General features: G+C 43.0%; 4 protein-coding genes across 8 annotated transcripts; all 4 read right to left on the reverse strand.

Annotated features, from left to right (window-relative positions):
- Positions 1–5,484: 5,484 nt before the first annotated feature.
- LOC133913068 (protein SOSEKI 3-like) lies at positions 5,485–11,164 on the reverse strand. Of its 2 annotated transcripts, none has more exons than XM_062356110.1 (7): positions 10,171–11,164; positions 9,773–9,968; positions 9,603–9,672; positions 9,408–9,523; positions 8,364–9,294; positions 5,887–6,218; positions 5,485–5,793 (listed from the first exon to the last, which is right to left on the reverse strand). In XM_062356110.1, exons 2-6 carry the CDS (start codon positions 9,927–9,929, stop codon positions 5,936–5,938), a joined length of 1,557 nt encoding a protein of 518 aa, XP_062212094.1. In that variant the 5' UTR covers positions 9,930–9,968; positions 10,171–11,164; the 3' UTR covers positions 5,485–5,793; positions 5,887–5,935. The 2 variants fall into 2 exon arrangements, with proteins under 2 accessions (XP_062212094.1, XP_062212093.1); XM_062356109.1 differs by having other exon boundaries at positions 9,773–9,976.
- A 15,874-nt stretch (positions 11,165–27,038) lies between these two features.
- LOC133910712 (hydroxyproline O-galactosyltransferase GALT6-like) lies at positions 27,039–30,677 on the reverse strand. The gene is made up of 4 exons (XM_062353014.1): positions 30,664–30,677; positions 28,038–28,197; positions 27,879–27,986; positions 27,039–27,593 (listed from the first exon to the last, which is right to left on the reverse strand). The coding sequence occupies exons 1-4, from the start codon at positions 30,675–30,677 to the stop codon at positions 27,378–27,380; spliced, it is 498 nt and encodes a 165-aa protein (XP_062208998.1). The 3' UTR covers positions 27,039–27,377.
- Positions 30,678–32,721: 2,044 nt separating this feature from the next.
- On the reverse strand, positions 32,722–43,154 carry LOC133913069 (uncharacterized). 3 transcript variants are annotated; one of them, XR_009908985.1, is made up of 3 exons: positions 42,554–43,154; positions 35,944–36,962; positions 32,966–35,860 (listed from the first exon to the last, which is right to left on the reverse strand). XR_009908985.1 is itself a non-coding variant. In XM_062356112.1 (2 exons), exons 1-2 carry the CDS (start codon positions 43,064–43,066, stop codon positions 33,031–33,033), a joined length of 519 nt encoding a protein of 172 aa, XP_062212096.1. In that variant the 5' UTR covers positions 43,067–43,148; the 3' UTR covers positions 32,722–33,030. The 3 variants fall into 3 exon arrangements, 2 of the variants coding, with proteins under 2 accessions (XP_062212096.1, XP_062212095.1); XM_062356112.1 differs by lacking the exon at positions 35,944–36,962 and having other exon boundaries at positions 32,722–33,036; positions 42,554–43,148; XM_062356111.1 differs by having other exon boundaries at positions 32,966–36,962.
- A 14,746-nt stretch (positions 43,155–57,900) lies between these two features.
- Positions 57,901–63,848, reverse strand: LOC133913070 (uncharacterized). Of its 2 annotated transcripts, none has more exons than XM_062356114.1 (9): positions 63,106–63,848; positions 62,707–62,793; positions 62,164–62,565; positions 60,905–61,040; positions 60,637–60,799; positions 59,855–59,983; positions 59,126–59,320; positions 58,835–58,957; positions 57,901–58,725 (listed from the first exon to the last, which is right to left on the reverse strand). In XM_062356114.1, exons 1-9 carry the CDS (start codon positions 63,833–63,835, stop codon positions 58,624–58,626), a joined length of 2,067 nt encoding a protein of 688 aa, XP_062212098.1. In that variant the 5' UTR covers positions 63,836–63,848; the 3' UTR covers positions 57,901–58,623. The 2 variants fall into 2 exon arrangements, with proteins under 2 accessions (XP_062212098.1, XP_062212097.1); XM_062356113.1 differs by having other exon boundaries at positions 62,707–62,799.
- Between the last annotated feature and the right edge of the window lie 7,946 nt (positions 63,849–71,794).

Consider the following 71,794-nt stretch of genomic DNA (forward strand, 5'->3'; position numbering starts at 1 on the left):
TATGTCATCAAATTTTTTTGAAATCCTCAATTTGCCAACAAAAAATCTTATCCCTCATGTGCCACTATACTTAAAAATTTTCTTCCCCTGTGTATCACTGTCGTCATAATAGAGTTGACGACAGTGGCACACAGAGAAAGGGAAATTTTGTTTTTTTATCTGGTGTGCCATTAGAATTAACACTGTTATAATAGCAGTAATATACAAGGTAAGAATAATTTCAAATAGTGGTATATGTTGGATGAATTTTTTTTATGGCAGATGAAGGCTTTTGATAACTTTTGATGCTATATAGTAAATTGTGCCGTATTTATATACTTGCTCTGGTCATGGTGTAATTATCTTTTATAAGAGAGATGGTGGACTTGTTATCCACTCTTAGCTTCGGCGTGCTTAGCTCTGAATGAACCACGCCTGCCAGCACCCGAGCTAACCACACAGCTTGACAAGCAGATGTTGCGGCCGTAATGTATTCAGCTTCACAGCTCAATAATGCAACCACTTTCTGATTTCTCAATTGCCATGTGACTGGACTGTTAGCGAGGAAGTGCTTTTTCGGCTGTCGACATCACGAACAAGATCACTGCCGTTGAATCCCATCAGCTCTGACCGTGCATCCTTCTTCCTTGCATAATGGAGGTCCCATTTGCTTGTGCTAGCAATCTATCCTAGAATGTGCTTGACCACTGCAAGTGATCTTTGTGCGACTCCTCCATAAATCGACTAACATAGCCAACTGTGTGTAATACCCTGTGTATGATGTTTGCCACATTCATTAAAACTTTCAACTTTTTGAATTTCAATAAATTAAAAACAAATGTAAATAAATATGGGCAAAGTAACCTAGAACTATTACAAAATTAATTTTCAAATTTAAAAACATGCACAAGGTTCACCGTGTTGCATTTTGAAATTTTCAAATTCAAATTTGAATATTTGGTTTCTCAAAAATTATCAAACAAATTCCTAAATTCTAAAAACTCTCTGGCCGAATCCATTTCCTTTTCCTTGACCCAGATAACCTAGCCCACCTATCTTCTCTCCCTTTTCTTTTTGAAAAAAGTCTATTTTACCTCCCTTAACTATTGTCCGAGTCCATTTTTTTTCTCTCAACCGCAAAACCAGTTACATATGCTCCATTAACAATTAAAATCATTTGTTTTACCTCTCTGAGTGGGTTTAGACAGTGATTTTGTCCGATGTGGATCACACGTGATAGTAGCCCACATGTCATATGACAGCTAGCTCTACTGTTCATGGGACCCACCTTTTATCCTCTTCATTGAAGTTCTGAGGCCCGCTTTTCGGCCACACAGAGCAAGAGCACAGCCATGGTGGCTCTGGCCGCACTCACCGGTGGTTGGCGTGGGTGGTGAGCTGCACGGGAAGCAGCAATACACAAAGGCGAACTTGGATGGGGGCTTTGCTGCAGATGAGCGTGGCTGGAGTCAGCTGGCGACGAAGAATGGCGATGGTGGCACTTAGTCTTTCGGAGAGCACTGCGCCGGCCGCCGGTTCTCCGCCACCATTTTCCCCTAATTGCCGATTCACTGGAGTCGGTTGGCATCAAAACCCTAGTCCCTTCCTTCTCCCTCTCTCCCGCTGCCATTTTTTCCCATTTGCTCCACAGCCGAGCAGAGCGGCAGTCAACGGGAAGGAGCTCGAGCTGTTGTCACCCTTGGCTACACCCCGTCGAAGAAACTGCGGCTGGAAGGTGCGTCGCGAGTTCCTGGTGGTGTCATAGCACCAGGTTCTCGCCTCCCCGCTAAAGAAGTCGATATCGGGCATTCTTCTCCACCTCTGATCTTGGGCCGAGCTCTAACGCATCGACAAATCCACCACAATGGTGAGCTTGGGCTCGATTACCTCGGTTAACAACTTTCTCACCTTCTCATGCTGCTCCCTGGCTGCTCACTATTGTGGATCCACCCTGGTACAGTCTAGCATAAGCAATCTCATCACCGCCAATCTCCATTGCCGCCATCTAGGAGAGCCAAGCTGTCGACCTAAACCAGTGCCTCTCTAGGCCAACTGGCACTACGATGACATCCCCCTCGGCTAATGGATGCTGATTCACGTGTCGGTTTGGCCCAAGCTCAACGCCAGCCAGCCCTCCACCAAGTGCCCTTGCTTCGTCGAGCCGCCTCGCCGTCGACAGTCACGCCCCTATCATGCCCATCGGGTGGGAGCCCCATAGACAAGTTCGCCAGGGTGCAATGAAGCTGCTGCTACCCTCAGCTAGCCAGGCCATGACCTAGTTCGCCGTCGACACGGTGCTCTTCGAAGGACTGAGCGCCACCAACTGACTTCAGCCACTCCCATTTGCAGCAGAGCCCCCATCCGAGTTCGCCTTCATGCGCTACAGCTTCACATGCAACTCATTGGCCACGCCGGCCTCCGATGAGCGTGGCTAAAGCCGCCGTGGTCGTGCTCTTACTCTGTGTAGTAAAAAAGCAGGTCCCATGACTTCAGTGAAGAGGATGATAGGTGGGTCCCGCGAACAATAGAGTTAGCTATCATATGATATGTGAGGCCACTGTCACGTGTGATCTACTTCGGACAAAACCAACGTCTAAATCCACCCAGGAAGGAAAAACAAACGGTTTTAATTGTTAAAAAGCATGTGTAACTGGTTTTATAGTTTCGGAGGGGGGAAATCGACTCGGTCAATAATTGAGAAAGACAAAATGAACTTTTTTTCCTCTTTTCCTCTCGGGCCTATTTCCCTCCTTCCTCTCTTTTTAGCCCAGTCCGCCACTCCCTCCCGCACCGCCTTCAGCCCATCTCCCTCAAAGCGCACTTTGGCCCAACACCTCTCCCCAACCCGCTCCATCTCCAGCCACTGCTGTGCGGGCCCCACCCGCACGTCGTCTTCAACCTCCGGACGACCGCCGATTCCGCGCTGCCTCCCCTCTCTCGATCTCTCTGTCGTATCGTCCCATCGCAGCAGGCCGACGTCAGAAGCTCCCCGTTCCATCCCCTCGGCCAGAGCGTCCTGTGGATGGCGTCACACCACTATTTGACCCAGGGTTCGCGCTGAGCCGACGACCTTCGAATTCGGCCCCGCCGAACTCCACTCTCTGCGTCGTTCCGTCCAGTCTCCTGCCAGCAGCTGTAGACGCTCCATACTCACATCACCCGTGCGCTACGACCCGCCAAGCACTGGAGCTAAATCGAGCTCGCGTCATGCGCACATGGCCGCCCCGCCGTGAGGTCTCGTCGGTGCCGGCGAGGTATTTCCCCGCGCACCGACCTCCCGCGGCTATAATAAATAGCCCACCGACCTTCGGTTTAGGATTTTGTAAACCCTGGTGCAATGGCGGGAAAGCGAACTAGTCAAAATTCGGTTCATTCTACCTAGAGGAGCAAAAGCTTCTTTTTAGCCATCGTTTCACGATAGGAGAACAACCAAGTGACGATAGTGACGTAGAAGGAATGGATAATTTGATTCATTGGCACAGAAAAAAAGATTAGATGGCACATAAAGGAAAAGTATAGGTTCTAATGCCATAAGAGGAATTGACTCTCGTTGTTAAGGCTTAGATAGTGATGAAGCTGTAAAATTCTGTAATATATTATTTTAATATTTAAGGAGAAAAAAAGGACTCATAACGTTGGCTCTTAATGCTATAAAATTACCTGGTTAATTTAAAAAAAGAAAGGATTTATACTACTCATTGTTATGACATTTAAGATCTAGATTAAACCAAAGAGTCCATATTAAATACGATTAATAATTAGGTAAATTTAGAATTAAAAGATATAGAAAATTAGCACACCGATTTCCATAAGGTTTGGGTAAGTAAAGAGTCTAAATAAAATAAATTTAATAATAATTAAAGTTGGGGTTAGAGTAGAGAAAAGAAGGATTCATATCAAATATAGTATTAGAAAAAATCAAATAATTATAAAAATCAAATCCTTAAATAAATGGTCCATGTAAAATAAAATTAATCAATAGCTAACATTTATAATAAAAATAATAAAGAAAGTTTAAAAAATTATTAATATAATAGATTAAGAAGCATCATATAGCTCAAAGTAGTTGCACAGAAGATAAGTAACAATACGGAGTTTGTTGGGATGCCTACACTTACAATTATGACAATTCATTAAAACGGATACGTATCGAACCTATACATGTGTACGTAGAGATGAAAACGGACCGAATACGCATGGAATCGAATTTGGATAGTACGATTTATCATATTTTAATCCGAATGCGAATACGGATCCGGATATTCTCGAATACAAATAGGAATCAGATAGTTCGAATACGAATCCGCATTCGGATATCTACTCGGTCTTCGAAATTCAGGTCGGAAATTTAAAATTTTGAAAAAAATTAACTGAAATTTGTTAAAATTTAATTGAAATTTGTTCTAATTTGATTGGGCCGGAATTTTAGAAATTTTATTCAAAATTTATGTTGGAAATTTAAATTTTTGATCAAATTTAACTGAAATTTAATGAAATTTGACTGAAATTTGTTCCAATTTGATTGGGTTGGAATTTCGTTCATATCTGAAATTTCTAAAACTTTAGCAAAATTTGGTTCCCTGATTGGCGGATACGGATACGAATCGGATATATCTCAAATTCGGATATCCACATTTGAATCCGAATCTCGAAAATGAATTCAGATATATCCATTTTAGTATCCATTTTAGAAACGAATATGGATACGGATATCCATATTCGTATTTTAATGGATACGGAATCGGATAATTCAAATTTCCTGACATCCATTTCCACTCCTATGTGTACAATTTGGATACATGTTTAGAATATAAATAATTCTCTTTTTTACTAACATAATTTTATCTCTTCTTTTAATTTTATACGTTTTGTAATTAAATGACACTAACTTCATAAAAAATTAAAAGACTAATTTTTAACTAGACTGAACCATCTTACTAGTGTTAGTTAGTTTTAGTAATATGACGTTCTCATTTTCTTTGTCCAAGATTTGGTTTGGATGATTTGCTGTTTATTTGTCAGTTACAGAAAAAAAATAATTATCTATTGTTGTTCTTTCTTTTGTCCTGCAACGGATGTAAACTCGAATTGTGTAAATACAGATTAATTTGCCAGTGAGACTTGTTGAGTATTTTACATTTGCATTGATTTCTTTAAAAAAAAAATTGCATTGGGAACCTGTATGCTCGAGGCTGAGGCCGAAACCCTGAATCCCGGCCACAGCGAGCTGTTGCTAGCTCTCGCATGCTGTCAAAAGTTAAGGCAATGTATTTTTGTCTTCGAACACCTGATCGTGTCGTATCTGCCTGAGCCAGGAAGAGCTCGGCCTTCCAGACAGCGATTAGGCTTGAGGGCGATTCAATGGCGAGGCTATATGGCCCTATGGGCTCCAAGTATGTCCCTCTTGTCCCAGCATAAAAGCAGAGGGAGTCAGGTAGCAAACTGTCTCGCTTAACTGGCCACACTCATCTCATTCATCAGCAGAAATGGTTATGAAACCATGCCTAGGGGTGAAAACATAAGCATACATTTTAATAGGCACTTACAAAATGATGACAGAAAATTTCCAAGGAAGGAAATAAAAAACGGAAAAAATATCTAGCTAATTCATGCTTCAAGAATGTAACTAACGACTTGGAGGGGAAAAAAAAAAGAAAAGGAAAGGCGATTTCTTTCCTCACTAATTTGGCAAGCAGAAATTCTCCAGCAGCAGCAGGCTCCTTGCATTGTCACTCCTCTCACCGTTCAGAGCCTTCGTCACTGTCATTGCAAGGGACAGTGTACTGAATCACAACGCGAGCTCCCGACGACAGCCTGCACGAACGGTTCAAAACACAGCCCTCAATACCAGGATCAGATCACCGTCTGGGTTCCATTGTTCTTAGAGAAAAAGCATCGAGTGCATACCCAGCACTGACAAAGAGTTCATTCAGGTAAGAGAAGCCACGAACAACACTTAACTTTCCTCAATCTTGACGAGCTTCTCCTCTTTCCTGAAGGAGTCTGCCCTTGCCGCCGCCGCTGAAACGTCGGTGAACCTCCCGCTCCCGTCTCCCGACGCCAGGTCGCAGTCCTGCCTGGCCGAGGAGCTCCTCCGGCAGTCTGAGATGGGGGATTTCAGCGTGTCGCTCTTTGGGTGCAGGAAGGATGACAGTATCGGCGTCCTAGGGAGGCACCTCGAACGAGATGTGTCGACTGTATCTTCATCAGGCCTTGTGCAATCTAGAGCTTCGCCACTCCTGCGTATTTAGGAAAAACCAAAGAAATTCATATGCCAACCACAATCCTAGGCCATAAAAAAAGTTCCTGCATATTCATATATCTAGTGTGCCGATTGCCAACTTTATGTTAAGTTCTGCGGTTTTGCCTGGTAAAATTTGGATTTTAACAAACTGAAGAAACCAAGATCCAGTAGCCATGCAGATCGCATGCAATCTGCTGTCTTTTCAGTAGCAGTTAGGATATAGCAGCAAACTGTTCATGAGTATGAAGCAACAAGGTCTCTTCTGTATTTTCAGTAGAGCTACAGATGAATCTAGCCTGGCAGCCAAACAAATTAGAATGACAGCTTGTTAGGATATAGCAGCAAACTGTTCATGAGCATGAAGCAACAGGCTCTCTTGTGTACTTTCAGTAGAGCTACAGATGAATCTTGCATGGCAGCCAAGCAATGTGGTCCTCTACTTCTGACAAGTGACCCGTGTTGTGGCAATGAGGTAATCACCAAAACTTCAGAAGCATACTGGTGATTAAATAAAAGTAATGGCAAGAGTATTCATGCTCTGATTTTTCTTTTTGGCGAGATCTTTACTAAACCAATTCACCCTAACTGCTCATGGCTGCCATCTACCGATTATCTTAACATTCCAATCAGATTTCACAGAAGTAAAAAAAAAGAAATGGACAAAACATAGACGTATTATTATTTTGTCATGTTCTACACTTCATTTAAAATTCTCTCATTCCCAATTTTGGATCGTACAGACCTCAATTCTCTCATTCCCCGTACTTTGTTATTTTGTATGTTAGATGGATGCCAGCTACAAGCTGGCATTATATGACAGACGTACGGTGTTGCTGGTATCAACCTTATGTTACACAACTACAACATGACTTCACCATTAACATCATGTAATAATGATGGAAAAGCAATGGTCCTCGCATTCATAAATATTCTCCGGTACATGATTTTTTTTCCAATTCTTAACTCTATTAACTCTATAATCCCAACCTAAACCAATCATCTTTATATATACTAATTGGAGGCTCCCTCCGGAGCTCCACGGTGCTCCGGACGAGACGTGCCAAGGAAAAAGAGAAATACTAGAAAATCTTTAAAAAAAGCAAACCATACAGCCATCGATTTGGTACTTAATCATCCTTAACCATTGGATATAACATATCCCAAAGTAACCCTTTTCTTGCTTCTAATTACCCACCTCCGCCAGTACATATTCATCCGCACATACCCATACCGTGAGCTCAATATCACGTTTCAAAATTAATATGTCACGTATCAAAGTTAGCATCGTGGAAACGTAACGAGCCCAAACACCTGATGGCAAAAAATATACTATTTTATACATCGAATTTAGTTTTTAAACTCCCACCATCATGAAAATTGACTTACCATCTTGGACACGTAACCGAGTCCAACAACTAACAAAAACTAATTATATGCACTACTATATTATCATATATACACAAGATCGCCAAGCTTATTTTGCCAATATTTCAGAATAAAATTCACATATCTATTTGCAGAACATATAAATGAAATTTAAGAATTTGATATATTCTCAGCATAAGCATGCTTTCAATATAAAGTATAAAATATAACACAATATCTAACAATATATCTGTCCTTTATATTGCTAGACCGTGCAGGCGTACGGGTTGATGGCTAGTTTTCTTTAACATGTGTGCAAACAATAATGGGTTTAAACCAACAATTAGTGCAAAAATTTGACTTTGATGCCCATACTTCATTGGCTTTACTCAAATGATTAATATGTAGGAACGATGTGAAAAAAGCAACATAATCAATATAATACAAACTGAAAAGCTAAAAGCACGAGGACAAGTGCATTCTGCAATACTGAATGGTATGGAGTCAGGGATTGTCAGGACTCAATAGTTGTGCTTTTCTTGTTAAAATTTTGCCTTAAAGTCTTGAACAAAATCTACTGGCAGTAAGGACGTCATAGAATTAGACTTCAATTTATACAGTTAAGCGAACACAAATCCCTATTTTATCAAGTAATGGCACAGGTCAAATAACACATTAAGACATATCTGAGTGTACCCAGAAATAAAATCCGAATATCCAAATATCAAGTCATTTAAGAACAACTTCAAGATCATAACGAAGCACTGAAGCTTACCTTTCTGCATTGTAGGAAGAAGACCGTTTGAGTGTTGAATACCTCTCAGATGGAACGTCTCTTTGCATCTTAGTCTCAATAAGGCTCCCACTGAAGTATTCCTTTTCTTCCAACCTCATCCCCATTAACCTAGGATTTTCAGACAGGTAATCAAGCTCGCCCATCATCATGGTGCGAGAAATTAACGGCGATGGGAACTTCAGGTTTGGGAACCTTGGCTTGTATGCCTGAACAATTCCGATATTTTCATGATCTTTCACTGAAAGTGAGCCACAAGTGATGAGTTGCATCAGTACATTTGTCGGCTTCAGCTTTGGGCAGGTGGGCACAACGATATCATCCTCTTCAAGAATCCTAAAGCTGTTCATCACGTTATCCGCTTGTATCAAGGACTCTAAACTCTCGGACTTGCCACGGGTTGAAGGTATGCTCAATGGAGTAGGACATTGGGACAGGAGTTCCCTGGAGATCCCTTGGAGTTCTGCTGACCGGCAAGGATGACTTTGCCGGTACTCGGTAATTTCACGAACTACAGCATCATGATCGGTGCTCAAACTCTTCTTGCGTGTCTCGGGTGCTCTCCGACCCGATCTTTTGCCAAGATCATCAGTTTGAGTGGCAGCATCCATGCAACCGGTGGGCTTGTAAACCCTGAACTCTGCCGGGCTTGCAGACCCACTCGTTGGCAATTGAGGCCTTTGGGGCTCCAATTCCGGCGACATGGTCCCCAAGGAGCTGTCCCTGCACGGCGAAGGGGTGTCATCTTCATCTCGCGGCAGCACATACGGTGATCGCCGGAGCTTGGATTCTCTAACTATCACACTAGGAGGGGAGGTTGGATAGGAAGGCTCTCTTGGCAATGGCAGCCGTGTACCCTCTTTCAGCTTGCTCTGTTGCTTCTGGTTGCCATTACTTCCATGGTAAAATTGACCTGAAGAGGCAGAAATACTAATCAGCAACAAACACTGTCATACACTCAGCACTGCATTTTCTAGTCCAAGTTCAGAAAAGCAAATACAAATTCAGATAAAACTGTTTGTTTACCTGAAGAGGATTGGTCCACGAGCTCGGAGCCCTTGAGCACGTACTCGCCGTCGGTGGCCGGGAGGACTAGGTCGTCCTCAGCAAGGTCATGCCATACGAATCCGTTCTTGTAGCTCCTGAAACCAAACATTTACTCGAACCGATCAACACGCAAACACCCAAAAGTTGCCAAGAAAATGAGCATTCTTGAATTACCTCTTACAAGACCACGAGTACATCGCAGCCATGCCCTTGCCGCGCACCATGTTAAGGTGATTAATCACATCTGAAAACCCAAGAAATAATCGCCATTAGACATATAGCATATGGAGAATTGGTGTTTCTTTCAGTTGTTACTGCATTTTGCGATATCCGAATCCACTAACCTCTGAGGTAGAGCCCATCCGGCGAGGCCACCGGCACCTCAACGAAGTGCGGGTGCTCGAGGTGGCGGCTCCGCGTGAGGTAGTACACCACCGGCACCCTCCGCGCCGCCGGCCTCTGCCGCTCCGGGCTCCGCGGCCGCCGCCCACGGCTCTCCATTCTTGCTGAACTTTCTTCGGTTCAGCTCGGCGTGCGCCCCTGGGAAACTGCAGTCTTATCAGCAGCGGGAGAAGAAGGCAAAAGAATCCGGAAAACCCGGGACTCCTCTGCCGTAACATCAGATGGCACAAAATACAGGATCAAGGCAAGAATGGCTGAAACGGCTGCCTCCAAAATCTACCAACGTCACATCGAGTGAAAAACAGCGAAAACTACGGCTGCCACAGTAAAGTGGGGGTACCTCGAGCTCCAAGTCAAAAGACTGAAAACTTTTGAGAAACTACTGGACGGGTGCCTCCAAAATCTGCATTTTTCCTCCGATGCAGCGGCGGGAAGAGAGAAGGCAACACCACCAAGCTTGCCAATCCGGTCCTCCAAGATTGGAGCTCTTCAGCAATCGGAATTCGGATGAGAAGGGCCAAGAAATGCCAGGTATAGTGTGTACCTCCGGCCAAAACGCAGACTTTTTCACTCACTGACGCAGGCACATGAGAGGACTGGACTGAAGGGAACCGAACCCAAACTTTTCTCTCACTTTTTTTTGACGCGCGCAGCAGCAGCAGGCGACGTGACCACAGGAAAGGGCCAAACGGATGGCTACAAACAAAATCCAAGATTGGAGCTTTTCGACGGGCAGTGAGGAGGGGATGGGCAACCGGGCGTGGGCGGGGAGGCAGGAACGGACACGAAGGTGCTTCCAAGCCTCAAAAGGTTACAGCAAGCAGGGGCAGCGGCATGGGAGGGGAGGGGAGGGGAGGAGCACGAGGACGGCAACGCTCTCGCACCTCCTCCGCGGGAGGGAACAGCAGGGACGTGCAAGCTCAAGAAGGAAATGGCGGGGGGGGGGGGGGGGGCATGGTCCTGCAAGCAAAACGGGAGCTTTTGTGTGGAGCGGGGAGGGATGACCTTTTTCGCGGGGCGAGTTATGCGTGGACGGCCGGCCGGTTCCTGTCGAGGTCGTCGTCCTCCTCGACTGCAGCTGCAGCTGGCTGCAGTGCGTGTCAGGCTAATGGCGGAAAAAGGGTAAGGAGGGCACGAGCACGACTGCGGGAGGCCGAAGTCAAACGGCAGTATGGCACTGGCAAAGGGAAAAGGGCGGAGATGGGCGGGCGCACCGCGCAGAGATAGCAGGCAGGGGAAGAGGGGAATAAAGCAGCGAGCACTGCCAGTGACGGGTGAGCAGCACTGCAACAGTGGACGGGGAGGTGGCGTAACGGCAGGGGCGTGGACGCCGAACAGCTGTGGCCGGGTGACCGGGCGAAACGGGTAGCGAGGGGAGGAGTACGAGGCGGGGCGGGTGGCATTGATTGCGCTGAGCGCCCGTCGCGTCGGGGACGGAAAGCTATAAGCAAAGCGCGGGGTTTAGGCTACGTATCCTTTACAAAATTATTTTTATAATAATATTATAATATCTTTTAACACTATTACATTAATTTTTAATAATACTGTAATATTATTTTTTATCTCTAACCACTACTTATTTTTCTCTTCAGACCTATAATCATTTTCTATTAATAGTGTTGTGGGATGAAAAGAGAGTCTACAAATTTAGAGTATCTCTCTCCTCCCCATATTACAGTAGCGCTAGAAAACGACATCTACTAGAGCAGTTCGCTGCTGGCACGATCCGCAAAAACGGCACAGTGATGTCGACACAGTAGATTACGGTAGCAGCCGGAGATGATGGCCTTAGTGATTGTAGACGATGAGGCGATTAGCAGGATCGAGGAGGAGGTTTGGCTAACCTATGTGCACAGGAAGTGTTACCTTAACATCTATGTTTAATTTTTTTTATTAAATTGAACTTTGAATCTGAGTCGAATTCAAACATCATATCGAATTTCTGGTTGTATTTAGTGTATCTAAATTTTTCTTTATCAAATCGAATATCCAAATAGAAATCAAATTCTGGTACCCATATCCGTATTAGGTAACACCAGCATCGGTGCATGGACTAGGGCACTCGCTCGTTGTCCTCCTTCTTTGGGTCGCTGTCCTGCACGGTTTGATCTATTGAAATAGGATCCACCGTGTGGATGGCAGGGTTTGAAAATTCGTTGATAACCGCTCGGTATTCACGATATTTGGCCAATTCGATCTGCATCGCATTCTGAATTTAACCAATTTTTGAATTTGAATTTTAAAAAATAAAAAAACATAAAAAAATACTAGAGATAATTATAAAACCTTCTATGAAAAAAATTAAAAATAATATCGTTTGCATCATATTTTATGGAGATGAAGTTTAAAAAAAGAAAGAAAAATGCTGAACTCGACCGTATGAACAAGATGATTTGTCCTGTTATGTTAAAGAAAAGTTTAACATATAGACACATTTTTTTTATGTAAATTATATCTTAAGAGTATCTTTCGAATTGGTTTCATTTTATTTAGAGTTTTATTAATTTCTCCATGATTTTTACAAAGTTCACAAGTATAAAATAAATATGTTAAGAAATAACATTATAATTAACTTTTTCATATCTACTATTATTCTTCCTACATAAAATATAGTATAAGTAAACAAATAAAAGTGGTTTCACTAATTTTGGAGGTATGATGGATGAGTTATGAATTAATCTGTTCACAACATATTTACATAATCATACATGTCACAATAACTATTTAATGAGTTTATGTATTTTTAAAATACATAGGATCATGTAAGAAGACTAAAAAATTAATTTCATGAATTTTAGATTAGCAAAGAATTAAATATGCATTTAACTAAAAAATATTCAACTTTTTATGAGTATAAATATTTTTATCATGTAGATCATGTTACAAGAAAATCAACAAAATTTGTTTTGTTTCATTTAAAGCTCAGATGAATTAGTTATTAATTTTATAAAATTAAACAATTTTTTTTGTATTTTTATTTCATTGTAATTCGGGAAATACGCTCAGTAAATCGGGGAAACCGAATGGTTTTTAAAAAATTCCTTCGAGATGTGGTGGAAAATTCAGAAAATATGGGCGAGTGAATTTAACAGAATTCTCAACGAATTTCGAATGGTTTTTCCGATATTTATGAATTTCAGAAATTCGTTGAGTCCTATTTTTTACTATAAAATGAATTTATAAACTTTTGTGAATGGATGTCGTCGTCTCGTAAGTCGTAACGTGCCCCCTCCTCCTCCTCCGTGGAAAATAGAACCCAGTTTGACCCCATGCGCGATGTGTTTCTTCGAGCCTGGTGCCTGCCTGCTGCCGGGACGGGGACGCCGCGCGAGGGAAAAAGGTTGGCGCTGTGATCATTGTAGCATGAGCACCCTGTACGAAAAGGTTTGCGCTTTACGATACCAGAGGGAGAATAGAGAGAGAATGGTAGCCTCGAATGTCCTCGGGAGGCATTGAATAGTCTACCCATTACGTTCGGTACTCCACTTAGGCTACCTGGTAGGATTGTTTGTGCATCAGGCTTAGGGGCTGCTTGGTTGTTCGCATACGAAGAAACGGGTATGACAAATACTTGTAATTTTTTCTGGTCTGGAATGTTTGGAACGCAAAGTGTTACACTGCCCCTTGGGTTCCGCATGCATGGCCTCCGCGTGCTATTGTTTAACGTCTTGAGTTCACATTATACGTTAGGTTCATATACTAGATTTGTATTCTCATTACCCATGGTAGGCTATGTAACCTTTTGTGACTTGAACATATACAACAATTACGTGACCAATTATTTCTATTATGGCATTAGATTCCATATGTCATTTGATCTTTCGCTTCCGCTAATCCTGCCTGTCCACACGTTGTCGTCACCATGGCTAGAGACGATGCCGATTCCCTTGCCCACGAGCGAGAGGCCGTCACTGTCCGAGAATGCGACGAAGCCCTCAGCCATCAGCGTGAGGCCACCACAACCTATGAGCGCGACACTTAAAGAATCGGAGATGTCATAAGAGGAGTATATAAATTAATATACTTAAAACTAATTAGTTGTAAAAAATTTACAAGATAAAACTGTGACAATTTCTATCTAAATATGCTTTAAATTTATAGTATATCTACTCTATCGTTCAAAATGTTTGCAGCATATAACCAATCATAGGAAACTACTTTGTAAAGGTTAGATTGCAAGAAGTAAAAGTGAAAATATAAAGATGGTAGAGCGAGCAAATTCGGTACAAGAGATTTTTATCTCGTTGTATCGATGGCATAAATACCACCTCCTAGTCCATGTTAGACAGTTACCTAAGCTATAGCTCCCGGACGGTACCCGATTAAGACCCTTGACCACTTAGGCCTCAAATAGGTTTAGCCGTTAAGCTATCAAGGTAAAATCTCACCACAAACCTCTTTTCTGGTCACTTACCGCCATCTTCACTTCAGAGTTTGAGTCGTCAAAGCAAGAGTCTCCGCGTTCCTGTACAAAAGTCTTGCCACCGCTTCGCACCAAGTTGATGTGTCAACAAGTATGAGCCACGAAGTCTCACAGTGCCGGTGAGTTAGCAAGACTCTAAGGTGACGGCGTACCACTTGGTACAATATAGGATCACTCATTAGTCTCCTCTCTAGGTAGCAACAACTTTTTCTATGTCTATTAGCACTAATCACTCCCTAATCTTATGCTTAATTATCTTAGATGATCACTTTTAACACTATGATGGCTTCGATGTCTTCTCAAGTGTCTATGAGCTTTCCTGAATTACAACACACTCAAATAACCGAGTGGAGGTATTTGTAGCCTCAAACCCGTACATAAGTCGTTGCTTCAACAATCACAAAAGAATGTGAACACCAGATGATCCGTCGTTAACAGCAATATAAACATTTGACTATTTGGTGTGTACAATAGTAGAAAACTAGCCGTTAGAATCCCACTTAAACTCATTGCGAATATCGAATATTCCAGCGTTAATTTGAATTTCATCACCAGACTATCCAATATGCATACTTAAGCCGACCGAGTCACTCCTTCTACACTATTCATTGTATGGCATGCAGATCTTTAGGACACCGGATCACCCAGTGTGTACAACCATACCAAACTAGCTGTTGAGATTTTCTTCTCAAAAATGCTCTGATGCAACCATCTAGTGTGTAAATCTTCAGTCTTCAATAGTTCTTTGGAGAAATGCTCTAGTGTGTATATCCTCTCTGAGCACCAAACCATCCAGTGTGTATAAATCTATCTACTGAGAAATGCATATCTCCTGCAAAACACTCTGACGTGCATATCACTTCAATACCAGACTATCTGGTGTGTTAACTTGAAAAACCTCTTATGAGTCAAAATCCTCCAATGTGAATTCTTGCTGAGCACCGGTGTGTTATCCTTTCTAAATACTGGACCATCCGGTGAGTGCAATCTTCTCTGAACTCTTCCAATTTAATTTTTCTTGAGTTCAGCTTCGATGACTTCTTTATGTATAGCATCTATGAGACCTACTATAGTATATACGTGACAAACATGTTAGTCCTATTGACTATATTATCATTAATAATCAAAATCACATATATACCCTAAAATTGTCATGTTCACTACAATCTTTCCTTTTTTATTTGATGACAACACAACAAAGCAAGCGGCAAAACATAAATAATATCAAATGTAAAGCACATAAATAATGAATGACACTAATTTATGAAGTGCACATGACCTTACCACATTATATGGATGCATGGTAAGAACAGCCAATAGTACTAATTGTAAGAAAACTAATGATATCAATGGAAAGTGTATCAAAGATACCAACTGAAGATGGATCAATTATAAAGGAAAGATCACATCCTTATCATACCTTGTTATTACCTTCACGTTGTCCCCCTTATGTTGTGACTGCCATAGAGATTATTCTCTCATTTCTTCATTGTTACTATCTCCCTTGATGACACATGCAAGAACTTTTTGCTTTGTGCGCTTTTTGCCTTGATATCACTTGTAATCCTTTCATGCACATTTTTTGCATCAAGTTTATCCCTTTGTCAACAATCTTTAACAATCTTGTATCATATAACTTGAACTTGCTTTAGTCATGAAAATTCTACTCTTTTGTCAATAATCTCAAAAGTACTACAAACACATGTTAAACTTAAGGAAAAACGTTAGAGCAAATAGGAGAGAGCTTCATGAACTATGATCCAATAAGATAATATCACTTGTAGAAATCCAATTGAAAGAAGTGATACCAACTGTAGGGTAAATAATACCAATCATAGGTATGCATGTTAACTGTAGGAATGCAATTAAAATGAGCTACGTGAATATCATTTGAAATGAAAACACATGGATCATAATTTATGAAACTCACATAATATGATCTAAATTTCCTCTATATGTGTGCATACATATAATGAGAGTGAAATATATACATAACTAGACAATATTTAGAGATAGAAAGTTTAAGTCATATTATGTATAAAGGTAGCTTAAAAGATCAAATAAATTGATATAATACCAATTGACGAATATGCATTGCATACCTCCAGAGACATGTAGATTAATTCATGAGACTACGAAAAGATACTACTTGAAATACATGCTAGTCTCAAAATCATGACCCATAGAATATGCACCCCTAAATATTTGCATACAAGTGTCGAATACTTGTGAGAGACATGCACTTGTCATTGATAAAAATGGAAAAATTATCCTATAGATTGGACTCATGGCACATAAAGTATACCGCTTGAAGAAATATACCATATAAATAACCTATAACTAATAAACCATGTAGATTGTTCATAGGTTAGAGAGAAACACAAGCAAACTGCTATATAAAAAACCTACACTAGGTATTGCAAGGAAATGAAATATGCATATGCAATCCTAGACAAAGTAAATGTAATAGATACAAAATAAAAGACATGAACAAAAAATCTAGTTACCATTACCTCTTTTACTTTTGATGGGATATTTTGGGTATATGATCAAGGTTTTCATTAATGCGTCCAATTTTGTACACTTCACTTCTTTACTTGAACCTTCACCTCATTTTATGAGTCAAGTCTTCAAATCCCCTAGCTGACTCATGGACATCAAGTCTTATTTAGAATCCAAACCGATTGGAGAACCGTCATGTTGGTGATGACTTTTTTAGTCACCCAAATGGATTAGTTCTACCTCCAATCATTTCTCTCAATTATGTGTGCAACTACTTTATCATTGCCTTTCTTCTTGGGTTTGTAGTGGTTGCTCTTGATCTTGATCTTATAATTGAGCTTTGTGTATAAGTTAAAGGTCTTGCTTGAGAGGTTCATCATATTTTTCTTCTCATTGGTCTCCTTCTTAGCTTTTTTGCATTGGAAGTACTTGTGACCTTCTTGATAATACTTGAAATATATCACGGTGAACCCCTCTATAAGCTTGTTTACTATGTTATCACAATTATCTTGTGAAGATTGAACATGATTCTTACCCTTCAATCTTGCTAAATCCTTCTTGACCTTCTTTACTTCTTACTTGAGCTCGTTATTTTCTTGTGCAATGAGATCATTATATGATTCTACAACATTATCAACACATGTTTCATTGCAAAAGGGTGACTTAGATAGATCAATCAAATCATCCCAAGAAGTAGAAGTATCTACTTTTATGATTAAAATCAAAGAGAGATATAAATTGCTTCAATGGACCTTAGGTTAAGATTCAATGTGCTCAAGTTTTGCTTTAAGTTATTCGTACTCTTTGTTTAGCAATTCGAATTTGCTTAACAATTATTTATAATTAAAAAATATGAATATCATTAAGGTCATTAAATTTCTTAAGTTATTTAGTTTATTTCTTTAAGACCCTTTATTGCTCATTTATCAATTCAAGAAATTTTTCTTGAGATGGTGAATCCTCATCGAATTCATCATCACTTATATCATTTTTAATACCTTTAGCCATAAAACACTTATGTGATGACGACCTACGTGATGATGACCTTAGGGGAAAGCTTTTCTTCAGGGAGTGGATGGTGAAGCTATCATTACTTGAGTTTGAATCTTCATCTTCACTCACCTATCTTCCTATATTTGCAATTATTTTGCCTCTTTCCCTTGTCTTTCTCTTGTTATTGGTCTTCTTCTTCTTGATATGATCAATTATTGTCGGTGAATCAGGAACCAGGGGTCCCCGAATCCAGAGGCCGGGCCAGCGATCCGCCACATGGCGCCATCCCGCGGGGTCACCTCCGCGAGGTAAAAAAGACTAAGTCCTGGGAGAGGGCGCTCGGGGCCACAGTCAGTGGTCCCCGAGTACCCGGGTTCCCCGATGATCTGCGAAGACTAAAGTTCCAGGAACAGAGTGCTCGGGGAGGTAAACAGTGACCTCCGAGCACCTAAGTCCCCCGACGACCAGGAGAGCCAAGTACCGGGAAAGGTGTGCCCGGGGCCGCGAGCAGTGGCCCCCCGGGCACCCGAGTACCCCGAGGACTCAAGGAAGGTAGTTCCGGGAGAGAGTGCTCGGGGGCCGCTGGAAAGCGGCCCCCGAGCACTCTCTCCCCCGAGGATCCGTACAGTCAAGACCGTGAGAGAGTGCTCGGGCCGTGAACAGTGGCCCCCGAGCACTCGGTTCCCCGAGGGCCAAGAAAGGGCGTTCTCGGGAGAGAGTGCTCGGGGAGGTGAACAGTGACCCCCGAGCACTCGGTTCCCCGACGACCTAGGAAGCCCCTCCGTCAGTGGCCCCCACAGGGGTCCAGTGATGAGGTGTCAGCCGGTGAAAGGCACGAGGCCACATTTAAGAGCGCGCGTGGCCTGTCATCTCCAACTGCTCCCGCCATACTCGGTGTCAGTTCCTGCCATATTCTGGCAGAAGGGTATAGGGACATTTAATACACGGGTCCCATCCCGTGCCATCAGGCCGCCTCGGGATAACATCGCAAGGCTCGAGGCATTCCGTCTGCTGCGCTGCTGTGGCAGGCGAACAAGACCGGGCGGGCACGCCGGGCCGCTCTGCGGCTGCCCGGTGGGCCCTCTCCACGGCACCCGTTACCAGTGCCATCATGACGACTAATGACCGGGCGCGGGGCGCGTTTTCAACCCCCGTTACTTCGCACAGAGGCTATGATGACGCCCTTTCCATTTATGGTGCCTTGAAACTCGTGCCCTCCCATTCGGGGCGTGCTACTGCCGGTGGGTATTTAAAGCGGCCGGCAGCACGGACAAAGACAAGCGAAAAAAGCTCTGAAGCTCTAAGGTTTGGGAAGCATTGAAGAGGCTCGGCAAGCTCTGTAAGGTTAAAGAAGTTAAGGAAGTAGAGAAGATCGAGAAGTCCAAGGGCACCCAGAGCCAACAGACATACACAGATCGAAGAACACCTTCGTACGAGCATAGAAGTTGAAGAACAAGGAGCCCCAGACTCTAGGATAGACAGACATTCTTGTAACCAGCACATTCCTGAGAGACATTCTCAGGGCATTTATAGCATCCACACAGGAGTAGGGTGTTACGCCTTCGTGCGGCCCGAACCTGTCTAAACCCCCAGTGCATTTACTTCGTTCGGCATTAGATCATTCCACCCCACCAGCCATCGCATTTACATCCATTTATTTCTCCAGCAAACTTATTCAGAATCATCCCCCCGGCCGAATCTCTAAAAAGGGGTCCCTCAGGATCCCTGCGACAGGAGTTAACCCTCCGACAATTGTGTTGATCAAGTTTTTTATAGAGATTGAATGTTTAATTTTAGTGTTGGTCCTCTTGAGGTCCTTCTCTAATCTTGAGATTAGTTTAACGATCTTGGGATCTATTTCTTTGTCACTTGAGGAGTTTTGCTCATCTTCTTCATCACTCTCTTCATCTCCATCACCATCATCTTCGCTTGAGCTTAACTCTTGCTCTTTCCTTCTCATCTTCTCTCTCAGGTGTGGGCAAGGAACTTTTTTGCTTTTGAGGTATCATATGAGGATGAGCCTTCAACCTTCATGTTCATGGTTATCTTATGGGCATGTTGCCATGTTGCCAAGAACTTGGTTTAAAGTCATCTTGCTAATATTGTTGTTGTCGTAGATGATTAAGACTATTAACTTGTACTTTGGAAGAAGATCTTGGAGTATTCTTCTCACCACTTGATCGTATCTAATTGGCGTCAAATCTAGCCCATTGATATCATTGACAAGAATATTCAAACATGGGGACATGTAATTAGCACTTTCATGGGTAAGTTATTTAATGCTATTAAGCTTAGAGACTAGCACATGATATTTTTCATTACGGACATCCTTTGTTCCTTCATATATTTTAATGAGATTAGTTTAAATATCATATGCATTGGTAAGAGAATATACTCGATTAAATATATCAATACTTAGAGATGATAAAATGATACTCTTTGCTAATACATTGAATTACTTTCCTTGTTTGTAAGATGTTGCTTCATCCCCTCCTCGGTGACTCTCCAAGCATTTAAAACTTTGACTTGTAAGTGACAAGTCATTAGAATTTCTCAACAAGGAAAATGAGTGTCGTCAAAACGTGGAGCACTACCGGTATCTATCCCAATACCGGATGTCACAACTCACTATGCGGTATAGCCTAACCAATCAAAATGAGAACATGGCTCAAACGCCACTTGAATTGGTGTATTCTTGTGAAATGTGTGAGCCCCGGCTTTAATATTAATTGAAAGGATCGTTAACGTCCTAAGAGTAAGATGAATTATGACACTTAAAACTAATCGACTACAAAAACTTCACAACATAAATATATATCAATTTCTATCTAAATGTGATCTAGGTTCATCTAGTATGTCTACTCTACTGTTTAAAATATTTGCAACCTATAGTCAATTCTAGCAAACTATTCTATGAAGGTAAATATGCAAGGATAGATTGCAAGAAGTAAATACGAAAACGTAAAGATGGTAGAGAGAACAAACTCAGCATAAGAGATTTTTATCTTATGGTATCGACGGTATAAATGCCTCCATTAGTCCACGTTGGAGTAGTCACTTAGGCTATAGCACCCGTACGATACCCGCTCATACCCCTTGAGCCACTTAGGCTTCAAGTAGATTGAGTTACCAAGCCACTAGGGTAAGGCTTCACTATAAGCGTATCTTCCAGTCACTTGTTGACATCTTTACCTTGGAGCTTGAGCCACCAAGGCAATAGTCACCACATCCCCGTACAAAAGTCTTGCCGCTCCACAACAAGTCGGACGGTGAACAAGCATGAACCACCAAGGCTCATGGTGTCGACGAGTTACCAAGACTCTAAGGCGTCGGCGTACCACTTGGTACAATGTAGGATCACTCGTTAATTCTCTCTATGCAGCAACATCTAGTAACAATTCTCTATAGACCTATTAGTACTAATTACTTTCTAATCTTGTGCTTAATTATCTTGAATGATCACCTTTAGCACTATGATGGTTTCGATGTCTATTCAAGTGTCTATGAGCTTTTTTGAATTTCAGCACACTCAAATGACTGAGTGTGAGGTATTTATAGCCCCAAACCCACACACTAGCTGTTGCTTCAATGGTCACAAAAGACCATGAACACCGGATGATTCGGCGTTAACAACAGTACAAACATCGGACCATCCAGTGTGTACAACAATAGAAAACTAGCCATTGGAACTCCACTTAAACTCATTGTGAACACCAGATATTTTATTGTTAATTTGAACTTCATCACCACACTATCTGGTATGTATACTTCAGACGATCAAGCCACTCCTTCTACTCTATTTATTGTCCGGTGTGGCCTGCTCCTCGTCACCCTCAAGAAATACTCCCTTCCGGCTCATGTGCTCTCCGATGACGCCCATCCCACCATCGCCAATTGACATTGGATAGACTGTGTCGTTCTCTCGTGGCTTTACGACACCATCTATGCGGAGCTTCTTTAGATCATGATAGCGCATGGCACTACGACTTGCATCGTTTAGCGCAGGCTTGAGCAGCAATTCAGCGGCAACCAGGAAACCCGTGCATTGTATCCTGATGCCGAATTTTGTAACCTTGTCCAAGACGATCTCAACATCACCGACTACTGCCGCAAGTTGAAGAGCATGGCGGAGACTTCGAAGATTTTGGTGAACCTGTACCCGACCGCACCCTTATTCTGTCCATTCTACGTGGGCTGAACGGAAAGTTCACGTACATGGTGATCCTCCTTAAATGCCAACGACCGATATCAACATTCATCAAGGCTCGTTCCAAGCTTCTCCTCGAAGAGCTAGCTATGCAGTCGCGCCCTTCGTTCCCTTCACCATCCTCATCGCCACCACTTCCTCCGGCAGTCAAGCGCCGGGAGAGAACTCCACGACAGGGCACCACGCCGTCGTACGCCCTTGTCCCGTGGCTGCTCCACAGGGCGCCCAACAGAGCCCCTCCTTCGATGCCTCCAACGGCTTGGGTCGCCGCGGTGGCAGCAACGGCAAGAAGTCCTCCGACAGCGGTAGCACCGGTGACCCTCCTTCTATAATCCACAAACAGACACAATCCAGAAGTGGTCGGGCCCCGGCGGCCAGCAACCTCATGTGTGACAGGGATCGCGAAGACAGAGTGGCAGAAAACGACCTAACACTGCAGAGATGTGTGACCGGCTTTTTCTCAAAAACATTGTCAGTAGCTTTTTTTCTCCTCTTTTATTTTTCTGGCCAGGATTCGATCACTGGAGCAGGATGACAGAACAGTAGAAATCTTGCAACGCGGCCGCTGGGGCCCGGGAGGAGCACGGACAGGCGAGCTAGCCAATAAATGGAAGGCTATTTGCCCTCTGCCCTGTTTCTCCAACAGTCAAAACAATAGCTGCAGGCAAGTGTCCCGTTTGGACAGGCGTTCCAGTGCACCTTAAAATAACGCGCCATGCGTGCTAGGGCTGAAATAATTTTTGTCCTTCCTCCCACGGTTTAGTTTTTTTTTTCTTGGTATGGAACGTCTGGAACGCAAGAATTTTGTAGGAGACGATTCAATTCCTCGCGAAATGAGGAAATGCCCGCACGTTCGAACCACGCCTTAAAGATTTTGTAACCGCGTGTGGCCTAGACTCCAATTGGTGGCACGTAGGCATGTACTTTCCTGAACTGTTGTCACCAGTCCTGAAGCTGTTAAATATATTTGCCTATTGATTCTGTTGAGATTTAGCGTGGTGAACTGCGATATCTCATTGTTAAGCCTTACAAATAACCTGGAATGTTTGGTGGAAGGAAAATGGAAAAAGATGCATCAACAAACCAATAGCTACCCTTGTAGCATGGCTCCTTGATTTTTTCTGAAAAAAAATTGTACCTTCCCGGAATCTCTATGCAAAAAAGATTTAAAATCGTGGAACATTCATAACGGGACACTATTTAGTATTTTTGAAATACCCTTTAGGTTACCACATTTGAAGTGATCCTACACTGTGTTATAAAAGGCCTCCTTGTCCCGAGTGGAAAACATTTTGTCTGAAGGATGTTGTTGGATTAGAACTCAAATATCTAAATGTTGACCATCAGTATCTCTTGTATATTGAGATTTAACGATTAAAACTGATACGAATAGACTTGTCTTGAAAAGTATATTCACAACATTACGATTTTATTAGTATGGATTGCAAATATGTTGTAACATGAAATTGGAATAAGTTCATTTTTACCCCCACAACTTTGGTGTTTGTCTAATTTCTACCATCAACTACAAAAACCGTCTAATTTCTACCCCAACAATCAACCGGCTCAATTTACACCCTTAGCCCGTTAGAAGTGGTATTCGAGTAACGTAGCAGCGGTTTTTTCTCCAAGTTAGCAATTTTCCGCTAACTAGACCATTACTTGGTACCAAGAAATAGGCAATGAAGTGCACCGTGCAAATACTCAACAAAAATTTTCAACTCAACAAAAATTAGTAGCACGGTGCACCAAAAAATTGTTGAGTATAAATTAGTAGTCGAAATTTTCAACTCAACAAAAATTAAAATCAGTAGCTTATAAAAAAATATTTTTTTCACCCGAGAAAAGAAAAACCCCCAGTCAAAAAAAAAAAAAAATGAAAATCCCTTAGAAGTGCAATTGATTAGAATCTCAAGAATAATTATTACCACCGAAGGTTGTTGATGGTATGAAAGCCCAAGCCTAAATTGGCAACTACGCGCCACATCATGGTCTAGTTAGAAAAAAAAATATGCAAACTTGGAGTGAAAACCACCGCCATATCACCGGATACCACTTCTAACACACTTAGGATGTAACTTGAGCCAGTTTTAATAGTTTGGGTAGAAATTAAACGGTTTTAGAGTTTTAGATAGAAATTACACGACTACCGGAGTCGAGGGACCCAAAATATACTTATTCCCGCAAATTAGTGCTAAAATTATATTTAGAGACCGTGTAGACGTTTAACTTTATGATCTGATAGAATATCCGCGTAGATATAAATACCAATTCACGAAAGCAAATGGGAAAAAGAAGCAGGAAAATTTCTGCTTAGGTGGGGAACAGGCAAATGTACTTGCATCGATCTGCTAAAGCAACCGAGAAGTAAAGGCAAACATCGTACCCAGGCTCAATGTTGCTTTGATGTTTAAAGACGGAAGCAGCAGCTGTATCAATGTGTGAGAACAGTAAGTGATCACAGTACAGGAGCAATCAATACTCCCGCCCACATTTCTCGCAAAGCAGTGCCAGTTATTAAAGGGCATAGATGTCAGAATCTGAGCCCCTCATAAATAAATAAGGAGAAAAAACATGTCCTGTTGAGATGATATTCCAAAGGCTGAAGAATCGTTTTCTTTCTTAAAAATAAATCCCTCTGCTTCACCGGTCAAAAACTAGAGTATCCAAATCTTTTTTTTTAACCAACCGGCACAGGACAGTGCTAATTTTAGGAGGAATATAAATAGATAGCCATGGGAAGCTACATAACAGGAAGAAAAAAAAAAGATAACATCATCAACAGCACTAACAATATTAGAAACTATAGCCGGCTGAAGAAATATAACGGTGCCACTAGCTTTGCGACTAATAAGATCAACGACACATAGCCCCATATGAGCTTAAAAGGCTGATGACCGAAGTGATTCAGGAGAGCATTTCTCATATAGGAGGTGATGATCCATCAAATTTAACTAGATACTGCCAGAGCCGGTTCGGAGGGGTCGAGCGGTGCGACCGTCCTGAGCCTCCAAAATTTAAAGACCCCGTATGTATATGTATAGTGTGTATATCGGTCCAAAAATAAACTGAAAAAATTAGATCTAAACGATTTATATTTAATAATGGAGTCCTATTTTTAATCTCATCCCGAACCACTGAAATATCAGGACCGAACTTGGATACTGCAAAAATAAGATGAGCACTTTAACAAACCATCAATCTATCATAAATCCTTCGCTTGCGTATTATTGGTGCCACCGATGGTAGGATCCTAAAGGAGTGCAAAGGGATCCTCGATCCTTATGAAAAGTGAACTTTTAGACCTTTAGAGGTGTCAAAAGTAATCACAATAATATTTCAAGTTCTCCGGCTCAAGTATAGGGAGCAACAGAGTGGTCCCAAGTGTTCCAAATAGTCCCTCTTTGTCCTAAAGCATGGGCTTGAGGCTGCAACACAAGGTTGGTCATAGCATGACAGTTCCTCTTAACTCGGACAAGACAACCCCATCTGCAGTGGTGAAATATCCAAATCTTATTTCTGTTAAAAATAAAAGAATTATCTTTTTTAAAGTACCTAATGTTTGTGGATACCTCTTGATACAATAGTATAAAATCAAGTCTATGAACCTTTTCTGATTTATCATCCAGAATATATTCGAATAATCTTGTCACGATAGATGTATTGTCATTTTATGCTAAAAGCTCTGTCGTGTAATCACCATCGGATGACTCATTCCAATCCACAGTTAAACTACTCATGGATAATGGTTACCACTGTTTCATTCAATGTAACATAAATTGTGTATAGATTCTTGATGAACATATCTCATGGCTTAAACCTAAGAATATTAATGTTATCAATTGTCTACTTTCAACAAAATTGAAAATTATTTCCTAATTTAAATGTACGTTTCAAAATGCTTAATTCACCCTGTAGTCTCAAAGGCTGTGGGTAACCATAGCACTTAGCCATGTTTGAACATACACAATTTAAAGTTTATTAGTCTTCCTAAAAATCATGTGTGTGGTTCGGTTAAAACATATTCTGAACTATCCATACAATAAATTTGGTATGGTTTAGACCGCAAATAGCAATTCTTTTTGGCTCCATAAGTCACATATGTATTATTGTTATAGAACAAATTGTAACATATACCAACATTCGAAATTGAATAATTCAAATTCTATGACTCTATTGGATGTGCATGTTTGCACATAGGACCTGTACATGTTTCATTAAGCGCTGGCAAAATTTTGAAGAAAATCGAACATAATTGCTAATTATTTAGAGAACGTTTACCAGACTAAATAGTATGAAATGATAAAAATGCATATAAATGGAGCATTGCAAAGGAACTCACTTTTTCACTAAGTAATCTAGGGTTGGAAATAATTTTAGAAATTATTAAGCCACATGAGAGGAATATTAGTGAATTTTCTCAGATTTTTGGAAATTTATTTGAGGCCTTAAAAATTACTAGAATTTTTAAAAGTAACTATTTTTGGAGTTTTTTTTTACTTTGAAACCTAGATGGGGTATCGAGCTGAATCCTTTTAAAATGGATTCATCATGAATTATAGGACATACAGAAAAAATTTCATAAATTTTAGAATACGACAACCCCACTGCTTAAATAGAGAAAGCGTAGAGAGAACAATTGAAACCGAAAAAACACTGTTCATCCGCGAAATTACTATTCATTCGAGGTCAGACCAATTGATGTGACTCAGGCTGCCATGTCGAATCCATATGTAAAGGTGTCGGGGTTTTCATCAGCGCGGTCATTTTGATCACGCCAATGAATATAGCGTGACTACGTTGAAGAGTCATGCCACATATTTTGGCGTGAAAAAAGGACTAGTTCCTGAAAATTTATATACCGACAGGTTGTTATTAAAATATTAGTTTTAAAAAGGTTAAAAAAAAGTCCTAGTAGGATCAGCATGGCCGAACAGGCCAACAGTAGCCGTGCTCTCATTATGTCACAGCATGTCACTGAAAAAAAAAACTGATTGCACAATTGCACTCCATTAGTGTAACAGTGATGGCCAAATTTTGCAGACCTTCAAATATGGAGTTCAGTATGAACCTGATGCCGAAAACGATCAGTAGAAGATACCATAAAAAGCTCAAGGGAGTATACCATGATATGTATAATCTATGTGCCAAGAGATGACTATGATATGGATCATTTATGTTACAGATATGATGTGTCAACTATACCTTGATCCGACATATTTTGTGGTTACCACTGATTCCGGTCACTGAAAAGACCGAGCTATACCCTCCTATCATGTACTGACTGTGCATATGCCGTGCAGATGTATGACATGCATCATGTTTTCTCCTAAAGCTTACTTGCCAAGTTGCTCCTGAAACTGTGCTTAGCCTACCTATCCCAGGGCGGTGAGGTTTCACCTTTCAGAGCGAGAGCTTCGAGTCACCTTGCGTTGCAGCACTGCGGCTTGCCTTGCCCCAGCTTTTCCCAGAGGCATACCATTTGCGCTGGCGATTGGTAGTGTGCGGTGAGGTAGTAGTCGACGTAGCCGGATTGGCAGAACCTGGCGATGTGGATGTACGCCACGGCGTTCCCTGTCCCCGAGCCGTTGAACTGCCCCACCCACATCCCCATGCTCACATCCTCCATCTTGAACAGCTGGAGCAAATGTAATGGAATGCAATCATTTGTTAAGCACCCGTGCACACAGCACTGCATGGCGATGGGCACGGCTTTTGGCTTTTGGTAAATCTTTTCAGTCTCAGGCATGATTAGGTCCGTGCCTTTTCTGTTTTCATCAAAAGGTATCATCCAATGGAACCAAAGTTCAAGCAGGTGGTTCTTGAGTGTTAGAGTGGATCCCATATGGTTTGCAACTACTGCACAATATCCGCTGCTACTTGAAACGAAATGAATGGAAGATGGTAAGTGGAGAGAGCTTACATTTAGTCTTCCATTTTCCATTTCAGATACGACGAAATTTGCAATGTCAGAGGAAACAATGTAGCCTGCACCATCAGCGTAGGGTGGGTACTCTTCTCCGAGCCAATCCTAGATTTTGAAAGGAGAATATTACAGAAGAGTTAAACGGAACGCGATCACGGACTCCGCGTGGGGCGTCGGGGTGGCGTCGAGCGCGCGCACGTCGAAGCTGGAGATGGCCAGCCGGTGCTGGCGGGAGGAGGCCTGCCGGGCCGTGCCGGAGCCGAGGAGGTGGTCGGGGGAGTAGAGGTTTAAGAAAGGAAGGGTGCAAAAGAGTCTTCTGGTCTTTTTGCGCGTGCATCCTTCCGGATTGAGCTAATTGCGGGTGTTGCTCTCGTGGGCTGTATGCAGTAAAAGTAGGGCGAAGCTTGAGCGAACTAACTCTAATGTCATTTTAATATATATATATATATATAATAACATAAATTTATGTAGTTGATATGAGTAGATTACTAGTAAAAAAATTCACCATGATGACAGTGCACCAGCTTAATCAATGTAGCTACGCCCTTGCTAAAAAACATTGGCTTTCGCTTGGGCCTAAGGATATCATTACCCACGGTAATCAGGGGCGGATCACCTTGTAACTAGGGGGTGCATATGATGTTAGTTAATGTTTTATTTTTTAATAATATATCATATATACTAGACCTATATAACATATTCTAGCTTAACAAGTGAGATACATATATTTCTAGCTTAATAAATGAGACATCTAATTATTTTTTTATTCTAAATTTGCCACTAACGATGATCATAGGGCGGACCGATGTATCAAAAGATTAAGAGCGACTCATAAAGATCACCACAAGGACACGTCTAGGAGTCGTAAAGGCCAAAACCTAATAGTGTACATTTGAAAATTATGTGTACATTTAAAACGAGCTGTTTTATGTAAAAATTATATGTTTCAAATAGTCCAAGGGAAAATCTTGCATTTTTATCCTCCTTCCTTCGGCTGCCTGTGTGCTGTAAGCCTTTGAATTGTGCGGTCCCAAATTATCATTTGTGGCGACAAAGCGGTACGAAGGCACATGCGAGTTGCGTATTCCTTGGGGGGGGGGGGGGGAGGGGGCATTTGCAAGGCTGCACCGAGACATTGCACGTACGTATAGCCTTCTGGAAGTCAAGTCTTTTTGCGGCCACACTTATAAGAGGTTGATTTGGGGAATGGGGAATTTCATTAGTCACCAGACTTATAAGAGCTCCGTAGGAGGAAGACTGTCCCTATGAAAGAGACAAACATGGGGTGGAGCCGCAATGTAATGGGGACGTCAATTGGTCACGAGCAGTGAAGTACAGTTGATGGAGTGTGTCAAGGTGGGGCAAGTGGAGACGACTCGGTGGAGCCAGATTAGCATAGCGGTAGGTATGGATCCGGTGACGGGAGAGCCACCGAAGACAATGGAGGCGGGTGGTAGTCAGGGGCAAGTTGGTTGGCTCGAGCAAGAAGACGAACAATACAGTTGCCCTGAAGGAAGAAGAAACAACAATTATCAATCGGAGATCGGAGTGCTGATATTCCTAGATTCACATGGATGATTGGTTGCTCATATGGGAGGATTTTGGCTGACAGATGCGTATAATTTTAAAAAGAAATCTATTTGATAGCACGAATATACTGTTTTAGCTTGGCCTGATAGGTGCATATGTATATTCGTAGCCTAACCAAACGGATACAGGCTCTTGCATCCATTCATATAGACAAACCCACTTATCAGTATCACAAAATCACCTTTATACAATCAACTAATTATAATCTCAACTCTTGCATTCGCTAATGCGGCATCATATATGCTCAAACTATAAACTTAACTCAACTTGTCCAGGGAGATATAATCAAACAAATATTCTTCTTTTCACACAAATATAACTCCGCTCAGTCTACCTTTACGATTTATACGAGTAAAATCCAACCCATCACTCATAGTTACTATGTGTTTTTGACATCTATAATATAACTAACACCCTTTTACGGTCGCCGCCTAGAAACCGGAACTGCAAATAGATAAGGGATGATGACGCGCGTGTGCAGGGTGCAGGAAGGGTTTCAAAATGCGTCGGTAACCACTCGATATTCACGGTTACCGACCAATTCACTGCGGTTCGTATTCAGAAATTGACCGATTTTCGGTTAAATTCAAATTCAAAATTCAAAATTTGACCAAATTCTACCAAATTTCACCAAATTACTGTCAAAAACCGCGAATATCGAAAAAATTGCTGGGGCACAGGAATCGGTAATGAATTGAATTTTGAAACTTTGGTGCAGTGGCGACGATGCGAACGAACGCATGGTGGGAGTGCTGAACTCGGGGAAGCAAACGAGGAGCTCCAACTTGCTTGCCTGTCTGACATGCGCTACAAATTATATCTCTCAAAAGTCATATTTGTTAGTCATAGTATGTGCTACCTCTTTAGAAGTTTAGACAAGTTTCTCATACCAACATAAGTTAGTTGGCGATGCCATAACCAAACCATACTAGACTTAGCAATCAAACAAATCTTAGGCCTCACTTCATCCATTGAAAAAACAACAAGATAAAGTTTACCCTTCAAACGACCAGTGAAAACTATTGAGGAGTCTTCGCTTCTAGATGGTCACATCCTCATTAGTAAAAAGACAGTTATAGCTCATTTTACAAAGTTATGATACAGACAATAAATTATAGCTAAGAGATTTAACTAACAAGATATTTGAGATAGAATGATCATTGGAAATAGAAATTTTACCTAAGCTAATTACCTCTCCTTTTCCATCATCTCTAAATACAATATTTTCATGTTGTCCTCCATTTTCTTCAAATGAGTAGAACATACTCTTATCTCTAGTCATATGATTGGTGCATCCACTATCAATCACCCAACTTGATCTTAGGTATGCCTACAAAATAAATTAAGCTTTTGATTTAGGTACCAAATTTGTTTGGATCCTTTTATATTAGTCACAAGCACTTTCGGTACCCACACATTTCTTTTTACAACCCGATCCTTTGTGCAGGTACCAACATATAGAGGAGTGGATGGCGATGGTGGTGACCCCTTTATCATCAGAGTCAGAGTCGGAATCAGAGTTGGAGTCCCACTCCTCGCCAATATGAGCTTAACCCGAATATTTCTTCTTGTGGGTCTTGTATTTGTCCTTCTTGAAAGGCTAGTTCCTTTTTTTTTTCTTGTCATTACTTTTCTTGTTAGGACAATCAGCGATAAAATGCACAATTTCGCCGCACTCATAGCTTGCTCTTTTGGATGTTCTTCTCTTAGATATGTCTCTCTTGTACTTGCTATAGCCACCATTCTTCATGAATTTTTTGAACTTTATTTAAAAAAAAAACTATTTCTTCATCATCTGAGCTCTCATCTTCATTTGAACTTGATTTTTCAACTTACTTCATTTTGCTCGCCTTGAATGCTACCTCTTTATTCTTTGAGGTTGAGCTTTGCTTGGAAAGATTCTTGACTTCATTTTCTTTCTCCTACATGAGCTCATGAGCAAATATTCTATCAAGCACGTCACTTGGTATCAGCCTCTTTTAATCTCTTTTTTCTCTTCTTTATATAAATAGAGCATTACAAAGGAACTTATTTTTTTACCATATAACTTAGGACTAAACATAATTTTAAAAATTAGTACATCACATAAAAAGAATATTAGTGAATTTTTTCAGATTTTTGAGAATTTATTTGAGGCACTAACAATTGTTACAAGTTATAAAAGTAGTTTTTTTTAAAAAATTTTAGTTTAAAATATATAAACGATTTTTGGGTGAATCCAATTAAAATAGGTTACACATGGATTATAAAATATGTGCAAAAAAATTTAAATTTTTTGAAGTAATAGAAGACCACCGTTTTGAAGGAGAGTGGGAACAAAATTTAATCAACACGGCTACTGTACATGCTGAGTGGATGGAGAGCTGAGCTGCCGAATATGACACTATTCATTGTATTCGGTACCTTAGGTGCCAAATACAGTTGATATTCGACACTTCAGGTGTCGAAAATCAAGTGCTGAATATATCACTGTTTACAATTTCAGTAAATGAAGTACCAAATACGCATACTAAATTCATAAATACAACGATATATTATTTATTTTGATAAATACAGTCGAGTATATTGTCTACTTTTAGATTTCTACCATTTGATAGATCTATTAGCTCTTAGCATGAGCTTTATCAAACGATAATTTACAGTTTTTAGTTTTTGAGTGATTTAAAAGATCGATTCTTTGAAATAAATAAGATGTTGAGAGTTAAAAAACTAATTTCTCTAATCTATTTCTCCTGCACAACCATTTACTTCATACAGTTTACTTTAAAAAATCACTTTCAACCGTAAAATCACTATCCTACTGTATTTATTTCTACTAAAAAATTTAAATCAGGAGAGCTAGACACGGTCGGATAGGGTGGACGGTCGAAGACTGGACTCGAGTACTCCAGTAGTCCAGTGACGCGCCATTGGAGGGGGTGAGCAGGAGATTGCGGGATTCGGTTTCGACTCATTTTGTGTCAAACTGTTAAGCGGAAGGGCTTGGCTCGAATAGAAAAACGAAAAAAGAGAGAGAAAGGGCTCGGGCTGTTCTTCAGCGACTCCTGAATTCTCTGCTACTTAATTTGTACCAGCTCTGTTTTATCTGCCCATGTCCACGCAATACCAAACAGTCGGTTGCATGAGGCTAAAGCTCTGCTTTGACCACGCCACACAGGTCAGCACACAATATAATCAACCCTCCGTCACACCGGATTTTTCATGGCGAGTTAACTCCACACGGACTGAAAATGATGGCAACAACATACGATGTCCAAGATGGTAAAATTTGCAAAACCACGCATGATACATCAAACAGTTGCATCCTCATCCTACGCAGGTACCGCTACACTTCTGGGGCAGCTCATGGGTTCACACATGAATATCTGATAATCCGGGTGTACAATACATTCTACACAGGTTCGGTAACAGCGTATGGATATACATTTCTACAGAGAATCCATGTTCATTTAGAAAAGAGCGCACCAAAGCACACCAAAGCAGAGCCTCCTGCGCTCAAAGGCTCTGCGCATGCTGGAAGATACTGAAGTTCGTCGCAAGTGGATTCCCAACTCCAGTTTTAAGCCTGGAAAGAGGGGGGAAAGCAAGAATTGTCAAAGACTGGCATTGAGGCAGAACTTACTCATGACGCAACTCTGGTTAACAGTCATATGAGACACATACTGCATCCGGCCTGACTTCCATGTTGATGCCAAGCTGATTGACGCAATTGATATTCAGTGTAAAACTAGCCACAGCAGAGTGGAGATAACAGTCCAACACAAATATGTATGGCTGAGGACGAATGGCCACACATGAAACGAGGGTCGTGACTCATGAGTTATGACTAATGTTATCTGCCTTCACAAGGTAAATTCGTTTGATCATTCTTGTCGTATTACATATTCTACCAAATTGTTCATCTATTGCAATCAGAATATTTAAAAGCCATAAAACACTTTAATGTCACCATATGAAAAAAATTATATCTGCAGATTTAACATAGAGACAGATTAGAATTTTGATGAGATGCAACATTATACTCAATTGGCAATAATCAGGGCTAATCCCCATAGAGCATATAGTTAAACAATGCTGAACTTTTAGAGTAAATTTAACAAAATTACACTAAGTTGGAAAAACTATCGCAAAACTACGCTTTTCTTGTCACATGCATATAAGTATTTTACAGGTAAATCCATCCCAAGATCTCAGGCTTTGTAGTAAAAACCGGTACTCCTGACGTTCATTACTATTTAATGTTTTAGACTTGTGCCCACTTATTAAGAAAAAACACAAGATCACTCCAGCGCCCCTATTAGTGTAGTCTCTTGCTGTTCATTCATATTCAAAGTATATACTTATAGTGTCATGGGCCAGCTGGGTCGGTCTGATCCAGAGGAGGCAGCTGCTAGGGTTAGGGCAGCTGCCGCACTACCAATGGCGCCCTAGGGCCGAGGGGTAAAGGGAGGTGCAGCTGCACCCTTTCCCTTCATGTGGGCGTGCCCACTTATTAAGAAAAAACACAAGATCACTCCAGCGCCCCTATTAGTGTAGTCTCTTGCTGTTCATTCATATTCAAAGTATATACTTATAGTGTCATGGGCCAGCTGGGTCGGTCTGATCCAGAGGAGGCAGCTGCTAGGGTTAGGGCAGCTGCCGCACTACCAATGGCGCCCTAGGGCCGAGGGGTAAAGGGAGGTGCAGCTGCACCCTTTCCCTTCATGTGGGCGATGTACTCTTTTGGATTAAGCATGGAAACGAGGTTCTCTCCTCCCCTGGCCACACCCGCCTCCACCACCCGTGCACGCCAATGCCATCCTCCTCGCTGGTGACCTCTCCCGCCACCTCGTCCACTCACCCACTTTGGCTAAAACCTCTGCAATCCTCTCCTCCAAACAGGATCAGGCACCCCCATCCACTTTAATCACTTCTCCTTACGAAGTTCCCAACATGCTAGAGATTTGGAATCACTTCAACGCCTTTTTGTCGACCATCGCAAACAAGGTGGATCAACTAGTCAAACCTGAACAAACGCATGACCCAGCAAGAGAGTTGTTTTGCGGCGGTAGACAACAAGCATCGCCAAGCCATCGCGGCTTCCTTGGCCGCACGCCACGCCTTCATGGGCGAGTCGTCGATTTTGGCCAGCAACGATTCCATCACCTCGGAGATCGTCAACTAGGCAAATCGCACCGTCTCGCCGTTCTTCGACTCATCTATATTGGATTCCTCCTCTACTCTGGCGACCGATGTTGTCGTCGCTACTCCAACTCTGTCCGCCAATAGCCTCAGCGTTCCACGCTACCACAAGCTCTCCTTCCTCAACTACAACGGCAAGGAAGACCCGCCCCCCTAGATTAAAGGTGTGACCAGTTCTTTCAAGGACAATGCATCCCCGACGGCAAGAAGGTATGGTACGCCTCATACCACTTGACTGGATCGGCCCAACAATGGTATATGCGTCTTGTGCATGACAAGAACATCATCGACTGCTTTGGCACCCCTTCTCATAGCAATCCTTTTGGGGAATTGGCTTCCTTGCGCGCAAAACAAGGATTGTTGACAATTACACTGTTGCCCGTATTTTTCCTCCGTGCTCGACGAGGACGTCCATCTGGGGGTGCTGCAACGGCTCGAACCAGCTGGCCTGCTCTGGTGGTTCAAGCGTTTGACGGCTAAAGAGCTTTGGTGGTTCAAGCGTCTGACAGCTAAAGAGATGGCAGAGGCGTCACTTGAACCTGTGCTTTAACTACAATGAGCAGTTCAGTAGAGGGCACAAGTGCAAACACCTCTTTGCTATTGAAGTGATCAACGACAACGACGCCTCCCTGATGATGCTGATTGGGGTTGACATTCTATGCGCCTGCTAGGGATGCTTTCTGGAGAAGGAGTCCGCATCCATGTCGACACTGGTGCCAAGAACATGATGATTGATGCAGCCTTTGCCAAGCATGCACGTCTTCCTGAGGCTGCATCAATCATGTTGTGTGTGGTGCTAGTGTTGACGAGGATGCAAGATCCTTCTCCAAAAAGCATCCCCAACAGGCTCATAGTACTCCAGCAAGGGAGGCAACCCTCCTGGTCGCCAATCAGCATCACCAAGGAGGCTTAGTTCTCGTCGTCATTGTTGATCACTTTAATGGCAAAGAGGTGTTTGCACTTGTGCCCTCTACTATACTGCTCATTGCAGTTAAAGCATTGCTCAGTGCAGTTAAAGCAGAGGTTCAAGTGATGCCTTTCCGCCATCTCTTCAACCATCTGATGCTAGAACATCCTAGCAGGCGGGCTGGTCACATCATCCAAGCAGGCGGAGAAGTACATGAAACAGTGTTGGCACCTCCATGACGAGCCAAATCCACCACCACATTAGCACAATGCTCATAAGCCTGTGCCAAACTCATGACGGCCTACATATCATGAGGGTTAAGCAACTCGATGTTAGTCTTTAGGGCTCTATCAATCCTACAGTGTATATGTTAACTAGCTGCACCTCTTGTAGTTGCCCGCAGCTCGGTGTAGTCATCGATGGTACCTGTTTTGCGCAGGGAAGCCAATTCCTCCAAAGGATTGCTACGAGAAGGTGGCCCGAAGCACTCATTGACAAGGCCGGCAAAATACTTCCAGTCAACGATGTGCTTGTCCTGCCCAAGACTCATATACCACTACTGGGTTGATCCAGTCAAGTGGTATGAGACAAAGGTATCACTTAGAGTCATGATCCATGGTGAGCTGATTACCAATGTAAGGGGCTAAACCAAGGAATTCTAAGACTTCCTAGACCCACCTTAAGAATAGTCGCTACTATGGCAGGGAAAAAAAATGTTTCCTACTTAGTCCCACTGAAGGAATCATGTGGCATACCCATTTGTCTTTTACATAACAATAAGAGTATAAGACATACAACAAGAGAAACAAACCAACAGTTTCTGCGAGCACAAAATACTAAATGTAAACATAGTCTTTCAAGATGGTACATGCTATACTGAGATGGAGTGTCAGCTTCACCAAAGCACAAGATAGTGAAGGTATGAGTATGTATGACCTTTCTCTAAGAATTGAATGCAATTCACTGCAAAGAATTGAATTTCCAAATTAAAACCACTACTCATTTTGCATAGAATATGTCAAATTGAATTCTACATCATACCGTTCATTTCTACCACACATGGAGATATAAATAACAAGCAACTCAAATCCAACAATCAAAATGGCTCAACAAAACTACATGGTCACATTTGCAGCACCATATGTTTGCACTCTTATCAAATCAAAGTGTTCATTTAGTTATATAGAATAATGCACAAGTGAGTAAGAACATTAGAAACCTAAAACTACTGCCCAAGTCATTCAAGGTTTCTTGTCTTAATCTAAAATAAACAAATCGGGACAGATTTACATACATGATTTTTTTTTTCTCTGAAATATAGGAAAAGCTGTGAAACATCATAATTGAGAAAAGCACCAAAACCACCGAATATTGGTACATTAGATGCCAAAACCCGAGTGAACCTGCATAGTTGAGTACCAAATGTGCCACCAGGGACTAGTCAGCCACTATAGGTATTTAACATACTAAAGGTACGCATTAAATCCTACCCCAAATTGTGAGCTGTGGAAATTTTGCTAGCTTATTATCTGGTCCAAACCCTACCATTTTCAAAAATATCACGATGAAACTACAGTTCACTTGTTGCAAAATAGCAAAAGGTAAAACTTTCTCATATCACTGTTGTCCATATGACATGTAGGCAAAAAGTCGAGAACTGATGATCTATCAGTCCAGGACACCTCCCCATTAGTATCTAACTTGGGAGTCCTATCAAATCTAAAGGTAACTCTAACCCTCAGGCCTCAACACCAACAGAAGGTATCCTCTCTCTAGTATCTAACTTGGAGGGTATTGTCATAGATGTTGAAGGTATCCTCTCTCCAGCCCATAGCTAAATGCACTTTGACTTTCTTATCTCCAAAATTTAGTAATGCCATTCTAGCTCTAGGTTAGAAGAATGCAATCACAGTAAAATTTGAAATTCCGGTGGGTGGTGTGTCATCGCACAGGCCATCTAGCAATACTGTTAATACGGACAGTAGGCGATGGGCTCCTGTTTACTTTGTTGCACAGTACCCCTGAACAATACACATGCAGCCCTCATACCATATTAGGTGCAAATTTTAGTAACGACATTTCCATATCTGCTTTTAACAGTAAATTTGGAAACAGTAAAAAAAGGGCTGTAGTTCCTGATACGTGTGTCCTTTCATTGATTGATGCAAACAATATGAGGCCATGAGAGGCAGATGCCAAGGTGTATTAACAAATCAGCGGAAACATCAAATGGCAGAAACCAATGCTAACAAATACTCCCCCCGGTCACAAATAAGTGTCGTTTTAGACATCGACATAGTCCCCAAAACACATATTTGACTACTATTTTTTGGTGTAATATGCTTATAGAATATAGCAAAGTTATACTATTATGAGACTACTTTTCGAGAAGCAAAGTTATACTATTATGAGACTACTTTTCGAGACAATCTACCTGTATCATTTTCAAATATCCGAACTCAGTACATAAAGAGTAATTTATAGCCAAAGTTTGAAAATGTTGATTGCACACAACCCAAAACAACACTTATTTGTGACTAGAGGGAGTAAATAAGAAAATGTTTAATCCATGGACCTCAATAGCTTCCTGGTAGAAATTTTATTGTTGCCAAACTTACAGTCGAATGTAGATAGAGTCACTGAAATCTTTTAGTTTAACAAATATGGTAAGGCCTACTCTTCTTAGATTGTATCTATGCTGCACTTTAGGCCTTGGCTTAAACTTCCTGCTGGTAAGCACCGTGATCACCTCTTTGGTGTTCACGGCAGGGGCTTGGACAGAGGTAGAAGGAGAACAGCAAGGGAATCGGCGATGGAAATATCAGTAGAGGAATAGAAGTAGTAGAGGTAATTGTTGCTTGAATTATTCTGAGCGCATAGCCCCCACATATATATCGCCAGCCAGGGAATACCTAGTCGGCTTACAAGTCTTATTCAAACCACAATTCCTATCCTAATCCGACTAGATTTCTATTCCTAAACCGATTGAACTTCTTTATCTCTAATCTGACAACTATAGAATCCTATCTTTAACCGACTTAAACCTATATCTATCCTAATCCGAGTAGGACTTTTTATTCATAAGTTAGATTACATCTCCTAACCGAGTCTAATCCTTCTTACTACGCCGGCTATACTAGATGGTGGTAATAACATCACTCCCCCCCTCGACAAACAGCTCGTCCTCGAGCTGAACCGACGGATAAGACCTTCTGAATTCATCAACTGGCTCCCACATAGCTTCTGGGACGTCCATGCCATCCCAGCACACCAGGACATGCCACACACCCCTTCGCAGAGCAGCTCTAAGAAGCAAGTATTGGTAGGGCACGACCTTCATCCAAGGGAGGTAAGGCAGGCGGAGCATCTGGTGGGTAGCCGTGGTAACGTTTGAGAAGACCAACGTGGAAGACATCATGCAGTCAGGCATCCTCTGGAAGCAGCAAGCAATATGCTACCTGTCCCACCCGCGCAACCACCTAAAACGGCCCAACAAAGCATGGTCCAAGCTTACCAGTGGGAAATGTAGGCAAGGATTGCACTTACCGGTGGAGGAGGCAGAGCCAGACCCAATCGCCCACCTCAAACACTACTTCTCGATGGTGAGCATCATAATATTTCTTGCCATACTGCTGGGTCTGGAGAAGACGCTCACGAACAGCTGCCAAAAACTCGTCTTGTTCGCAAATCAGATCATCTACAGTAGCAACCCAAGCCTCTCCTTGCGTCCAGGGAATAAGCGCTGGCGGCTCCCGACCATAAACCACTCGAAAAGGAGATGTACAAAGAGTAGAATTAAAGGACGTGTTGTAGTAATATTCTGCCGACGGAAGCCACTCCAACCAAACACGAGGCTTATCACTTGTGATACACCTGAGATACATGGTAATCACTTTACTGACAACCTCTGTCTGTCCATCTGATTGCGGGTGAAATGTCGTGCTCATGTGAAGGTTTACTCCTGCCATCTTGAACAGATCCTTCCAGAAGTGGCTTGTAAACACCGGGTCACGATCACTTACAATGGAAGTTGGAAAACCATGTAGACGTATGATATTGTCGCGCCACTGATGCTACCATGTTGGGATGGCCTAGCGCAATAAAATGTGCATACTTGTTAATCGGTCAACCACTGTAAGAATAGCTGACTGGCCGTGTACCTTGGGTAGCCCCTCCACGAAATCCATTGAAATATGTGCCCAAACATTGCAGGGGACGACCAGGGGCTAAAGCAGACCAGTTGACTAAAGTGTTTCTGTTTTATTACACTGGTAGACGATACATGCACAAATAAAGTCCCGGACAAGCTAACGGTAGTGTTTCATCAAGGCTTGGAATGTTTCAAGTGCATTTGTTAGACCGAAGGGCATCACCAAAAATTCGAAGTGGTCGTGATGCGTCCAGAAGGTTGTCTTCTCAATGTCATCCGGGTGCATGCGGACATGATGATATCCGGAGTGAAGGTCAAGCTTAGTACTGTTCGTCACAGTTGTAGCATAGTCCCTGCTTGCGGCGCTCAACTAGCACAACGAGGGCCAGATGATGAAACGGGCGTGGTGGTGGAGTTGGCGTCACTGGTCCCAGCCCCAGCGTGGCAGAAAGTTGCTCGTAAGTGCGGGCCAGACTCATCGCCATCTGCAAGTTTGGAGGGTCTTAAAGCTCCACATCGATGCAAATCCGATCTGGTAACCCTGCCGTGAACATTGGACCTGCTGAACCGTAGACAGAGGGTCGGCATGGCACAGAAGGGCTTGGCAGTGGTCCATGTAGGCTTCAACGGATGTCGTGAAGGATAGACGCGCCAACTCACCCAACGGGTTGTTCAGGAGTGGTGGACCGAAGTGTAGATGGCACAACTCCTTGAAACGCAGCCATGATGGAACACTGGAGTTGCGCTACAGCATAAAGCACCAATGTTGGGCGCCTCCCACCAGATGATAGGCTGCCAACCAGACTTTGTCACTCTCCAATGTTCGTTGTCCATGAAAAAATGCTCGCAACGATTCAACCTCGGCTGGCTCTGTTCCTGCATAACAGGGGGATGTGGGGCTGCATGTTGGGTATGGGTGATGGTGATGGTGGAAAGTAGATCTGGTGGATGAGGAGGGTTGATGGCAATGGTGGCGTAGGGAAGGGGGCAGCCCCAGGAGGCCTGGAAGACCTGCAGAAGGTGGTACCATTGATGCAAGGACTTGGAGTGAAGTTGTGGTCGGCGATGCAGTGGTCAGCATAGTTGTGGTGCTGTTGGACGGTCCAGAGGTAGTGGCCTGTTGTGCAGAGTACACAAAGGTCTTCAAATCTACCTGCTAGGAGGATATTGCAGCCAACTGCTTTGCGAATTCACCGAATTGTTGTTCCACGCTCTGCTGCATATCCGCCATCGCCTTAGCCAAGGCGTCGACGGCCTGAGAACCAGAACCCTCGCCGTCTTCAGAGCCTGGCATCTTTGATACCAAATTGATAAGGCCTACTCTTCTTAGATTGTATCTATGTTGCACTTTAGGCCTTGGCTTAAACTTCCTGCTGGTAGGCGTCGTGATCACCTCCATGGTGCTCACGGTAGGGGCTTGGACAGAGGTAGAAGAAAGAGAACAGCAAGGGAATCGGCGATGGAAATAGCATTAGAGGAATAGAAGTAGTAGAGGTAATTGTTGCTTGAATTATTCTGGGCACATAGCCCCCACATATATATGGTCAGCCAGGGAATACCAAGCCGAATTACAAGTCCTATTCAAACCACAATTCTTATCCTAATCTGATTAGACTTCTATTCCTAAACCGACTAGACTTATTTATCTCTAATCTGGCAGCTATAGAATCCTATCTTTAACCGACTTAACCTATATCTGTCCTAATTCGAGTAGGACTTTTTATTCCTGAGCTAGATTACATCTCCTAACCAAGTCTAATCCTTCTTACTGCGCTGCTATACTAGATGCCGGTCATAACAAAATATCTACACAAAACTCATCCAAAGATACAGTTCTTTAATGCTTCAGAAATTGCCCCCAAAAAGGTGGTGTAATTGTAAAGCATTAGAGAGGAAACATACCAAACAACAGCGCTTAGCTGAGGGCCATGGGCCTCATCTTAGCACCCATTATTCATTCTGAGTGTTGGAGCTACCGTAAGTGTAATCCTTGTAACTGTTGCAATTGATTCCAAGGAACCTAAGCACCAAGCTTCACCCCTCTATTGGAGTTGCCTAAGGGTGCATTGACTTGGTTGCTTCAATAATGTACATTATGGCTTCATCAGACTAACTCATTTTGTTGAGACAGGACTAGCGGCTACAAGTAGGGATGGTTTCTCAGCGTTGATGCGACTCATGCGAACTAAGTCGATAAATTGTTTGGTTGGTCAGGTGTGTGAGGCAAGCAGAAGATGCCTAAGATGGAAAATAATGTAATCCCTTATGTCCCTAATAATCTCTCATCTGTCTTAATCATTCATCGATCAATTTTATTGAAGGAACTTGACTTGATGACAAGTTTGTCCAAACTTCATTGTCAACTAGGTCTGAATGCACCTCCTTTGACAAGATCAACCACACAACCTAACCAGAAGAAGAAGAAAAATGCACACCCCACCTCATCAAATATGGATCGTTGACATTGAGCAGGTTGGGAACTGGCGAGCATGCAACACTAAAATCCATCCAACATGCCAAAGCAGAACCCTCCCTAAAAACGATACACAACAGGTTGACAACTCTAAGCAACAAAGTCAGAGCACGCATACAAGTACCAAAAGTTTAGGAATCAGACTACGAAGTGCGGATCTCTATCTAATTGGGCAGCAAAACCAACACTGTAAAGTACCTCATCAACAGAAATCGGTACTTGTAACCAATACTGTCTATAGAATTCAACAATTTAAGCAAACAAAAACGCATCTCCGACTCTCCGAGCACTATGAAAAGAGACCTAGTGCCATTAGATTACTCGTCTAATTCAACGCTAGGCAACTTAAGGAGCAATGTTTCAAGCCGTACCTCCGCAACGGGGAGCAGCCCAAGCTCCCCGATCACCCCCGCCGCGCCGCGCAGCTGCGCGCCGACGCCAGCGCCACAGGTGGGCACCTCATCGAACAACGACGCCGACAGCGACTCGGAGACGAACCCGGCCTGGAACTCGATGGTGCCCTTGTCGGGGTGCGCGACCATGCCGGTGACGTAGACCCAGAGGAAGAGCTTCTTGGCCTGGACGCCGGAAAGGTCGGAGATGGCGCCCTTGGAGAGGGTGCCGGTGATGGTCTTCTCGTAGTAGACGAGGTGGGAGCCGAAGTGAACGTAGCAAGTGCTCGCGAGGTGGATCTCGAAGTGGCCCGTGGCCTTGTCTAAGGTGTAGGAGGCGACGGAGTCCGGGATGAGGCCCGGCGGGAGGCCGTACTTGGCGAGGACGTCGTTCGCCGCGCCGTTGGGCGACGCGCCGCCAGCCTCCGCCGCCGCGACGGCGGCGGCGGCGGCGGCGAGGAGGAGGAGGAGGAGGCGGGGTTGGGGAGACATGGCCGTTGGGGGTTTGGGATTTTCTGTGCTCTTGCTTCCGTGCGCGTGGACAGTGGGTGGAGTCGTTCGCTTGCGTTCGGCGTAGAGGACTAGCTTTTATATTGGTTCTTGACTTTTGGATTTCCTTTTTCTCTTGAAGGAGAATTTAGATTCGTGGACTATATTGCTATGAAAAGAAGTTGCATTATATAACATAATCTCTCGCGATATGTCATCACCGCATCTTGCTCGCCAAGCAAAACCAGAGTAGTCTTGTTAATTTGTTTTGGACTTCAAAAACGAAAACGAAGGAGCTAGCCATATTTTCTCTAAAGAAAAATAAATGTATCAAATTTAAGTTAGAGGTCACTGGAACCTGGTTGGTGAGAGCCTATACGGCTATACCCACACCTCCTACCTACTTAGTAAGACTCAGTTTTTTCTATTGGAAATTTTACTACTCTCCAATAAAATGTAAGAGTAGACTCTATCTTTTACATATCTAAAATGTACATAACTAAAATGGACAGAAAGTAAGAGAAAACACAAACAAAGATGGGAAGCTCTAGTACTAGTTTATTATGAAGGAGCCTCTGAATGTGTTTTAGACAGTCATCCAAATCGGATAAAAAATTCACTGACCACCCACTCCAAATGCACCCACGCTACTGTCACCGTCTCTCGATACTTACGGATGGCAATGGATCCGATGGGTGAGGATCCCCAATGGGTTCTACGCTCGATGGGGGCAGGTGTGGGCATAAAATTATGTCTGTGGGTCTGGCGGATTGAGCCCGATATGATGCGGGTCAATGACGGGTTGTTTTCACTCGTGGGTGCTCATCAAGGACCCGAAACAAAACAAAATCATGTGACCCATGTGCAATTCTAGCCTAACAGCCCACCTCAATAAAAAAGGTCATCAACCGCCCGCGTCAATCCCCAATGGTTGTCCCTTCATGTCGCCATCGGTCGCATCGCCCCCTTCACGTCAGTGTCGCCCCTCCGCCCTTAAGCGTCGGTGTCGCCCCTTCCGCGCCCAGCGTCGGGGCGTCGCCTGGTAGCGCCACCCCTTCCGCCTGACCACCCCTTACCCCCACCGTTCGCTCACTCTTAGCCACTTTTGACGATAAGACCCGATGAGTCTCCGCTGATTTCAGTTACCTACCGGATTCGAGGACGGGGGCTCATTTTAACCCAATTAGTAATTCGGGTGGGTCGGGTTTCATGGTATGTGGGTTTTGGCTAAATTTACATCTGATTCAACCCATTGCTATTCCTAATGGTACTGTTGTAAAATCGATCATGTATTGAGTCAATACGTATATGTATAGATAATTGGCACGGAAGACTCAATTCCTATTTGTTTTAAATTTGAATCCTTGTATTTCCCTTATTAATTTTACATGTTCTTTGCGATTTTTTTTGTGTAACCGGTATTATGGATGAATGAACACTGAATTGTTCCGAACAAACTCTTAAGACGTGGACTGGCTGGATTGGTCAACATGGTCTGCGGATTAACATTGACTTGATCACCCTGGATGAAAGGGACTCGGTTTACGCTAGGGGGCTATACGCGCTTGAGTTAGGTACAAGGTCATCTTCTACTGTTATAAGTTATCATCTATACCTATATTCCTATAAAATAGATAATTTATTCATTAAATAATGACCATATAAAGTTGAGCTCTGTTTCTACTTTAAAAATACTTTTAATCTCTCCGCCCACCAATCAAGAAATTAACCGTGTTTATGCTATCTTTTTTAGCAACCATGTACGTGTGTTTTTAAAAAAAACCAATATATAAATATCTTTTTTATTATACTATATTTTTTATTTCTTCCTATTCCTATATTTTTCCACTTGTGCTGTTGGGGGGTGCAGTGTCGCTATCGTTTTAGTTGGACGGATCCCTTCCTAATCTGTTTACCGGCCGAGGTGCCCACTTCACTTGATTTTTTTAGATGAAGAAAAAAATCAAGTGATGTGCCCAACTTCACTTGATAAGAGCCATCGGCTAAATTTTCTTCTCGAATAAATCCAAGATAGAAGTATTAAAAGCGATTGCGATCAGGTAGCAGGAGTAGTTGGCCTTGATTGCTAACACTACCCTTGCAGGCTGACTGACGAGTGCTAATTCAGAATATGAATGGAGATCCCTTGGTACATTTATTCTGTTTGGAACATGAAAATTTCACAAAAACCGTCCATTGTAATTCTGATTGGGCCACTGTATACGCATGCTCGGCTCGAGACTACATACATGTGCATTCGCACACATGGTGTGATGAACCCGCGCGGATTCTATTAGAGTAGGGAAAGGAGAGATGCAGCAGAACGAAGAACAGAAGGAGAGATACGCCCATGGGAAGGATTCTCGACCAACTTTTCCTTTCTTCATCGACAAGCCGTTCCGTTGGTAAGGTTCTAGCACTTATACACGTGTGCTGGACCTGGCTTAGTACATCATCAACTCGATACTAACACACGCAAGCCCATAACACGGCTCAATACTCTCCCCTTGAGAAAAGGCTTGTTCTCAAGCCGTTGCAGACGAATACAGCCTCTGGAGCTCCGCCTGATCTGCCCAAGTTGCCATGTGAGCTGGAAGTCCTTTCCAGTGAACCAGCACTTGTGGGACAGCCTTGTCGCCGTGACAAATTACCTTGCGTGCACCCACTCAGGTGAAATGATCTAATAGCCGTGAATTGGTTCATAATTAAAATTATTTCAATCAAACTTTAGAACAAATAAATAACTTTATCCTAGATAATAGTAAAACAACTATAACAATATAAATTGATAGAATGCTAAGAAAAATATATGTAAGCTACAATAAAAATAGAATTGTAGAACATAAGCTTAAAAAAAAATACTCAAAATAAATACAGAAAAGTAAAAAAATAGGCAAGAAGATATTGATTTTTTTTCTGAGATATCGAGGAGTAACACTTCACTTTAATCCTCGTTAGAGCATCCATTAAGAATATCACTCCCCTTTAAATCACTAAGACTCTACTTGAGTCATCAAGACTCAAGTGTTCTTTAGTGATAGACACTTCTCCATCCCTAAATTGACAGACTTCAAACTAAGTACAAAGCTTTTTCCTAAAGCTCGCACAAGAACTCCAAGAGCTCACAAAGACACCTCTAATCACCAAGATCGGCTAGATGTTGTCAAACACAAAAAGTAACAAGCCAATAGATTTACTTGATCCAAATCAAGTCTAGACTACAGTTAGATGCACATTTGCTACTCTACTTACACTGATGATGTCCTTAATCTTCAATTAAGAACTTTACAAATCATTCTAGCGCACTCTCTTGTCTCTTGATCACACACTAAGTGTTTCAGCTCTTCTGTCTCGCAAGGTTACCCAACTGGGACGAAATGAGAGGGTATTTATAAGCTAGAGGTCCAAAACTAGCCGTTGTTCAACCACCCATATTTTTCGTGAATGCCGGATGATCCGGCGTGCACAAGCTCCAAACACAGGACCATACGGTGTGAATCGTCCACCCAAAACTAGCCGTTACTGCACTGAATCCTCCGGTGAAGCCTCTGATATATAATTCAGACCATCCAACGTGTATAAATTCATCTTCCATTGGACCGAAAGGAATTCTTTTGGACTTTGCTCCAACGATGCATCCATATATGCGCCAGACCATCCGGCATGTATAAGTCTTTTTACCACTCAACAGAAAACCTTATGGACTTTACTTCGGTGAAGCATCATGTATATACGTCGGACCATCCGGCGTGTATAACTTGAAATCCCTCTACTGAAAAATACTCCGGCGCAACCAACTTAACATCGTTGGATCATCCAGCGTGTACAAGCATTAAATCCTGCTTCTAAACAAATACTCCAGCGTGTACATGCTCCTTAGCGCCAAACCATCCGGTGTGTAGAGGTTTTTCAAAACTTGTCTAATTCAATTTTTTTTAAGTTTTATCTTCTTTTCAACTCATACATGGACTTCTCTGAGCTACATAGTGCTAGAAATTCACTGTGTGCATTCAACCAAATCTAAACTTAATTAGGTCAAGCTACTACTCTTAGCCTATCTTTATAGTACGATCAAAGAATAAAAGAGAGTATATACTACTCTAAGTATCCTTCATCTCCATGTGACACTTAGAACTAGAAGGTCTTTAATCTTAACGTTCACATCCTTTTATCGCTCATTCAATCAATTAAGGGACCAAGATCGTCTAATAACAATGTGAACTAATCTTTTAATTGTCCTTAAAAGCAAACTTGTTAGTTATAATGATATAGTTATCATTAATCACTAAAACACTTACTACTTACCTAGAGACCTAGATGCTACATCATAAACCTTGGCTGCCTGCAACACATCAATGTTTGGAGGAGAAACATACTCACCAAGGGGGAAACACCAATGGCCTTCTTGAGAAGTGAGACATGCACCACCAGATGTATCTATCTGTTGGGCAGTAGCTGCAATTTGTATGCTATAGAACCCAGTTTAGCGATAATTGGATAAGGACCAAAATACATGAATTGCAATTTCTAATTGAACGTCCGGCAATAGAGGTTTGAATGTACAGTTGCAGCTTCAAAAAAGACCTGATCTCCCACCTTGAATTGTCGTTCTGTTCAATGCTTATCTGTTTGTTCTTTCATGAGATGTTGAGCCCAAGCTAACTGTTGTTGCATTACCTCTCTTTCTTTGAGCCAAGAAGCCAAATCAGGGATAGTGGCATCAATTAATTGCATAACACCTAGATATCTTGGTTTCCTACCATAGATAACCTCAAAAGGAGTGGTGCCTAAAGTTATATCATAATTGGTATTGTACCAATACTTTGAGAGATGAAGCCAAGCAAACCAATTCTTAGGACAAGAATGAACTGCACATTTGAGATAAGCTTCAAGACATTGATTTATACGCTCTATTTGACCATCTGTTTGAGGATGGTAGGATGAACTCATCTGAGCTATACCTGAGCCAATTCGAACAATTCTTGCCAGAATGTGCTAATAAAAAGTATCTCCCTATATGAAATTATAGCTTGTGTCAATCCATGCAACTTAAAAACATGACTCATATATGTTTTGATAATGGACAATGCTGTTAAAGGGTGCTTGATTGGGATAAAATGGGAATATTTGTAGAATTTGTCAACGACAATTAGAACAATGTCAAAGTGAGCTGACGCAGGTAGACCTTTAATGAAGTCTAGAGAAACTATTGCCCAAACTTGATCTAGTATGTCTAAGGGCTGTAATAAACCAGGATAGGCAATGTGTTTAGTTTTGGCCTTTTGAACAGTTTAGTGTTGCTGCACAAATGTTTTGATGTGTTGTTTCATGTTGGACCAGACAAAAAGTTTCTTTATCCTATGATAGGTAACAAAGAAATCTGAATGACCACCTAAAGGACTAGCATGGAGGGCATGTATAATGTGTTGTTGAGTTTTAGCATCTGAGCCTACCCATATTCTGCCCTTGAATCTCATAACACTATTCTGTAAAGTGAATTAAGAATGAGAATTTCCATGAATAGACAGAAATGTTACAATTTGCTTGGAGAAGGGATCCTTAGTATAGCCCAACACAATAGCATCCAGCAAGGCAGGTTTGCATAAAGAGATAGCAGTTACTTCAGATGGTGAAGAAGTAAGTTTTGTTGACAGGGCATCAGCCACCCTGTTAAAGTGACCTTACTTGTACTGGATATGGAAATTGAGTCCCATAAGTTTAATGAGTGTTTTCTGTTGAAGTGGAGTGTGGATTCTTTGCTCAAGCAGATGGATAAGGTTTTTATGGTTAGTTCTAATGAGAAATTCAGAATGCTGCATATATGATCTTCAATGGTCAACAACCAACAATATAGCAAGGCATTCTTGTTCATATACTGCTAAACTTTGATTTTTGACACATAGAGCTTTACTCAAGTAGGCAATTTGGATGACCTTCTTGTATAAGGACATCACCTATGCCTTTATCACTTGCATCTATCTCAACCACAGACTATTTGATAAAATCATGCAAAGCTAGAACATGTGTTGAGGTTAATTTTTGCTTAAGACTTTCAAAAGCTTCTCTTGCCAAAGAAGTCCAAATGAAAAATGAGTCTTTCTTTAACAAATCTATCATAGGCTTACTAAGGAGGCCATAATCCTTGACAAAATTCCTATAATATTCTGTTAACCCCAAGAAACTCCTTAAATCCTTCACACAAATTGGTGTTGACCATTTCTGCACTTCTGAGATTTTATCACCTGGAGAGACCCCCTCTGCAGAAATAGTATGGCCTAAATAGAATATTTTCTACTTGGCAAACATGCATTTGGATAACTTCACCTTGAGATCATGTTGTTAAAGGAATGCAAAGACCTGTCTAATATGCTGCACATGTGCTACTGTAAATTAGGATATCATCAATGCAAACCAAAACACAAACTCTCAATAAAGGACCAAAAACTTCATTCATAACACATTGAAATGTGACAGTGCATTACAAAGACCAAAATGCATCACTCTGAACTCAAAATGGTCATTATGAGTCTAAAAGGCAGTCTTGAATTCATCTTCTTCTTTAAATCTGAATTGATGATGACCAGCCTTCAAATTTGATTTGGTAAACCAAGCAGTCCCAGCTAATTCTTCAATTATTGGAAGTAAGTACTTGTTTTTTTATTGTGATAGCATTCAAATGACTATAATCTACACAAAAACACCATCCTCCACCTTTCTTCTGGGTAGGATTGTATATGTAGGGTTTGATGCAAACTGGTTGAGTTACGAACATGAGAGGTATAGTGTGGTCCCATGGTCAGTGTGGAGGAAGTGTTTGAGGCTCCAGAAATAATTCTGCATATCCTTGGATCACAACTTGAATGTCTTGAGGGTTGTTGTCCTCCTGTGCACCCAATTCTTCTTGAATACATAGTTGGATGATGTGATGAATGGCATTCTTGCCCAATTTTTTTTTGCAATTCTGTGGGTGATAAGAGTTAGCAAGATCTCAATTGGGGTGTTATCCCCTGAATGGATATCATCCTGCTCTGATGAACAAAAGAAACTCTCTTCGTATCCCATTCATGTATAATAGGGCTATTGGACTCTAACCAATCCATACCCAAGACCACATCATAACAGCCTAGGTTGATGATCCTCATATCTTTGGAAAGCATGGCCCTAGACCCACCAATCACATTTAGGGAAATGCTGAAGACAATGTAACATGCCACCATCAACAATTCTGATAGAGATTGGTGTGATAGCAACTCTGATTCTCTGTAGCTTGTCAGCAGTAGTTGCACTAATAAATCTATGAGAGCTTCCTGAGTCTAATAAAATTAAGACCTCTTCACCATGAATTAAACCACAAAGTCTGATAGTCTTGGGTCCTTCTAATCCATCCACTACCACCTTGGATATAGACATCAGTGTATATGTCTCTAATACTTCAAGTGGTGTGTCTAAATAGCTATCTGCAGAATCTTGAAGCATGTCCAGTAACTCTTTCACTATGTGCAACTGTAATGTTGGAGCACAACAGTGCCCATTGCTCCACCTTTCACTACACTTGAAACATAAACCCCTTTGTATCCTATAAGCCTTAGTGGCTAGCTTATCTTCACTTGGGTGACGGTCTAATGCCCTTGCACCTTCCAAACCCCGACGATCACCAGCTACACCCTCAGCATGAACACGCCCATATGCTGAAAGAATATTAGAAACAACCATAGTTATGTTACCCTTCCAACTGACACTAGAGTCCATCCTCTCCAAATTTTGCTGTTGGTGAAAGTTGTACCCTTTCCTGAATGGTTGCCAAAGAGTAAGCCGCATCCAGATTTTGAGGCATATGCAAAATGATCATGGCCTAGATATCCTCTATCAACCCATCCACAAATCGGGTGGTAAAGAAAACAGGATTATGGGCTAATATATGGTTCATCAGTGGTTCAAATCGAGACATGTATTCAACATGGAACTAACTTTCCTCATATCGAATGGTGTCTTGATATTGCTCACAGCCAAATCTATCCACCAGGTTGTTTCATAAATCCGCCCAAGATGTGAAGGCCTTCTGAGCTTGTAACGACAACATCGCCTCACCCAAGAAATAATAAGTTGCTCGCTGCATCCAGAGCTCTCGTGGAATTGCATAAAGACCAAAGTTGTTGGTGTAATAGGTAAGGGGGTGCCCCATGTGATGGGTTCCGCTCTGTGAACTGTAAGCGTGCAGTAGGTATTGTCAAGACCACGACCACACCGCGTGACCAAGGCGAAGCTCGCGCGACCAGCCCCCTGGTCATGCAGCGAGGTCCTGCGAGGTACCCACCTATCCGGTCAAGTCTCATTTAATGATGCCTACTCGAGTGTTTTTTCTTCCTCAGACACCTGCTTTCGACGTGGCATGGTCGTGGGGCGGTGTGGAATTGTAGTGATCCATCCCGTAGTATTTAATGTTGTGGGATGGTTTGATGGGTGAGTGTGACGACGTTCGGTGATGGTACGGGATGCACAAGACGACCAGAGCTGGGTAGACATGCCTATCTAACGTCATGATATGATAGGGGTAGTTGGCTCCATCATAGGCAGGTTTGTTGCAGGGTTTGACACAATCTGGTTGTTTGTGCATCTTTCCCCTTGGTACATAAAGGGGTTGAGATCGTGTTTGTAGAAGAAGAAGATATTTTATAACAAGTTCACTCATTTTATAAGACAATACACATGATGTAAGGCTATTATCCCACGGGAGACCTAAACCTGGATAAACCTTGGTGTTCTTGAGTTCAGGTTGATACACGTGTATAGAAAATGCGGATCAACGCGCACGTCATCCAGTATACCCTAGATTATTGTCAGGGATTACTCCTGACAGTTGGCGTGCCAGGTAGGGGCATGCTTTTTTGCATTTTTGCGGGCATTAATACTATGGTTGGGCTACCTGTGACTGGATCCTCGACTGCTCTAGAGTCCCATTTTGAGGACCCCGGCCGTTGTGAGGTCTTCATCATAGGATACGACCCAAACAAGTCCAGTGTACTCCAAGCATGGGATACCGAATCGGACTCCGAGCCCGAGCGAGAGGTTAGCTTGGCAGCCCATGCAGCAGGGGGCAACAACAATGCTCGTGTCGCGGGAACCAGAGGCGAGCCCTAGGTCATAGGCCAAGAGGGAAACCCAATTGGAGCCAGGCATGGAGGAAACCCTACCTTGACCTAGCAACAGTAACACCGTCCGGAGGAGCACCCGCGTGAAGAGGAGACCGTGGCGACATCCTCGTCGAGGTCATCACGCCACACAAGGAACATGAACGCCGGGGGCTCCTCCCTTCATGATGTTTCGGCACTCCACGGTCAACAATTCGACTACGAGGTCATGAACCCCACATAGAACCTGCAGACTGTGTGAGCACTTCTCAGCCATCCACTAGTGGCACCATGGCTATGCGATCTCACCCTCTTAGTAGAGACCGCCCAGCACCAGACCGTGGCAATGGCCACCTCGTATCCATAAGGAATGATCGGGATCGTGGTCGGCCAGGGTCACGATGGGCTTGACTGCAGGAGGAAACCCATGCTCTGTCAGCGGCAGGGAGTACGAGGTGACCCCCACCACAACAGGGCAGTCCGCCAGCTGACCTGCATGACTCGCTCCTCTATCGCGACCTTCGTGATGTAATATAGGGTCAGAAGGCCACTTGGGAATAGGAGGAGCGTGACCACTGAGAGCAAGAGAAGGGCAAGAAGCCCTGCAACTTGCATTCCCCACTTAGGGAAGCATTGGTCTCCTACATCCTGTCATCTAGGCCACGAGACCATCGGCTCTATCCCTGATCATGTGCAGCCACCAATCAGTGAGCGGTTCCTTGTTATGAAATAAGGTGCAACGCTCTATCAGTTCGATTGTGAGAGGTGCGCTGGCCGAACACATTCTGGCTAGTCCTAGCCAAAAAATATGATGACTCGACCAATCTAGAAGAGTTCTTGCATATCTACACCACCATGGTGTAGGTCGTGGGACGCGATGGGAAGGTCATGGCAAACTACTTCCCAACCTCCTTGACCGGTTTAGCACAGTCCTGACTGATGAATCTCCCCTGGGGGTTAGTCTGGTCCTGGAAAAACTTGTGCTACTAGTTCATCTCCAACTTCTAGGGGACCTACACCTGACCAGGGGTCAAGGATGACCTGTATCAGGTCAGGCAGTGGCATGACGAGCCTCTACAAGACTACATCCGACACTTCACCGAATGCTGAAACAAAATTCCAAAGATCACAGGTTAGTCTGTGGTTATAGCGTTCCAGAGGGGGGTTAGTGACCAGAAGATGGACAAAAGGCTGGCCACTAAGGAGGTTCAGAGCACCACTGAGCTCTTTGAGCTCACGGATAAATGCGTGCAAGCCACTGAGGCTCTAGAGCGCCAGATCGATGGGAAGCCTTAGCCACCCTCCGACCAGCCCGCCTCTTCTAAAGGAGTCAGTCGAAAGTAGAAAAAGAAAAACAAGCACAAGGCTGGACCGCCAGACGTCATGGTTGTCGAGAAAACTAGCCAACCACATTGACACTTCGAGAAGAAGGACGGGAAGAAGGGCACATGCTACTATCTGATCCACCGTAACAACACCCATGACTTGACTAAATGCAAGGTCGTGCGAGGCATTATCAACCAGGAGTTCAGGAAGCGTAAGCCTAGGCACAACAACGATGGTGAGAACGGGGTCAACCCCGACCAATCAGCTCTAGAATTCTAGCAGGCCGAGCACATGGTTCACCATATCTTTGGGCGAGCTGTGACATACTCCTCGGATAGGGAGTACAAGTAGGTGGTCCGCGAGGTATGCACAACCATGCTGGGTCCGAGTTCGCGATTGAATTGGTCGGAGGTCCCCCTCACCTTCAACCAGCCCGACCACCCTACATGCGTCAAATGCCCCGGACAATACCCCACCGTGGTGGAGCCCACAGTGCACAATGTGCATATGGTCCGTATACTAATTGATGGAGGGAGTTCCATCAACTTCCTCTTCCATGACGCGCTAGATGCCCTGTAGATCCCGAGAAGCTTGTTAAAGCCATCTCCTCCCATTTTCGAGATTACCCCTGGTTCTTCGGCCAAGTCATTGGGGCGGATTGAGCTACTCGTAACGTTCGGTTCACCAAGCAACTTTAGGACTGAAATGGTCATGTTCGATGTGGATGACTTCGGGACCGTGTATAATGCGATCCTGAGCCAACTAGTGATGACCTAGTTCATGGCTGTCGCCCGCTATGCATACCAGACAATCAAGATCCCAGGCCCTAAGGGAGCCATCACCATAGTGGGCAACTGGAAGACGGCACTGCACTGCAACAAGAGGAGAATTTACATGGTCGAGCTGACTCCCGAGTCGCGGCCTAGGGACGCGGGACCAAGTGGTCACACAGAGAAAGTCCACATCGTCACCAACCCCCGTCGATAGGCTCATAGCAATATGCCTAGATAATACCGACCCATCCAGGATGTTCTAAGTAAGGGTTGTCCTGAACCCAAAATAGGAACTCGCGCTCATCACTTTCCTCCGAGCGAATGCGAACTTCTTTTCCTGGAGTCCGTCTCACATGCCTGGAGTCCCTAGGCAGCTGATCGAGTATAAGTTGTCAGTGTGGCCTGACATGCGACCAGCAAAATAAAAGGCACGTTCGCACTCGACCGAAAGGAAGCACTTCGTGAGGAGATTGACAAACTCTTAGAAGCAGACTTCATCCAAGAGATACAGTACCCAGAGTGGCTGGCTAACCCAGTCATGGTCCGAGAACACAATGGTAAGTGGAGGATATGCATCGACTTCACCGACCTCAACAAGGCATGCATGAATGATCTCTTCCCTCTACCCTGAATTGACCAGCTTGTTGACTCAACTACCGGTAGCGATTTGCTGTGCTTTCTAGATGCCTATTCGAGGTACCATCAGATTAGTACGAATATGGTAGATGAGGAGAAAACCGTCTTTATAACACCCTTTAAGGTCTTTTGTTATGTAAAAATGTCTTTTGGCCTAAAAAACGTTGGTGTCACTTACCAGCGATGTATTCAGTTCATCCTTCGACCACAGCTTGGTAGAAATATCGAGGCATATGTTGATGACATGGTCATAAAGAGCAGGACCAAGGACAACCTGGTCACAGACCTCCGGAAAATGTTCGACAACCTTCGTAAATACCGCGTGAAGCTGAACCCAAAAAAAGTACACGTTCGGAGTACCGTCAGAAAAATTGCTCAGTTTCCTCATGTCAAGTTGGGGAATAGAGGCAAACTCAGACAAGTTCAGAGCGATCGACCAGATAGGATCCTAGACCAGGTTAAAGGAGGTCCAAAAATTAACGGGGTGCGTGGCAGCTTTGAGCTAGTTCATCTCGAGGATGGGGGAGAGGGGGCTGCCGCTCTTCAAGCTCCTGAAGAAAAATGACAACTTCTTGTAGACGCCAGAAATAGAGGCAGCCATCCAAGATTTCAAAAGGTATCTCTCTTTCCCTCTGATCACTCTTTGGCCAGATGAGGAGCTCTTACTCTATGTTGCAGCCACTCCGCGCGTTGCAGTTTCTCCAGTACGTGCCATTGTTCCAATCGATCAGCTTCCCCCTGCTACCGTTCTTCCGCGTACTGACAAAGAAACTTGGTGACCTAATTCTCCTAAGCCACGATTTGTTGTTGTTGCCAAGATATATAGCGAGGCTTGATATACTGGTTGTCATCGATTTGCCGTGAGGTTGCCAAATCGGTCGTGTCTTTGAGGCAAATCGTTGAACATGTGGATAACGGGGAGGTGGAGGGAAAGAAGTGGTGAGGCGTGGCTCTGGTACCAAATTGTTGATGAACCCGTGATGATTCGATTAGAGTAGAGAAAGAAGAGTGGTAGAAAAAGAAAGAACAGAGGGAGAGATACATCCACGAGAAGGATCCCTGGCTAGCTTTTCCTTTCTTCATCAACAAGTCGTTCTATTGGTCAGGTTCTAGCACTTATACACGCGTGCCGGACCTGGCACAGTACATCATCAACTTGACACTAACACAAGCCCATAACACGGCCCAATACTCTTCCTGTCTATAGTAAGCCCACAAAAGGACATGACACATGGCTTATTAAGACAGTTCGCGTTGAGTAGGTGAAAAAATCATGAGATGGGTGAGAAGAATCCAGATATAGATGAGCCTTAGATAAGAGGGTTGGACGGTTGAGATAAACCGTGTGCATGAGTCTATACAATTTTGTATTTCTTAAGTGCTAAATAGGGCTGACATACGATAAGTACGGTTACTAACCAAACATAAGCATAACTTGGTCAATCTGGTCCAGCTTTTAGTCACCAAACCAGACACACTTAGGGCCTGTTTGGCAGAGCTCCCTAGAACCAGTGGGAGCTCTGTCAAACAGCAGCTTTCAGCTTTTTGCTCTCTGAGTGGAATCAGTGGGAATGATTCTATGAAATAAACTAAAAGTTAGGGAGCTGAAAAAAACAGCTTCCCCTGATTCACTTTCCGCAGAAAATCACTTCCCCTATATATTTTATTTTAGAGAATCACTTTCAGCCACAAAATCACTTTCTCCAGAGAATCACTTCCCGTAGAAAATTTGAATCAGAGAGAGCTCTACTAAACAGACCCTCAAAGCATAATTATGCGAGTGGTTAGGAGATTCAAGCGACACACGTTTTCCTTTCCGTGCAAGGAAGTGGTTAGGAGATTCAAGCGACACACGTTTTCCTTTCCGTGCAAGCCTTCCTTGCTTCCTTCCAAAGCATCCCTTGCTGACCTTGAATTATTGGCTTTGTTCATGCTTGCAAACAACTGAAAACAAGCGAAAAAGGCCGACAAGGAAAAGGTATTACAACATCATCCTAATCTCCGAAACGGTGTAGATATAGCTCATCCAGTAGCATTTATCTCACCAAATTCACGAACGATTTCAGCACGAAACTAAAATCAGATTTCTTTGGGAACTTGCTGGTGTTCGCCGGGCATAGATTTTGCATGGAAGGTTAGACTCAAAATGTTAGGACGTCAGCTATCCACAAAATGAATACTCAACTGTAAGCAATGGTACCAGCAGATGTTTCGCATTTGATATGCGCAGACTGAGTCAATACCAAGAGTCCAAAACAGGTTATGGCCATCTCCACAAATGCTTATTCTATTGGTATTGGGATGCTGATCTCATTGCTGATGCAGTTAAGCACCCATGCTATAAAATAAAGAGCAAGAAAACATACTCTCTTAACGTTAAAACAGAAACCGATACTTTGACGTTAACGCGATCAGATCGTCGCAACAGTTAATTTTATAAAACTACATATATTTTGACCTAATACCTACATAACTATAACTATTTTGACATGTATAAAAAAAACTGTAACTTTTGACACTAGTATCATAGAACCGCAACCTTCTCGTAGAAGATAGTTTCAAAATAATTGTAGTTTTATGATACAAGTCAAAATAGTTGTAGTTACGTGAATATTAGGTCATAGTAGTTTTAGTTTTTGTAAAATTTACTCTTTCTTTTTTATTTGATGCAAACAAATCAAGCTCCTGATCAATAGGATGAAAAAAGACAATTCATGCTATTAACTTCTTATTAATGTGTCTTGATAAAACTAACTGAATAGAACATCAAAATCTTGTTTATCCTATTGGTCTATGAATGCTACTCTCATTGCTGATGCAGTTAACCACCCTGTCGTAAAATAAGTGGCAACAAAACATGTCCACATTTCACATTGCAAACACAAATGAACGCTTGAAGTTAAGGCAAGGTCAGACTGGCCTAAGCCACCACCTCCAATCCGATATGACGTAAGCAAACTATGCTACAAATGGATAGAAAAACAAACTGGATTGGTAATATTATTAACCTGTTTTAGCAACTCACTGAACCGAACCGCAATTATTATCTGCGATGGTTCACGACTTCCCATTTTGTTGCCCCCTTCATTCTCCTCTTCACCTGCCTGGAGGCTTTTGAAGTTACCACTCCGCACCATGTGAACTGTACAGGTTATTTGTGCCACCACCATATCCTTTTTTCCCTTTTCCTGATGCGGCGCCGCCAGGGTTTGTGTGTGATGGGCACCACAATCCTATCAGATTCATAGCCTGCAATAGTGCAATAAATGAAACAGCTGGTGGCCTGGTATTGACACAAAAAAAAAAAAAGATCCTCCTCAAGTTTCGATATGCCTAAACCTACTCAATCATAGACAAATTAGTGACATTTACTAGATCTAGAATGTTGAGTAGCAGCAGCTTGAGAAATGATATACAGATTTACATGCACCGCTGTCTCTGTTTTTTTCCCTTTTTAGAAAGAAGGGATTATATTAGCACCCCGGCTTCTGAGGGAACCACCCTACAGAACACAGGTAACCGCCCCTGCCTCTGTTAACATTACTTCAATGCAACGCCACATGCTCAGCTGATGACGACTGTACAGCAGTCAGTGGTCCACTGTGGTTCCTGGTCTGACACCGCCAGGAACCTTTGCCTGATTTGGTTACCTCTCAGTATCCAATCAACGGTTAGCTGGTTCTTGTAAGCTTCGACTTCAGGCACCGTGCGTCATAAGTGGCTGATATTTTGTGTAATCGATCCCATTCAACCTAACACAACATAAGATCTGCTCAGGCAGTTCTTCAGCTTTATTTCCCTGCACAGTAGAAGTGAGCACAGTAAGTGACTTGTATCTTTTTTTGGAAAAAAAAAAACTTGCATATCAAAGAAAGAGGTGATCATTTGTTAGGGCACAATTGACACACCTGAATGGTCAGCCCAACATCTAGAACGCATACTTTTAGCCTGTCCAAAAATGTTTCAAAACCTTTCCTTGAGATGTAGCTGAATCTGTGCATGTCAATGTCAATCTCAAAGTAGTTATCACCCTGCACAGAAGAAAAGCATGCTTGAATATTCCTTCCGAGAAGGTAATGTAGTTCAAAGTATATGATCGAAACAATACTTTAATAAGGTTGGATTTATTTCTCAGAAGTGGCACAGTACCTAAAGAGCATAGATAACTACAATAATTTGTAGAAATAAACACAACTAACCAAGTAAAAGTCATGTTGTGGCCTCGAAAGCACAGGCTTCTCGTTGTATGCATGCATTAGCTTCCTCTCCGCTGCACTTAAAGGAAGATCCTCCAGATTAGCCACCCGGCCAAGTACCTTCAGCCGTTCTCGAAATGGTATAGTTGTTTCCATTGGAAACGATTTTATCTTCTCTACATAATCATTGATCAACCTCTGTTTTGGGAGAAAAAGAGTATTATTGGCTGATAATAATTAGGGCAGGAAACGAACTAGCCTTAAGACAGTAATGACTCGATAACTGTTGGAAAGACAGTAATAACTCGATATCTGTTGGAATTGTGAAAGCTGACAGTTGACGGATCATCAATCACAAACAACATAAATTATTGATTAATGAAATAAATTTAGAACATATCAATGGTTTAACAAGTCCACATTTTCTAAACAGACTTCAATAACTGGAATCACATTTTGACATGCCAAAATGCCTTATCTTTTCTCATTTGCATGTGAAACATTAAGTACCACATGATGGTACTTACCCACACATATTTTTCTCTCATTCATCGGCCAATATTTTTCTAACACTTTCACCACGTCCACATAAAAGAATAGGAATGCTCATTTTTAACATAATGATACTTCTCCCCAAAAAAATAGCATTTGTCAAGGTACATACCATTATTATTACATATAAAAATAGAAACAATAAGTGAAAAGGATATTTGAGGCCAGTCAAGCTCTTACTCTAATATTTTCTATGAATGAAGGTGGAAGCTCTTTTGAGTAGCCTTCAGAAAGCCTAAAATACAAAACAAAGCTCATCCCTTCCCCATCAGTTTCATTCTGAAATAACGAAGTAGGATACAATGGGACCTGAGGAAAACATATAAGATGTCAAGACACTAATTGAATAGTAACAAAGGCATATAAAATTTTGTACTGAAAAATATTAATAGTGCTTAAGTTGGACTCAAAATCCTTGTTATATTAATAAACATTTCTGAAAAATTGCTATGCTGGTACGCTGCTGCATGGTACTTCAGGCAAAAGAGAGAGAAAAATCCGTTGTATACAGAGCTCACTAATTGCTTCAGCCTAGTCCTTAGTAGTGGTGTCATTAACTTGGAATTATTTTTGTAGTGAAACATTGGTATCTGCTGTTACCCATCTAAAGTCATTAATATGTTCAAACTTCAAAAAGCAAGTAGGCATACAGTTCATCTTCACCACCTCATAACTAAAAGGACAAGTGCCTCCAAGTGTAACGATTGGACGATTTGAGCATTAATGAGAAGAAAAAAGGACTGGTCATAAGGTGTCTCCAAGTGTAAAGATTGGACAAATTGAGCATCAATGAGAAAAAAAAAGGACAGGTTATAAAGCTTTCGCCACCTCATGACTAAACCGATAAGTGTTTCACATTTAATGGTTCAACGAATTGAGAGTAAGTGAGCAAAAGGACTGTATACAAGACTTCCACTTTCACCTGAAACCAGTGTATCGACGTTGGTACACTTATGGCTTACCTGTACATTGACCACCAAAAGAGGTGGGAGTTTGCTGGAGAGTTGAAGATCCGGAAGTTGAACAAATCGTGATATATGATTCAGTTTTTGTGGCGACAAGTACACATCAACTCCAAATGGATAATACGCAGCATAATTTGGAGCAAACTCTTTTTTCTTATCCCTGGAAACGTGTAATTGAAACTAAGACCACTCCTTTCAAATAAATATGGGTGATGTATATGAACATGATGCTAGTATATTTAAAGCCCAATGAAATGATGTTTACCTAAAATAGTTTGCTCCACGGACTCTGAATGTACCAGGATCAATATGAGACCAGCTGTTGAGGATTTTCGATTCCAGCAAACATAATTGTACTTGAGAACCTGCTAGAGGCCTTTCAAGGAAATCCTTCGTAGATACTGAAACAAATGCACATATGTTGTTTCAATAGTTTTTCCTAAGCCAGATCTTCAGGTTCAACATATACTTTATAAAGTTAAAAGACCCACTTATGTCAAGACACTTAATGTTTCTTAATGTCACCTCATGCAGCAAAAAAACTTTGCTGCATGCGATGGCATAATAGCAGTGTGAATAGAAGGTAGTCAGGTACCAGTAAATCAGGAAAAACATCACAGCGTAGACAAATTAAAACTGAACAAATTATATGTTTGCAATTTCTTTCGGAGACAAAAGCCTGTACTTGAATGTCATGAATAAAGAAAATATCGAAGGCTAAGTACCATAACGGAATATCTGCTGAGTAGTAACAACTGCAAGAAACCAATTCTATTCTCAGTTTATTACTACATGGAAAACTAGAAATATAGGCGCTCATCTTCCGCCGTACATACTCATTGTGTAGAAAATTTCGTTTTACATAAACATCTTTTTCTAATAGGCATCTTCCTTACACTCTTCTTTAAAAGAATAACAGCAAAGTCACGGCAATTCTATTTCGGAAGATAGTTTGACATTGCTGAGTTGTGCAGTGAAAAGAGCGATGAACGACATTTCAACTTTTCTAGCAAAGGCTGAGGAAAGTGTGGTGTTTTCTTTTCTTTTTCCTTTTTTTTGGGGGGCGGTGGGGGTGTCTCAGTTAGCTGTTCAACCTGCATGCATCTTAATGTTTCTGCAGAACAATTACAACTACAACTCTGTGGATCTGAAATTTTCAGCACGAGTCAATGCAACAGGATTATTAACATATGTTAACATTACATGATCAATTCGACAGGGGTGAACATTGCAAGCAATCAAGACATGCTCCATTGAGCCATCAGTTCACTGTGCTACTTTTCACCTATTCTCTTCTTTGTTGCTTAATGAATTGTCCTATGGACGCCAGTAAATTTACTAACCTAAATCATGAAAGCGACCACGCAAGTAGCACTATAACTTGCGAGTGGCAATATGGTGCAAGTTGCCGGCGAAGTTTTCACAAAACACAATGATATGAAAATTTGTCTCTGTTGAGGAAAAAACCGGTACAAACTGCAGTTAAGCACAACCTAACCAAATGACATATGCAGAAATGCTTACATAGTGTGGTAGATGGATGAGCTTCCCCGGACTTCTTCTTGAATGAGAGCTTCAAAGATGGCATCTTCATTGAATGAGTTGGGCTTGAGGAAAGAGCTCTCTTCTTCTCGTTTACGCCAACAGCAGAGGCAATACAAGGCAAACAATTATTAGGCAGAAGCCCGCAGTCGTCCAGTATCCTTCCTCCACCATGCGCACTGTCTTCGCCGGAGACACTCGCCACATCCTCGTGGCTCACGGAAGACCTCACACCATTATCTGAGCTCCCCTTTGACAACTCACTGGACTTTGGCCTTTTATTGTGATGCTCACCTGATTGCGCAGCTCCATTGAAGCTCCCACTGTTGCCATCTTTCATGCTCAATGCAGCTTCGTTCTCAAAGCCATTCAATGAAAAAGCATCTGCAAGCTCAAAAGAAGCTCAAGCCATTCAATGAAAAAGCATCTGCAAAATCAAATGAAGCTCAGCAGGTTCAACGAACAATGTAAAACTGTGAGGGGGACCTAACTAGCCTACTATCACATTATGACGTCACATCTTACCATCCTGCACGCTATGGTAATCGTCATCGCCATCTGACTCGCTCATCGCCAAGGAGTCGTACCATGCCTCCTCAATGTTGCCGGACACTGCAGCTAGAGAGTTAGAGAATTCACGTCAGGTCAATTTGGACTAAGGAGCGCAACCCGCACAAACCCTCATTGATTGACGCAACGAACTGCGATGCGTACTACCCCGGATATTAGCTGCAACCCCACTCTACAGAACAAGATAAACTACCACGAGCTATGAATTAAAGAAGTCAGTAGCTGCTGCTGGACGCGCACGATCCCCAGATGCAGTAATTTATTTTACTCCCCGAGGGCGCGCAATCTCGGACCCCATGGTCCCCCAGAGATCAGAATCCGTCCCCAAAACAACGAGCGGCGGAGCCCACCCACCTTGGAACGCGGGGTTACTGTAGGTCCGGTGATCGCCGGCCCCGGGCGGCGGCGAGGCGGGCACCTCGCCCTCCTGGATGGTCTCCATCGACGCGGTGCACGAAGGCGTCTTCCTCCGCGCCTTCCCCCCGCGGCGGCTGCGCCTCCGCCGCGCGCAGGACCGGCCGCCCGCGTCGCCCGACCGCGGCGTGTGGGGCTTCCCCACGCACGCGCTGGGCCGCGACACGCACGCCCCCATCCCGACCCACCTCCTTCCCCTCCCCCCTCCTCGTCCGGTCGAGGCGAGGCGAGGCGAGGCGAGGCGAGATCGGCGGCCCGGGGCTGGCAGCGGGAGGCGTCGCGTGCTCGCGTGGCCGGGAATGCTAGCGGCGGTTGCGTGGGGGTCCACGCGGCGCAGCGGGGGCGCGGCGCAAACTTTGTGTTGGTGGTGGTGGCGGCGGTGATGGCAGAGAATGTGGTGGAGGAGGTGGTGGCGTGGGCTGGCTGCGGTGCGGTGCGGTGCCTCCGTTTCGTTTCCCTTCCCTTCCCACACGAGCGGAGCGGGGGGTGGTGGGAGGCGACGCGCCTGGACGCGGTCTTTGGTAGGCGGCTGGCCGTTCCGTTTGTGTCGTGGTGGCTTTTTTCTGGTTGGGTGGTGGGGCCCGTGCTTTTTCTCGTGAGGCTGCGACGTGATGTGGGTACGTGTTGCACTGTTGACCGGTACAGGTGAGGTTAGATTTTGAGTCGGCATGGCATGCGGTTTGTCACGTTGCCGACGGTGGGTACGTGCTTGCTTCGGTAATTTCGTCTACCTGAGGTACTTGGTCACGTGCCATATTTACCTATTGTTATTTTTCAGGAAAAAAATCTCAATTCTTTTTCCAAATTATCTATAGTATAGAATTTAATCCTCTCACCCGATTAAAACCTGTATGGTTTTATTTGATTTAAATTGAAGTGGCACTGAAATGAGTAGATCTGAACATCCTATACTATCCACTATGGTTTAGAGTAAGGATTGTATTCGTGTAAATGTGATTCCATAGTTTAATGTTTAAAAGTGACCAAGACTATATTTCATAGTTGAAATGGGACTTTTCTTTTTTTGAAACAAAATTGGGACTTTTCTTGTTGTGTTCCCTTTTTAAAAAGGAATCCTACACAAATATCAAGCCCAACTTCCTTGAAAAGAAAAGTCCAAGAAGCTAAACACCGAAAACTTGTCTTCGAGAAGCTAAACACCAAAAATACCGTAGAATTACTTAGAAGGCGTTCTACATCTGTCAAATGGGCCTAAATAAGTTGATTCCTTAGCATAACCTATCTAAGTGTTCATTGCTATTCTTACGTGGGATACTCTGCACTACGAACCTGTACTGTAAATTATCTCACGAATGCTGATCTATAGCAACTTGTTAGTTTACCAAACAAAAGCAAAAGTACCATCTCTTGGTTAAATATATTTCACCAAAAAGAGACCGATGACTTATGATGGGTTGCAAGTGGCAAGCAATGATTAGAGCTACGTGTATGCAATTGGGTTCATGTGTTAACAATTTAATTATATGGATTTAGGTGATAAAAATTAGAAAGTCCCATTTGGGGAGCAACCTCACCCATGGACCATGGAAATACACGTACATTGTGAGCCTTATGGTCCCACCATCTTATCATGCTTCGATGTCTTCAATGACAAATTCAGAATAAAAATAATCAGATATCTCAAACTGACCTATTAGAATCTAAATGTCATATTTATTAGGTTACAAGATGTCATATAAGTTGCTACATACGATAAATCATCAAAAAAATAAGAATGTAACAAGCGTCGTGTGCATATATAGACATAAATTGGATCTGCCTCTGATGTCTCAGTAGTTTGCAGCACTGAACTGAAGATGTGATAATCATAGTAGCTTGTACGGCCCAAATTTAATAGATATTAATGCTAGTAATTTTATACTTTGTGATTCACTTGACTTTGAACCTCATTGAAGCAAGCCATATGAGAATAATGGCGACGATCAATTTGAGTTTTTTCCTTTCCTTTTTTTTTTTTACTTAACGCTCCGTTTGAAAGGAGGAAACCCTATAAACTGTTGCAGGAAATGCACTAAAAGATTTTGAAATAAACGGTTGGATTTATAGATGCTAGAAATTTGAATCTGAAACGACGTGACAAAAATCAAATGCCACGGAGTGATATGGTTGGAGTGGCAACACATCACATCACACTGAATAAAATGCTCCCTCGGTTTGAAGGCAGTTCCCCATCGCAGCTCTCACCTTTTGGGCCTACGTGGACGCGGTCTACGGCGCCGTCGCTGGCGATCTGGTTCATGCGCTTGGAAGACGGCGGTGGGCAGCACCATTTCGTGTGGGCAATTAATTCTTTTCCGCTCACCTCGAGCTGCTGAATAGAGTATTAATTTTTCTCTCTTTTTCTTGAGATTAGTAGTATTAGTTTTTGCTTAAGAATTGTCAAGTAGTGGCTCACCTGAATCTGCAGTTCGGAGGTGCAGATTCCAGAGCTGATGCGTCGCCTAACATTGAGCATGCAATCTTGAATTGCCCTGTCAGAAGAAAAAAAAATCGCTTTTGTTAGGTGCACCCAAAGATGAATTTCACAAAGTTTGAATTTGTATGGGCGCGACCAAATTTCATAGACATCACTTAAAATAAATAAATTTAGACGGTTGTGTACATCTGGATAAAGTTGTCCTTTCAGCCTTTTACCGCTCACCAGCATGAAAAGATTGTGGCGCTTGCCAACCTCTCGATGGCGACAATGCAACTGAACTTTTTTTTGGAATAATATTAATCTAATGAAAAATTGCAAATTAGGTATCCATTATCGCAAAATTATGAAATCAGAAATTTGCCAGCATCCCAAATGCCGACCTGGTAATATCACATTTTGGTATGCCGACTTGGTGATATGCATTTGGGATGTCGAGAGGCTGCTAGTTTTGCGATTTTATGAAAGCAGATACCAAATTTACAATTTTTCATTAAAATAATACTATTCCAAAAAAAGAACTAATGTAACTTGCACTACTATAGAACTAGCTATAAATAACGGTTCGTCAGTGCTAGTTATATAAGAATTGATAGTGAAAATATATCACTGTCGGTTCTTAATCTCTTACGCTCGAACCACGTTGAAATTGTTAACAGCCGGCACTAATACAGACATTAGTGTTGATTTTAAATACAAACCGGTATTGATAGTATCAATGTCGGTTTTAAATATGAATCGACACTGAAACGTACTCCAGACTCGAAGTTTCAATGCAATGGGATTTTGGCTCGTCATCTAGCGTACGTTCGGCTTGCTAGCTCAGGTCGTCTCTCTCGACCTTATCCTCTCCCCCCCCCCCTGTCCTCACCCCATCTCTCCCCTCTATCTTCTCTTTGAGCCCCTTCCTGATCCAAATCCGCACAAAGGGTGTGAGTGGAGGGAGAGAGAGAGGGAGACGCCGAAGAAAGGTCGGCCAGTGGATCACGGGCGTGTGACACTTAGAGAAAAAGGGAACAGAGAAGGAGAGAGGAGGGAGAGAGGGAGATGCCGGAGAGAGAGAGAGAGAGAGGGCTCGCCGGCATCTTCGCGCACACGCGTGAGAGAGAGAATAGAGAGAGAGGGAGTGGAGGAATACATCGAGGGGAGAGGCCGGCCAGAGGGGAGCCCACCGGTGCTGCTGGATCCGTGGGGTCATCGGATCCGGGTGGCTGGATCTGTGGGGTCACCGGATCCGTCAACACTGGGCTCAGGTGAGCGGTGCTCGGTGGTGACTTGTTGGTGGCGCATGAGGCTAAGGCGGCAATGGCGACGTGTCCGTGCAACCGCAGCATTCCTCCATTAGCTGAGAGCAGCTCGTCGTCGCTTCTCTCGCTCTCTGCCGCATCGGGGAGCTCGGCGGCGGCCTTAGTATGTGCTGTGGTGGCGGCCTTCGTACTGCCACTGTCGGAGGGTTAACTCCTATCGCAGGGATCCTAAGGGACCCCTTTTTAGAGATTCGGTCGGAGGATGATTCTGAATATGATTGCTGGAGAAATAAATGGATGTAAATACGATGGCAGGTGAGGTGGAATGATCTAATACAGAAAAGAGTAAATACGCTGGGGGATTTTTAGACAGGTTCGGGCCGCACTGCGTGTAACACCCTACTCCTGTGTGGATGCTATAAATGCCCTGAGAATGTCTCTCAGGAATGTGCTAGTTACAAGAATGTCTGTCTATCCTAGAGCCTTGTGCTCCTTATTCTTCGGTTTCTATGCTCGTACGAAGGTGTTCTCCGATCTCTGAGCGAGAGTCTGTTGGCTCTGTGTGCGCTTGTCTGAGCTTGGATTCACCGTAGACTTCTCTCCTTCTCATCTACCTTTTTTTTGTTTGTTCGTGCTGCCGGCTACTTTAAATACCCGCCGGCGGTAGCGTGCCCCGAAAGGGAGGGCACGAGTTACAAGGCGCCATAAATGGAAAGGGCGTCATCATGGCCTCTGCGTGAAGTGACGGGGGTTGAAAATGCGCCCCGCGCCCGGTCTTCAGTCGTCATGATGGCGCTGGCAATGGGCGCCGTGGAGAGGGCCCACCAGGCAACCGTAGAGCGGCCCGGCGTGCCTGCCTGGTCTTGTTCGCCTGCCACAGCAGCGCGGCAGACGGAACGCCTCGGGCCTCGCAATGCTATCCCGAGGTGCGCTGGATAGCACGGGATAGGACCCGTGCATTAAATGTCCCCATGCCCTTCTGCCAGAATATGGCAGGAACTGACACCGAGCATAGCAGGAACAGTTGGAGGTGACAGGCCACGCACGCTCTTAAATGCGGCATCGGGTCTTTCACTGGCTGACACCTCATCGCTGGACTGTTGGGTAACGGGTAGGCTACGCTAGCACAAAATAAATTTTCTCTACCGCATTCAACTAGGAAGCCATGCGAGTAGGGGATCATGAATCGTTACCACTTGACGAGCAGTGCAACGGAAGAAGAGTTGGAGCAGACCAATCCAACGTCGTGCGCGTCAATTAGTCGATCGTCAACCTCGTCCCGAGCACGTCCCGAGCACCTTCCGAGTACTCGCGAGTACGTCCCGAGTACTCCTGAGCACAACCCGAGTACCTCCGAGCAGGACCCGAGCACGTCCCGAGTACCCCCGAGCACGACCCAAGCACCCCCGAGCACGTCCTGAGTACCCCCGAGCACGACCCGAGCACCCCCAAGCACGTCCCGAGTACCGCGAGCACGTCCCGAGTACCCCGAGCACGTCCCGAGTACCCCCCGAGCACGTCAGCACCGCAATAGTAGCAGCGCCTCTACGGTATCCACACGTACAAGGATGGAATCGTCGTGCGCCGGTGTGCTAGCACCGCGCGCCCGGCTAGGGTTTCGAAGGGAGTTCGGGAATAGGAGGCGGCCAGGGTTTTTGGTGGCAAGATCTGTTTTTCAGAAAAACTCAATGCGCCTTGGCCCCTGCCTATTCTTATATAGAGCACGCTAATGGACCTTTAATCAACATTAAAGCCCATTATGACTCTAAACCCTAATGGACCTTTAATCAACATTAAAGCCCATTAGCAGATCTAATCCGCAAGCTCGATCGCCTCTAGGGCATATCACCAACATGGACCCCTGTGGGGGCCACCGACGGGGGGCTTCCTGGATCGTCGGGGAACCGAGTGCTCGGGGTTACTGTTCACCTCCCCGAGCACTCTCTCCCGAAAATGCCCTTTCTTGGTCCTCGGGGAACCGAGTGCTCGTGGGCCACTGTTCATGGCCCGAGCACTCTCTCCCGGGCTTGACTGTACGGATCCTCGGGGAACCGAGTGCCCGGGGGCCGCTGCTCGCAGTCCCGAGCACTCTCTCTCGGAACTACCTTCCTTGGGCCCTCGGGGTACTCGGGTGCCCGGGGGGCCACTGCTCGCAGCCCCGGGCATACCCTTCCCGGCACTCGGTTCTCCTGGTCACCGGAGGACTTGGGTGCTCGGGGGTCACTGTTCACCTTCCTGAGCACTTTCTTCCTGGTCACTTAGTCTTCACAGGTCATCGGGGAACCCGGGTGCTGGGGGCCACTGATTGTGGCCCCGAGCGCCCTCTCCCGGAACTTAGTCTTTTTTACCTCGCGGAGATGACCCCGCGGGAGGGCGCCACGTGGCGGAATGCTGGCCTGGTCTTGGGATTCGGGGACCCCTGGTTCCTGATTCACCGACAGCCACCTTTTCTTGTGCAATGCGGTATCTAGGCAAGGGGCACTGTGGCGGGTGGATCCAGGTGAGGGGCATGACAACAACGGCAAGATGCAGGCGAGGGGTGTGGCAGCAGCGGGATCCAAGTGTGCAGCATGACGGCAGCGGCCGAGAGGGCGCGGTGGTAAAGCACGCTCTGCGGCGGCGGGATCCAAGCGTCAGCTCAAGCTCGACATCGAGCCGGCTCGATTCATTTTTTTTTTCTCCCCAGAACACCCAACAGTGATAGTGTCGATGTATCACTGCTGATTCTAAAACTGACAGTAACAGGGTTTTGGAACAGACAGTGATCATGGTTTCTGTAGTAGTGTTGACTCTTCTTCTTATATACTCTTATCCATGTTGATTGGGCGACTGGAAAAAATTATGATTCCTCATGTTGGACCATTTTCTAATCGGTAGTGATACTACCGAGTATCACTGCCGGTTCAGTAATGATACTTGGTTCAGTTTTTTGTGCGAAATATGCACACGTGCGGTTCGTGGGAGTCACCCACAACTTCATGTATCATGCGTAGCTTCCTTAACATCTCACCTCATCTATACTCCTATATAATTCATCAATTGTGATGGATCCGGACGATCTCCACTGTCCATCCGAGTTGATCAAACGATCACCGTACAAAGTTGAACCCCGTTTCCCCTTCCAAAAATATATTTAATCTCCCATTATTTGTCTTCCATATATTCTAAAAATATATTTAATCTTCTATTGTTTTTCTTCTATAATTTTTAGATTGTTATATACTGGATTGATTTCATGTGTGTAACACGTCCGCAGTTGCTAGTAGTTGTAATGGATGATTATGTGATAATTTATTCTTTTGACTATTTTTGTCCTAATCTTTATACTATTATTTGAGCATTTAAATGGTTTCAAATGAAAAGGTTATTAACTATAAAGTTGCAGATCTCATTGAGAGCTACAATATTAGTATAAATCTTTTTTTCATCTAACTATGTGTGATTATATTATTAAAAATTAATATCTCACAACAAACATGCAAACTGACATATGTTTTTCACGACTTCATCATGAACCAACTTAAGCATGCCATATATCATTTCACCATGTGATTATTATTATTAGAGTTCATTCTTTATCCAACCTATATTTTTGTATCATTTCATGTTTCATCTGAATTTGCCCAACATAAAAGCAGAAGGAGAGATTCGATGAGTGCATTTTATATGTGCAAACATGTTAATCTATTTTTAGTGTTTATGCATTGTGTATATTATTATTTCACAGTGTTGTTATTATTTTTACTCATGTTGTTTATGAGTGTGTACTCCTATGAGTGAACCACAACCAAAAAAAGGTTGACATCAATAAGTTGACATCAATAAGTTACATATGTTAAATTGTTTGTAAACCAGATTTGGTTACCTTAATAATTTCAAATAAAAAGTTATCAACTATGAAGTTGTAAACATCATCAAGAGCTATAATTTTTATATAAAATTTATCTCCATTCAACTCTGCATAAAAAAATTATAAATTTCTAAAGACAGATTGTCCTCTATTATCAATGAGGTCCGTGTCCAGAACCAACAGTAATAATATTAATACCCATTTTTTATACAAACTAGTATTGATAATTGATTTCACTGCTTGTTCTTTTTAATGTACTATCATTACTGGTTATCGATAAAAACCGGCAATTATAGGGGCAATGAAGTATATATGAAAACAAAAGATGCATATACTGCTGTACAAAGACTTGCATCCAGTACCTATATCCTTTTGTGGAGTGCATTTTATGCGTGTTCAACAAAAGCTGCTATGATGACTATTACACATTTTTTTGAAGCTGTTTGGATCCTCACGGCGGTGACGGGAGACAGCCACCGTCTACGTGTGGCATGGAAGAGCCGCACGTGTTATCCTTTTCCTGATTTGATCGAGTTGCTGAGCGCCTGAGTTTTGAAGTGTTCGTGTTGTTTCTAGCTAGCTTCTAGACGATGGATGGATTGCTCGAGTCATCCTTTGACTATTGACTTCGTTAAGCGAGAACTTGTGGTTAATCTCATGATAACGAGGCCGAGTTGACACGTGGCTCCCAACGTGAGAGCTTATTATTTTTTCTCAAGCACAGCTGAAGTCGTCTAGTGCCTGACAACGTCCTCAGCAGTTAGCCACGGCAGTAAAACAATTTTCTTTTCCAGCAGTAAAAGTAAGCTTTTTGTTGGCAAGTCATTGTCTGAAGGGGGAAGAACAAATGGTTGCTCCCGAGCGGAAAAAAGTTATTTTGACTCTTAACCTATTGCCTTAGTCCGATTTTTCCCATAACTACAAAATTAGATCCAACATCCTTTAATTTTTAAAACCAATCAAAATACTTTTTTTTTGAAAGATTACGGCGAGCTAGAGCTCGAGCCGAGCATATATTAAAAAGAAGAAGAGAATTAACCTAATTTATAAGAAAAATCGGGTCCAAAAATCCTAACAGATGCATGATTTCAAAGA

The sequence above is a fragment of the Phragmites australis genome, chromosome 3, assembly GCF_958298935.1.
Source record: "Phragmites australis chromosome 3, lpPhrAust1.1, whole genome shotgun sequence".
In the NCBI taxonomy this organism is placed as follows: domain Eukaryota; kingdom Viridiplantae; phylum Streptophyta; class Magnoliopsida; order Poales; family Poaceae; genus Phragmites; species Phragmites australis.

Coding starts and splice junctions, on each gene's coding strand:
- LOC133913068 (XM_062356110.1), bottom strand. CDS start 9,929: ATGGAGAGCCGTGGGCGGCGGCCGCGGAGCCCGGAGCGGCAGAGGCCG. Junction 9,295..9,407: donor CGTGGACCAATCCTCTTCAG/GTAAACAAACAG, acceptor CTGCCTCTTCAG/GTCAATTTTACCATGGAAGT. Junction 6,219..8,363: donor TCTTCCTACAATGCAGAAAG/GTAAGCTTCAGT, acceptor CTAAATACGCAG/GAGTGGCGAAGCTCTAGATT.
- LOC133910712 (XM_062353014.1), bottom strand. Junction 27,987..28,037: donor CGACGCCCCACGCGGAGTCC/GTGATCGCGTTC, acceptor TTCAAAATCTAG/GATTGGCTCGGAGAAGAGTA. Junction 27,594..27,878: donor TGGAAAATGGAAGACTAAAT/GTAAGCTCTCTC, acceptor CATTTGCTCCAG/CTGTTCAAGATGGAGGATGT.
- LOC133913069 (XM_062356111.1), bottom strand. CDS start 43,066: ATGTCTCCCCAACCCCGCCTCCTCCTCCTCCTCCTCGCCGCCGCCGCC. Junction 36,963..42,553: donor GGCTGCTCCCCGTTGCGGAG/GTACGGCTTGAA, acceptor TCAACTATGCAG/GTTCACTCGGGTTTTGGCAT.
- LOC133913070 (XM_062356113.1), bottom strand. CDS start 63,835: ATGCCGACTCAAAATCTAACCTCACCTGTACCGGTCAACAGTGCAACA. Junction 59,321..59,854: donor CATTCATAGAAAATATTAGA/GTAAGAGCTTGA, acceptor CTCCCAAAACAG/AGGTTGATCAATGATTATGT. Junction 58,726..58,834: donor ATGTTGGGCTGACCATTCAG/GTGTGTCAATTG, acceptor TCTACTGTGCAG/GGAAATAAAGCTGAAGAACT.